The sequence below is a fragment of the Lolium perenne genome, chromosome 3 (assembly GCF_019359855.2).
Source record: "Lolium perenne isolate Kyuss_39 chromosome 3, Kyuss_2.0, whole genome shotgun sequence".
NCBI classification, from domain to species: Eukaryota; Viridiplantae; Streptophyta; class Magnoliopsida; order Poales; family Poaceae; genus Lolium; species Lolium perenne.
In genome coordinates this window covers 181,323,792-181,395,609 of record NC_067246.2, presented here as the reverse complement: position 1 = coordinate 181,395,609, position 71,818 = coordinate 181,323,792, and the positions used below count along the sequence as shown (strand labels likewise).

Below are 71,818 nucleotides of genomic sequence, written 5' to 3'. Positions count from 1 at the left end.
TAGGAGGTGCAGCAACATGTGGAGCATTAGCATTACTAGTGGTGGTAATAGTCCAAACTTTAGCTATATTATCTTCTTTAGCATTTTCTTCTCTTTCCCACCTAGCACGCAATTCGGCCATCAATCTTATATTCTCATTAATTCTAACTTGGATGGCATTTGCTGTAGTAACAATTTTATTATTATGATTTTCATTAGGCATAACTTTCGATTTCAAAAGATCAACATCAGCAGCAAGACTATCGACTTTAGAAGCAAGTATATCAATTTTCCCAAGCTTTTCTTCAACAGATTTGTTAAAAGCAGTTTGTGTACTAATAAATTCTTTAAGCATGGCTTCAAGTCCAGGGGGTGTATTCCTATTATTTTTGTAAGAATTCCCATAAGAATTACCATAGCCGTTGCCATTATTATAAGGATATGGCCTATAGTTGTTACTAGAATTGTTCCGGTAAGCATTGTTGTTGAAATTATTATTTTTAATGAAGTTCACATCAACATGTTCTTCTTGAGAAACCAATGAAGCTAACGGAACATTATTAAGATCAATATTTGTCCTACCATTCACAAGCATAGACATAATAGCATCAATCTTATCACTCAAGGAAGAGGTTTCTTCGACAGAATTTACCTTCTTACCTTGTGGAGCTCTTTCCGTGTGCCATTCAGAGTAATTAATCATCATATTATCAAGAAGCTTTGTTGCGTCGCCTAGAGTGATGGACATAAAGGTACCTCCAGCAGCTGAATCCAATAAGTTCCGCGAAGAAAAATTCAGTCCTGCATAAAAGGTTTGGATGATCATCCAAGTAGTCAGTCCATGGGTTGGGCAATTTTTAACCAAAGATTTCATTCTTTCCCAAGCTTGTGCAACATGCTCATTATCCAATTGTTTAAAATTCATTATGCTACTTCTCAAAGATATAATTTTAGCAGGGGGATAATATCTACCAATAAAAGCATCCTTGCATTTAGTCCATGAATCAATACTATTCTTAGGCAGAGATAGCAACCAATCTTTAGCTCTTCCTCTTAATGAGAAAGGAAACAATTTTAATTTTATAATGTCACCATCTACATCGTTATACTTTTGCATTTCACAAAGTTCAACAAAATTATTGAGATGGGCAGCAGCATCATCAGAACTAACACCACAAAATTGTTCTCTCATAACAAGATTCAGTAAAGCAGGTTTAATTTCAAAGAATTCTGCTGTAGTAGCAGGTGGAGCAATAGGTGTGCATAAGAAATCATTATTATTTGTGGTTGTGAAGTCACACAACTTAGTATTTTCAGGAGTACCCATTTTAGCAATAGTAAATAAAGCAAACTAGATAAAGTAAATGCAAGTAACTAATTTTTGTTTTGTTTTTGATATAGCAAACAAGACCGTAAATAAAGTAAAGCTAGCAACTAATTTTTTTGTATTTTGTTATAATGCAGCAAACAAAGTAGTAAATAAAATAAAAGCAAGACAAAAACAAAGTAAAGAGATTGGAGGTGGAGACTCCCCTTGCAGCGTGTCTTGATCTCCCCGGCAACAGCGCCAGAAAACAGTCTTGATACGCGTACATCACGCGACCGTTGGGAGCCCCAAGAGGAAGGTGTGATGCGTATAGCGGCAAGTTTTCCCTCAGTAAGAAACCAAGGTTTATCGAACCAGTAGGAGCCAAGAAGCACATTGAAGGTTGATGGCGGCGAGATGTAGTGCGGCGCAACACCAGGGATTCCGGCGCCAACGTGGAACCTGCACAACACAACCAAAGTACTTTGTCCCAACGTAACAGTGAGGTTGTCAATCTCACCGGCTTGTTGTAACAAAGGATTAGATGTATAGTGTGGATGATGATTGTTTGCAGAAAACAGTAGAACGAGTATTGCAGTAGATTGTATTCGATTAAAAGAATGGACCGGGGTCCACAATTCACTAGAGGTGTCTCTCCGATAAGAATAAGCATGTTGGGTGAACAAATTACAGTTGGGCAATTGACAAATAAAGAGGGCATGACCATGCACATACATGATATGATGAGTATAGTGAGATTTAATTGGGCATTACGACAAAGTACATAGACCGCTATCCAGCATGCATCTATGCCTAAAAAGCCCACCTTCAGGTTATCATCCGAACCCCTTCCAGTATTAAGTTGCAAACAACAGACAATTGTATTAAGTATGGTGCGTAATGTAATCAACAACTATATCCTTGGACATAGCATCGATGTTTTATCCCTAGTGGCAACAGCACATCCACAACCTTAGAACTTTCTGTCACTGTCCCAGATTTAATGGAGGCATGAACCCACTATCGAGCATAAATACTCCCTCTTGGAGTTACAAGTAACGACTTGGCCAGAGCCTCTACTAATAACGGAGAGCATGCAAGATCATAAACAACACATAGATGATAGATTGATAATCAACATAACATAGCATTCAATATTCATCGGATCCCAACAAACGCAACATGTAGCATTACAAATAGATGATCTTGATCATGTTAGGCAGCTCACAAGACCCAACAATGAAGCACAATTAGGAGAAGACGACCATCTAGCTACTGCTATGGACCCATAGTCCAGGGGTGAACTACTCACACATCACTCCGGAGGCGACCATGGCGGTGAAGAGTCCTCCGGGAGATGATTCCCCTCTCCGGCAGGGTGCCGGAGGCGATCTCCTGAATCCCCCGAGATGGGATTGGCGGCGGCGGTGTCTCTGGAAGGTTTTCCGTATCGTGGCTCTCGGTACTGGGGGTTTCGCGACGAAGGCTTTAACTAGGCGGAGGAGATAGGTCAGGGGCCTGACAGGGGGGCCACACAGTAGGGCGGCGCGGGCCCCCCCTTAGCGCGCGCCGCCTTAGTGTGTCGGCGCCCCGTGGCCCCACTTCGTCTCTCCCTCGGACTTCTGGAAGCTTCGTGGCAAAATAGGCCCCTGGGCGTTGATTTTTTTCAATTCCGAGAATATTTCCTTACTAGGATTTCCGAAACCAAAAACAGCAGAAAACAGCAACTGGCTCTTCGGCATCTCGTTAATAGGTTAGTGCCGGAAAATGCATAAATATGACATAAAGTATGCATAAAACATGTAGATATCATCAATAATGTGGCATGGAGCATAAGAAATTATCGATACGTCGGAGACGTATCAACATGCTATCATAATCTTGATCAATACTATTGTAAGCACATGTAATGAATGCAGCGATCCAAAGCAATGGCAAAGACAATGAGTAAACAACTGAACCATATAGCAAAGACTTTTCATGAATAGTACTTTCAAGACAAGCATCAATAAGTCTTGCATAAGAGTTAACTCATAAAGCAATAAATTCATAGTAGAGGCATTGAAGCAACACAAAGGAAGATTAAGTTTTAGCGGTTGCTTTCAACTTGTAACATGTATATCTCATGGATATTGTCAACATAAAGTAATATAACAAGTGCAATATGCAAGTATGTAGGAATCAATGCACAGTTCACACAAGTGTTTGCTTCTTGAGATGGAGAGAAATAGGTGAACTGACTCAACATAAAAGTAGAAGAAAGGCCCTTCGCAGAGGGAAGCATTGATTGCTATGTTTTTGCTAGAGCTTTGATTTTGAAAACAAGAAACAATTTTGTCAACGGTAGTAATAAAGCATATGTATCATGTAAATTATATCCTACAAGTTGCAAGCCTCATGCATAGTATACCAATAGTGCCCGAACCTTGTCCTAATTAGCTCGGATTACCTGGATTATCACCGCAATACATATGTTTTAACCAAGTATCACAAAGGGGTACCTCTATGCCGCCTGTACAAAGGTCTAAGGAGAAAGCTCGCATTGGATTTCTCGCTTTTGATTATTCTCAACTTAGACATCCATACCGGGACAACATAGACAACAGATAATGGACTTCTCTTTAATGCATAAGCATTTAGCAACAATTAATATTCTCATAAGAGATTGAGGTTTGTTGTCCAAAACTGAAACTTCCACCATGGATCATGGCTTTAGTTAGTGGCCCAATGTTCTTCTCTAACAATATGCATGCTCAAACCATTCAACTCATGGTAAATCGCCCTTACTTCAGACAAGACGAACATGCATAGCAACTCACATGATATTCAACAAAGGTAGTTGATGGCGTCCCCAGGAACATGGTTATCGCACAACAAGCAACTTAATAAGAGATAAAATGCATAAGTACATATTCAATACCACAATAGTTTTTAGGCTATTTGTCCCATGAGCTATATATTGCAAAGGCGAAGAATGGAAATTTAAAGGTAGCACTCAAGCAATTTACTTTGGAATGGCGGAGAAATACCATGTAGTAGGTAGGTATGGTGGACACAAGTGGCATAGTGTTTGGCTCAAGGATTTTGGATGCATAAGAAGTATTCCCTCTCAATACAAGGCTTAGGCTAGCAAGGCTATTTGAAACAAACACAAGTATGAACCGGTACAGCAAAACTCACATAAAAGATATATTGTAAGTATTATAAGACTCTACACCGTCTTCCTTGTTGTTCGACCCTTACTAGAAAATATCTAGACCTTAGAGAGATCAATCATGCAAACCAAATTTTAGCAAGATCTATGTATTTCTTCACTAATAGGTGCAAAGTATATGATGCAAGAGCTTAAACATGATCCTTATGAGCACAACAATTGCCAAGTATCAAATTATTCAAGTTATTATACCAATTACCACACGTAGCATTTCCCGTTTCCAACCATATAACAATTTAACGAAGCAGTTTCAACCTTCGCCATGAACATTATGAGTAAAGCCTAAGGACATATTTGTCCATATGCAACAGCGGAGCGTGTCTCTCTCCCACACAATGAATGCTAGGATCCAACTTTATTCAAACAAAACAAAAACAAAAACAAACAGACGCTCCAAGTAAAGCGCATAAGATGTGACGGAATAAAAATATAGTTTCACAGGAACCTGATAATGTTGTCGATGAAGAAGGGGGTGCCTTGGGCATCCCCAAGCTTAGACGCTTGAGTCTTCTTGAAATATGCAGGGGTGAACCACCGGGGCATCCCCAAGCTTAGATCTTTCACTCTCCTTGATCATATTGTATCATCCTCCTCTCTTGATCCTTGAAAACTTCCTCCACACCAAACTCAAAACAACTCATTAGAGGGTTAGTGCATAATCAAAATTCACATGTTCATAGGTGACATAATCATTCTTAACACTTCTGGACATTGCACAAAGCTACTGAAAGTTAAGGGAATAGAAAGATCCATCAAGCATAGCAAAACAGGCAATGCGAAATAAAAGGCAGAATCTGTCAAAACAGAACAGTCCGTAAAGACGAATTTCTAAGAGGCACCAAACTTGCTCAAATGAAAATGCTCAAATTTAATGAAAGTTGCGTACATATCTGAGGATCACTCACGTAAATTTTCTGAGTTTCCTACAGAGAATTCAGCCCAGATTCGTGACAGCAAGAAATCTGTTTCTGCGCAGTAATCCAAATCTAGTATGAACCTTACTATCAAAGACTTTACTTGGCACAACAATGCAAAAAAACTAAGATAAGGAGAGGTTGCTACAGTAGTAACAACTTCCAAGACTCAAATATAAAATAAAAGTGCAGTAGTAAAATCATGGGTTGTCTCCCATAAGCGCTTTTCTTTAACGCCTTTCAGCTAGGCGCAGAAAGTGTGTATCAAGTAACATCAAGAGATGAAGCATCAACATCATAGTTTGTTCTAATGATAGAATCAAAAGGTAACTTCATTCTCTTTCTAGGGAAGTATTCCATACCTTTCTTGAGAGGAAATTGATATTTAATTTTACCTTCGTTCATATCAATAATAGCACCAACAGTTCGAAGAAAAGGTCTTCCCAATATAATGGGACAAGATGCATTGCATTCAATATCCAAGACAACAAAATTAACGGGGACAAGGTTATTGTTAATAGTAATGCGAACATTATCAACTCTCCCCAAAGGTTTCTTTGTAGAGTTATCAGCAAGATTAACATCCAAATAACAATTTTTCAATGGTGGCAAGTCAAGCCTGTTATAGATTTTTCTAGGCATAACGGAAATACTTGCACCAAGATCACATAAAGCATTACAATCAAAATCATTGACCTTCATCTTAATGATGGGCTCCCAACCATCCTCTAACTTCCTAGGAATAGAAGCTTCGCGATTTAATTTTTCTTCTCTAGCTTTTATGAGAGCATTTGTAATATGTTTTGTAAAGGCCAAATTTATAGCACTAGCATTAGGACTCTTAGCAAGTTTTTTTAAGAACTTTATAACTTCAGAGATGTGGCAATCATCAAAATCTAAACCATTATGATCTAAAGCAATGGGATCATTATCCCCAATGTTGGAAAAAATTTCAGCAGTTTTATCACAGGCAGTTTCAGCAGTTTTAGCAGTTTCAGGCAGTTTTTCACGCTTTGCATTAGAAGTGGAAACATTGCCAACACCAATTATTTTACCATTAATAGTAGGAGGTGCAGCAACATGCGAAGCATTAGCATTACTAGTGGTGGTAATAGTCCAAACTTTAGCTATATTATCTTCTTTAGCATTTTCTTCTTTTTCCCACCTAGCACGCAATTCGGCCATCAATCTTATATTCTCATTAATTTTAACTTGGATGGAGTTTGCTGTAGCAAATGACTTAATATCATTATTTTCATTAGGCATAACTTTCGATTTCAAAAGATCAACATCAGCAGCAAGACTATCGACTTTAGAAGCAAGTATATCAATTTTCCCAAGCTTTTCTTCAACAGATTTGTTAAAAGCAGTTTGTGTACTAATAAATTCTTTAAGCATGGCTTCAAGTCCAGGGGGTGTATTCCTATTATTGTTGTAAGAATTCCCATAAGAATTACCATAACCGTTACCATTATTATAAGGATATGGCCTATAATTGTTACTAGAATTGTTCCGATAAGCATTGTTGTTGAAATTATTATTTTTAATGAAGTTCACATCAACATGTTCTTCTTGAGCAACCAATGAAGCTAAAGGAACATTATTAGGATCAATATTTGTCCTACCATTCACAAGCATAGACATAATAGCATCAATCTTATCATTCAAGGAAGAGGTTTCTTCGACAGAATTTACCTTCTTACCTTGTGGAGCTCTTTCCGTGTGCCATTCAGAGTAATTAACCATCATATTATCAAGAAGCTTTGTTGCATCGCCTAGAGTGATGGACATAAAGGTACCTCCAGCAGCTGAATCCAATAGGTTCCGTGAAGAAAAATTCAGTCCTGCATAAAAGGTTTGGATGATCATCCAAGTAGTCAGTCCATGGGTTGGGCAATTTTTAACCAAAGATTTCATTCTTTCCCATGCTTGGGCAACATGCTCAGTATCCAATTGCTTAAAATTCATTATGCTACTTCTCAAAGTTATAATTTTAGCAGGAGGATAATATCTACCAATAAAATCATCCTTACATTTAGTCCATGAATCAATACTATTCTTAGGCAGAGATAGCAACCAATCTTTAGCTCTTCCTCTTAATGAGAAAGGAAACAATTTTAATTTTATAATGTCACCATCTACATCCTTATACTTTTGCATTTCACATAATTCAATAAAATTATTGAGATGGGCAGCAGCATCATCAGAACTAACACCAGAAAATTGCTCTCTCATAACAAGATTCAGTAAAGCGGGTTTAATTTCAAAGAATTCTGCTGTAGTAGCAGGTGGAGCAATAGGTGTGCATAAGAAATCATTATTATTTGTGGTTGTGAAGTCACACAACTTAGTATTTTCAGGAGTACCCATTTTAGCAACAGTAAATAAAACAAACTATATAAAGTAAATGCAAGTAACTATTTTTTTTGTGTTTTTAATATGGAGAACAAGACAGTAAATAAGGTAAAACTAGCAACTAATTTTTTTGTGTTTTGATATAATGCAGCAAACAAAGTAGTAAATAAAATAAAGCAAGACAAAAACAAAGTAAAGAGATTGGAGGTGGAGACTCCCCTTGCAGCGTGTCTTGATCTCCCCGGCAACGGCGCCAGAAAAAGAGCTTGATACGCGCACATCACGCGTCCGTTGGGAAACCAAGGGGAAGGTGTGATGCGTACAGCGGCAAGTTTTCCCTCAGTAAGAATCCAAGGTTTATCAAACCAGTAGGAGCCAAGAAGCACGTTGAAGGTTGATGGCGGCGGAGTGTAGTGCGGTGCAACACCAGGGATTCCGGCGCCAACGTGGAACCTACACAACACAACCAAAGTACTTTGCCCCAACTTAACAGTGAGGCTGTCAATCTCACCGGCTTGCTGTAACAAAGGATTAGATGTATAGTGTGGATGATGATGTTTGCAGAGAACAATTGAACAAATATTGCAGTAGATTGTATTCGATGTAAAAGAATGGACCGGGGTCCACAGTTCACTAGTGGTGTCTCTCCGATAAGAATAAGCATGTTGGGTGAACAAATTACAGTTGGGCAATTGACAAATAAGGAGGGCATGACCATGCACATACATGTTATGATGAGTAGTGTGAGATTTAATTGGGCATTACGACAAAGTACATAGACCGCTATCCAGCATGCATCTATGCCTAAAAAGTCCACCTCCAGGTTATCATCCGAACCCCCTCCAGTATTAAGTTGCAAACAACAGACAATTGTATTAAGTATGGTGCGTAATGTAATCAACAAATATATCCTTAGACATAGTATTGATGTTTTATCCCTAGTGGCAACAGCACATCCACAACCTCAGAGGTTGTTGTCACTCCCCCAGATTTAATGGAGGCATGAACCCACTATCGAGCATAAATACTCCCTCTTGGAGTTACAAGCAAAAACTTGGCCAGAGCCTCTACTAGCAACGGAGAGCATGCAAGATCATAAACAACACATAGATGATAGATTGATAATCAACATAACATAGCATTCACTATTCATCGGATCCCAACAAATGCAACATGTAGCATTACAGATAGATGATCTTGATCATGTTAGGCAGCTCACAAGATCCAACAATGATAGCACAATTAGGAGAAGACGACCATCTAGCTACTGCTATGGACCCATAGTCCAGGGGTGAACTACTCACACATCACTCCGGAGGCGACCATGGCGGTGAAGAGTCCTCCGGGAGATGATTCCCCTCTCCGGCAGGGTGCCGGAGGCGATCTCCTGAATCCCCCGAGATGGGATTGGAGGCGGCAGCTTCTCTGGAAGGTTTTCCGTATCGTGGCTCTCGGTACTGGAGTTATTCTCGACGAAGGCTTAAGTAGGCGGAAGGGTAGGTCAGGGGGCGCCACGAGGGGCCCACACCACAGGCCGGCGTGGCCAGGGCCTGGGCCGCGCCGCCCTGGTGTGGCGTCGCCTCATCGCCCCACTTCGTTTCCTCTCCGAACTTCTGGAAGCTTCGTGGAAAAATAAGATCCTGGGCGTTGATTTCGTCCAATTCCGAGAATATTTCCTTACTAGGATTTCTGAAACCAAAAACAATGAGAAACAAGAATCGGCTCTTCGGCATCTTGTTAATAGGTTAGTGCCGGAAAATGCATAAATATGACATAAAGTATGTATAAAACATGTGAGTATCATCATAAAAGTAGCATGGAACATAAGAAATTATCGATATGTTGGAGACGTATCAATGTCATGAAAAAGTTGGAGACCATAGAGCAAAATCTTCCAAGTATTGAGACTAAATTGGGAGAATTACTTAATAGCAACGATAAACTTGACAAATCTCTAGGTGGAATTAATGAGAAAATTGCCATCCTAGAAGCTTGTGCTATTCATGATAATCAAACCCAAAGGATTAGTGAACTTGAAGAAGCTATGGGAACCTTGGGTTCAACTTTTTCATCTATTAAGTTTAGAGAGAAAGCTTATGTGGGTAAGGAGCAAAAGTTCATGTATGTCTCTAAGGTGCCTAAACCAAAAAACCATTATAGGCCTAAAATTGATAAAGCTCTTAATACCACTATAGATAAGGGAGCATCTAATATACTTAATGGGACAAATTGTGAAAATTATGATGTTGATGTTTCGTCTCTTGATAATACTTGATTCACACTTTCTGCGCCTAGCTGAAAGGCGTTAAAGAAAAGCGCTTATGGGAGACAACCCATGATTTTACTACAGTACTTTTGTTTTATATTTGAGTCTTGGAAGTTGTTACTACTGTAGCAACCTCTCCTTATCTTAATTTTGTTGCATTGTTGTGCCAAGTAAAGTCTTTGATAGTAAGGTTCATACTAGATTTGGATTACTGCGCAGAAACAGATTTCTTGCTGTCACGAATTTGAGCAGTAGGCTCTGTAGGTAACTCAGAAAATTCTGCCAATTTACGTGAGTGATCCTCAGATATGTACGCAACTTTCATTGAATTTGCATTTTCATTGGAGCAAGTCTGGTGCACCTAAAAAATTCGTCTTTACGGACTGTTCTGTTTTGACAGATTCTGCCTTTTATTTCGCATTGCCTGTTTTGCTATGCTTGATGGATTTCTTTATTCCATTAACTTTCAGTAGCTTTGTGCAATGTACAGAAGTGTTAAGAATGATTATGTCACCTCTGAACATGTGAATTTTGATTATGCACTAACCCTCTAATGAGTTGTTTTGAGTTTGGTGTGGAGGAAGTTTTCAAGGATCAAGAGAGGAGGATGATACAATATGATCAAGGAGAGTGAAAGCTCTAAGATTGGGGATGCCCCGGTGGTTCATCCCTGCATATTTCAAGAAGACTCAAGCATCTAAGCTTGGGGATGCCCAAGGCATCCCCTTCTTCATCGACAACATTATCAGGTTCCTCTAGTGAAATTATATTTTTATTCCATCACATCTTATGTGCTTTACTTGGAGCGTCTGTTTGTTTTTGTTTTTGTTTTGTTTGAATAAAGTTGGATCCTAGCATTCATTGTGTGGGAGAGAGACACGCTTCGCTGTTGCATATGGACAAATATGTCCTTAGGCTTTACTCATAATGTTCATGGCGAAGGTTAAAACTGCTTCGTTAATTGTTATATGGTTGGAATCGGGAAATGCTACATGTGGTAATTGGTAGAATGTCTTGAATAATTTGATACTTGGCAATTGTTGTGCTCATAAGGATCATGTTTAAGCTCTTGCATCATATACTTTGCACCTATTAGTGAAGAAATACATAGAGCTTGCTAAAATTTGGTTTGCATGATTGGTCTCTCTAAGGTCTAGATATTTTCTAGTGAGGGTTTGAACAACAAGGAAAACAGTGTAGAGTCTTATAATGCTTACAATATGTTTTTATGTGAGTTTTGTTGTACCGGTTCATACTTGTGTTTGCTTCAAATAACCTTGCTAGCCTAAGCCTTGTATTGAGAGGGATTACTTCTCATGCATCCAAATCCTTGAGCCAATAACTATGCCACTTGTGTCCACCATACCTACCTACTACATGGTATTTCTCCGCCATTCCAAAGTAAATTGCTTGAGTGCTACCTTCAAATTTCTATCCTTTGTCTTTGCAATATATAGCTCATGGGACAAATAGCCTAAAAACTATTGTGGTATTGAATATGTACTTATGTATCTTATTTCTTATTAAGGTGCTTGTTGTGCGATAACCATGTTCCTGGGGACGCCCTTGTTGAATATCATGTGAGTTGCTATGCATGTTCGTCTTGTCTGAAGTAAGGGTGATTTATCATGAGTTGAATGGTTTGAGTATGCATATTGTTAGAGAAGAACATTGGGCCCCTAACTAAAGCCATGATCCATGGTGGAAGTTTCAGTTTTGGACAACAATCCTCAATCTTTTATGGGAATATTATTTGTTGTTGAATGCTTATGCATTAAAAGAGGAGTCCATTATCTGTTGTCTATGTTGTCCCGGTATGGATGTCTAAGTTGAGAATAATCAAAAGCGAGAAATCCGATGCGAGCTTTCTCCTTAGACCTTTGTACAGGTGGCATAGAGGTACCCCTTTGTGATACTTGGTTAAAACATATGTATTACGATGATAATCCATGTTAATCCGAGCTAATTAGGACAAGGTGCGGGCACTATTGGTAATCTATGCATGAGGCTTGCAACTTGTAGGATATAATTTACATAATACATATGCTTTATTACTACCGTTGACAAAATTGTTTCTGTCGTGGATGTAACCACGGCAGATGCTACAGGGGGTAGCACTTCATTGATGCGAGGGGAAGGGAACATTGCCATCTACGGGTCGAGGTGCAAGAGACGCAAGGGTTTTACCCAGGTTCAGCCCCTCCGGAGAGTAAAAGGCCTACGTCCTGCTAGATCTTTATTGCTCAGTGGAGAATTACAATGGGGGGGCTCAGTCGGCGGCTACGCCGAGAGCTTACAGGGGGAGATTGGATCTCGAGTAAGGTGTCCTCTAGGGTTTAAGCTCGGGGGTTTATATAAGCACCCCCGGCCTAGGGTTACATGGAGATAACTCCGAATCATATCAGTTGCTACTAATCCGGGATCCGCTATCCCTCTCGCAAGTAATCTTCTTGTCCAGCCGTGTGGACCTCCTCCTTGGGATCACGGCCCAGTCGCCTTAGGGCCCAGTCGCTTAGGCGACTGGCGATCCACCCAAGCCTCTATCTTCATGGCGGCCGGGACCGGCGACCCACCCCCTATGGGCATATCCCCATCGCAGTCCCCAAGCGCGGTGGTGAAGAAGCGCGGATCCGGAACAAGTCTTGGAGAGGCGCGGTGATGGATCAAGATGAGTCGCCGCCGGCTTCCAAAGATAAAGTCGCGGGTGCGGTGGCAGTCTCGCCGCCATAATTTGATCGATCGATCGGCGTGTGACAGTCGGCTCTAGCCAGTCGCCGTTTGCCAGTCGACGCGTAGTCACCATAGAGACACGTGGAGAGGCCAACGGCTAGATTTCACGTTGACCGAGGCGCACACCGTCTGCATGTTGTTGACCGTTGGGCTCGACGTGACCGCTAACGGCTAGTTTAACGGCTATTCAGCCGGTGACGGCGCAGATCTTGACCGTTGATTGCGGGGCGGCGATTCCGGGACAATTCTACGAACATATCTCTTCCTCAATCTGAGCGTGTGCGGGCTGTATAAAGGGTCGCCCCTAGGATTAGGGTTCAACACTCCTCCGCATTCATCCCCCATCTTCTCTTTATCTCATCTTCATTCCACACTCCACACGCATCCATGGCGGCGAAGGGTTGGGGCAAGTCGAAGGTCACGCGGGAGTCTCTCCTCCCGTACGTCGCCTCCGGAGTCATCCCGGAGTTCAACCAGGAGCGATGGCGGGTTCCGCCGGCGAACGAGACGGAGCCCTCCCACGGCCCGGGAGTTCGTGATCTTCATGAGCTTCCTCGATCGCGGGTTCGCTCTCCCCACCTCCGATTTCCTCCGGCAGCTTGCTGGCCTTCTACAGCATCAAGGTTTCCGACCTCGGGCCGCACGGCGTCCGGCAGATTTCTCTGTTCGTGGCGCTGTGCGAATGCTACTTGGGCTGTCCGCCCTACTTCCCGCTGTGGGTGTCCATCTTCCACGGGCGGGCGACTCGGGCCAGCAAGAACAGCGAAGCACTCATCCCGAACGGGGGGATCACCTTCCAGGTGAAGTCCGGGGAAAGCTTCATCGACATGGCGCTCCCCAAGAAGGCGCGATCGGCTGTGGCGTCGTTTCTGGTTCTACGCCAAGGAGTACACTCCCCGGGCGAGGTATGCATTCCCCAATACAGTCCCGAGCCGAGCGTCCCGCGGCGCCTCAATGTCCGGTCGGCTGCCGCGCGCGAGCGAAGAAGGTGGTGAAGGATATGCGCCAAGCGATCCAGCGCTAAAAGATGACGGCCTGACGGCGGTCGACATGTACAACTGTTGGCTTGGCCGGCGGCTGATCCCCCTGCGGTGCCGAGCTCACCCCATGTGGGAGTACCGGGGACAGAACGACCGCACCCGGTCGACGGCGACCGAGTGGGACGAGGGCGAGTACCGGAAGGCGCTCGCTAAGATCACCACTGCCACCTTTACTTCCTTCGAGGACGGCTTGCAGCCCTACACCGAAGACACCCCAGCGCCTCAGGTAATGCTTCGCATGGCGACTTCGCACGGCTTAGCCGCGCTTCTTCCTTTCTGACTTGTTCCTTTGATTCGATTGCAGCGTTGGCAGAAGATCGCAGACCACCTCCCTCCTCTCGCCGGAAAGGAACCACCGGAGATGACCGAAGGCGAGGAGGAAGAGGTCGACGAGGAGGAGGAGCGCACCGAGTCGGACTCGGAGGCGCGGGACTTCATCAGACTCCCGCGCGGGGCGCAGAGGGGTGCCGCGGCCTCGTCCCAGGGCGCGGCTGAAGAGGAGCCTACCTCCCGTCCGGAGGACAAGGCGGAGCCCTCCAAGGAAGGGGCCGAGCCGCTATCGAAGCGATCGCGCCCCACTCTCTGGAAGGGTCCATGAGGCTTCAGCGTCCCTTGAAGGACGCGATCGATGCGGGAGCTCGGGCCGGTCCGGGCGTAAAGCGATTCCCACGGTGAAGTAAGTATTTCTTGTCGAATTTATCCTTCCCTGCGATCGGACTGAGTGTCGACTCACCTCGCCTCTCGTAGGTCCAAGAAGAAGACCTTGGCGAAGCCGTCCGCGGCCGGGGTGGCGGCCACGAGGGCGGCCGAGGCAAAGAAGAAAGCCGCGGAGAGGAAGGCGGCGCCGTCCGACCTTGGGGTGCGGGGTCGGCTCCGAAGAGCCCGCCGCCGGGAGTCAAGCGGAGAAGGAGAGCATTAGCCACGTCGAGCCCACCGCCAACGTTTTCCTCTACCCGCATGGCTCGCGGGGGCATGGCGAGTGCGGCGACGGGTCCGGACGTTGCTCCGCCTGTGGTGGAGGAGGAGTCGACCGACATTGGATCGACCGAGGGCGTAAGGCACCCGAAGTTGAAGAGGACATCGTCGAGGAGGGCGGCCTGTCGGAGCCACCGAAAGAGCGCCGGTCCAAGGCCGCCAGGGACCGCGCCCGCCCAAAGGACACCGACACGCGGACGGGCGAGGTTCCGTCGATCGAGGCGGTGATGCGAGCGGACGGGGCGACCGCGGCGCGTCCTCCGCCGCCGTGTGCATGGACCTTCCCGGAGCTCCCCACGGCGCGTGGCGCGGCGCATGTGGTCCGTGTCGCTGCACACGGGGCCCAGTCACCCCCAGGCCCCGAGGGGCGACTTGGTCCGAAAGGGCGAGTCGAGTCTCTATTTGCTTTTTGTTTGTTGACCTTGGCATTTTTGTTTGGTTTCCGTAGGCGGAGATTAAGCGGCTGACCGCGCTTGTGGAGGAGGAGTCGCAGAATAACCGGAAGCTGATTGCCCTGGGCAGTAAGTCATGCCCACTCGCCGTCCTCATTCAGTGTCACTGGCCCGGGCGTTCGTTCTCACCGTTTCCTTTTCCTGTAGCAGAGGCGCAGGCAAAGGCTCTTGCCGAGGCTCGGGAAGGGTTCGTCAAGGAGTCCTTCTACCGTGAAGCCGAGTTCCGGGCGCAGCAGGCCGAAGAGGCCCGGAAAAGGGCGAAAGCGGAGGTGGCGGAATTGACGAAGGTCCCTGGAGCGAAGGGCCGGAGCTGGAGGACGTCATCACCGAATACAAGGTGAAGGCGGAGGCCGCGATCGATGCGCGGGACTCTGCACGTGGGGCTGCCGCGTCTCTGCGGGAGGAGGTGGCGGCCTTGAAGCAGCAGCACGCCAAAGAACTTGCTGCGGAGAAGGAGGCGTCCGAGGGCATCGTCCTGGCGGTGCAGGCCGAGAAGACCAACTTCGAGGCTTTCGTCGAGAGATGTCGCGGCATTCTTGGTAAGTTCTTGTTGTCGCACTTCTTGTTTTATTTGCCGGGGGTTTGAGTATCTGAACACGGCGAGTCGGCCTCGGGGGTCGGTCCCGAGCGTGGCGAGTTGGCCTCGGGGGCCAGTCCCTGAGCGTGGCGAGTCGGTCTCGGGGGCCAGTCCCGAGCGTGGCGAGTCGGCCTCGGGGGCCAGTCCCCGAGCGTGGCGAGTTGGCCTCGGGGGCCAGTCCCTGAGCGTGGCGAGTCGGTCTCGGGGGCCAGTCCCCGAGCGTGGCGAGTCGGCGTTGAAGGGGAAGTTCTCATTTTTCCCTTTTCCTTGTGTTGTTGACTGCAGGTACGTGCGACTTCGTGGAGACGGCGACTCCACGGGAATGCCTGTCGACCGCGACCGCGCGTATCATCGCCTGCGCGGGGAGATACTTGCCGCGCTCCGACCCGAGCCCGCGGGAGGTGATTCCGCGGGACACGCCATCCGTCTTCAAGGCCGTGTCCAACATTCCGCTGTTGTTGATCGGCTTCGTCGCTCTTCCTGCCGCGTTGGCATTACCATGGCTACGAGCATGGTGCTGGCGCATTACTACGAAGGGTTCGACGTGGAGGAGGTCACCGCTGGCTTCCCCTCGGAGACCGGGAGTTCGATGTTGCCGAAGTGCTGCGGCTGATGGATGCGGTGCGCCCCTTCGCCGACCGAGTACTGGCGACCGCGGACTTGGAGACTCATATCCCCAGCCAAGCGGCTCCTGGTGACGCGGAGAAGGAGCCGGGCCCAGTGGACTACCCCGCGGAGCGCCTCTTCCATGCTGCTGCCGCCGGCTCGCTGTCTACATATCCGGTCGTGGTGTACACGCCGAAATTTCGTCACGGCGATGACGGCGTCGAGCCTGTCGTAGAGGGGGCTCCGGGGTCGTCCTCGTAGTTTCTGAGTACCCGTGTAAGAAGTAGCTAGATTTCCCGCGAGCGGGTGTTAGTTGTAAATAGAATGATGACTTTTGCTTAAATGTGATTCGGTGGTTGCTTTTGCATTATTTGAGACGGCGATGCATTGGAGGTGGTTCCGACTATCCATGGCCTTCAGGTCGGTCGCCTTGCGACCCCAATGAAGGCTATCGACTTGATCGTTTTCCTTTTTCGAGCTGGGCGTCCCCGATCATGATCGTAGTCATTATAGTACGAATAGCAGCCTCATGGGTGGAGTAGTGGTGTGGTGTAGTTTGCGCTGTTCGGATGTAGCGCGCCACTCGTCGTGGCTCGGTGAGCCGCCGCTAGGCGACTCCAAAGGGGATCATTGCGGGCGTATTTTCCTTGGCGAGCCGCGGGTCCGTTTTGCGGGGTCCCTAGTCGAAGTACTTAGCCACGCAATTCGCCAACCTAAGGTAGAGGAGGGCATTGGTGTGCTTTATAACGTAGCACAAGGCGGTCGCCGAGGCCCGTGGGGCTGGCCGAGCGTGCGGCCCTGCGGTGGGTTCCGGTCGCCGTTTTCACCCGATGGCGTGAGAGATGGTGGGTGACCGGGCCTGGTGTTGCGCCTCGGTCACGCCGCCATCCCGTGTTAGCCCGGCTACTTGGCCGATCGTGGACTTCTCTCTTCCAAAAGCGGCGACCGGAGGTCTCTCGTTCCTAGTCGCTTGTCGCGGCGACTAAGCCGGTATGTCCCGGGATGAGAGATGACGATATTTGGCGGGTGAAGGAGAGGTAGTCGGAGCTTGAGATCAAAAAATGGTCGGCGATTTTTATTACCCTCTGAATTTTCGGATTACATTTTTCCCTTAGGTATAGAACCGCCGGAGGAGGTTGATGTTCCAGGGGCGCTCCACCTCTTTAGTGAGCGGCTCGCCTTTGTCGTCCTTGCGGACGTCGATGAGGTAGTAGGAGTCGTTGCCGAGTACGCGGCCGACGGCGAATGGTCCTTCCTGGCGGGGACAGCTTGTGCATCCCTATCATCTCCTGGATTAGCCGGAGTACCAGATCTCAGACAATGAAGGAGCGACTCCGACCGCGGCGACGGTGGTAGCGACGGAGGTCCGGCGGGTAAATGGCGGTTCTGGAGAGTGCGAGGTCTCGGGCCTCGTCGAGGAGATCGATGTCATCTTGGCGAGCTCGCTCGTTGTCTTCTTCGGCGTAATTGGCGACCCGAGGTGAGTCGTAGGCGATGTCCGTGGGCATGACGGCTTCGGCGCCATATACCAGGAAGAAAGGCGTGAAGCCGGTTGACCCGTTAGGCGTTGTGCGGATGCCCCATAGTACCGAAGAGAGCTCCTCTGCCCAGCAGCCGGCTGCGCGCTCTAGGGGCACGACCGTGCGTGGTTTGAGTCCGTGCAGGATGCTCTGGTTTGCCCTTTCGCTTGGCCGTTCGACTCGGGGTGGGCGATCGAGGCGAGATCGAGTCGGATGCCCTTTTCTTCGCAAAAGTCAGCCATCTCCCCTTTGGCGAAGTTGGTGCCGTTGTCGGTTATGATACTGTGAGGGTAGCCGTACCGATAGATGAGCTCGCGTAGGAACTTTGTGGCCGTCTTCCCGTCGCACTTCTTTATGGGCTTTGCTTCTACCCATTTGGTGAACTTGTCCACCGCTACCAGGAGGTGAGTATATCCGCCGGGGGCCGTTTTGAATTTTCCCACCATGTCCATGCCCCATACGGCGAAGGGCCAGGTGAGGGGGATGGTCTTCAATGCCGATCCTGGCATGTGCGACTGGCTTGCATGCTTTTGGCACCCGGCGCATGAACGGACAAGGGCGATTGCGTCTTCGTGGGCTGTTGGCCAGTAGAAGCCGTGACGAAAGGCCTTGGCGACGATTGACCGCGCGCCTGCGTGGTGGCCGCAGTCCCCTGCGTGGATGTCGCGCAGAATGTTGCGCCCTTCCGCCGTGGTGACGCATCGTTGGAACACTCCCGAGACACTGCGCTTGTATAGCTCATTGTTGATGATGGTGAAGGACTTGCATCTGCGCACGATGGCGCGTGCTTTGGTTTCATCCATCGGCGGTGCCTCGGCTCTCGAGGTAGCTTATGTATGGCTCGGTCCAATCGGTGCTGTCGACGGCGAGTGCGACTAAGGCGGAGTCGGGAGCAGGTGGCTCGGCAATGTCCAGCTCGCGCGGTGCGCGCACCGAGGGGTGGTCGAGGATGTCCAGGACGACGCCCGGAGGTGGTTGAAGTCGCTTGGACCCGATTCTCGGCTAGCGCGTCGGCTTCTTCGTTCTTGCGCCTGTCAACCCACTCGACGACGTGACCGGCGAAGCTAGCGCCCGGCTTGGTCGACGGCGCGTTTGTATGCGATCATGTTGGCGTCTCGTGGCGTCGCAGTGCCGGAAGTTTGGCTGGCGACTAGGTCGGAATCGCCGAGGCAGCGCAGCCGTGTTGCGCCCATCTCTTTTGCGACTCGCATGCCGTGCAGGAGCGCCTCGTACTCGGCCATGTTGTTGGTGCATGGCTCGAATCTGAGTTGCAGGACGTACTTCACTGTGTCGCCCTTTGGTGATGTGAGGACGACTCCCGCGCCTGCTCCTTCGAGGTTTTTAGAACCGTCGAAGTGCAACGTCCAATGTTTGAGGTCCGCGGGGAGCTTGGCTGTGGGCCTCTTCCCGATCGGCGAGGAAGTCGGCGAGTGCTTGAGATTTGATGGCGTGGCGTGACTCGTAGGTGATGTTGTGGACGCCGAGCTCGATCGCCCACTTGGCGATCCGGCCAGTTGCGTCGCGGTTGCGGATGATGTCGGCGAGTGGTGTTGAGGCGACTACCTTGATGGGGTGCTCGTGGAAGTAAGGGGCCGATCGCCGCCGGGCCCTGAGGACGGCGTACACCAGCTTCTGGTAGTGTGGATACCGTTGCTTGGATTCGATTAAGGCTTCGCTGATGTAGTAGACCGGGCGTTGTACCAGTTGCTCCCTTCCTTCCTCCTTCCGTTCGACGACCATGACTGCACTTATAGCGCGGTTCGACGCGGCGACGTATAGGAGCATGGTTTCTTTTGGCAGCGGGGCCGCGAGGATAGGGGCATTCGAGAGGGCGTGCTGGAGTTCCTCTAGGGCCCGCTGCGCCTCGTCTGTCCACCGGAATGATTCCGACTTCTTGAGCAAGCGGTATAGTGGCATGGCCTTGTCTCCGAGCCGGGGTATGAAGCGACGGAGGGCGGCGACTCGACAGGCGAGTTTTTGCGCGTCGACTAGGCATGCTGGCTGCTTGGTGCGCATGACCGCCGATGTCTTCTCCGGGTTAGGTTCGATGCCTCGCTTGGAGACGACGTAGCCTAGCAGCTGTCCTGATGGAACCCCGAAGGTGCACTTCAAAGGGTTGAGCTTGATCTTGTACCGCCGTAAGTTGGCGAATGTTTCGGCGAGGTCGCTGACGAGGTCGGTCTGTCGAGTCGATTTTACCACCACATCGTCGATGTAGACATGCACGTTGCGGCCGATCTGGCTTTCTAAGCAGCTGTTCATGCACCGCTGGTACGTTGCTCCGGCGTTCTTGAGGCCGAAGGTCATGGACGTGTAGCAGTAGGCGCCTAGGGGTGTGATGAATGCAGTCTTCTCTTGGTCTTCCTTGGCCATCTTTATTTGATTGTACCCGGAGTATGCATCAAGGAAGCATAGCGACTCGGACCCGGCGACCGCGTCGATAATCTGGTCGATTCGCGGTAGGACGAATGGGTCCTTGGGGCACGCGCTGTTGAGGCTTGTGTAATCGATACACATTCGCCACGTCTTGTTCTTCTTTAGCACTAGGACTGGGTTTGCCAGCCATTTCGGGTGCTTGATTTCTATGATGAAGCCGGCAGCGAGCAGCCGGTTTACTTCTTCGGCGATTGCGCGTCGCCGTTCTTCTCCCACAGGGCGCATTGCCTGCCTAACGGGTCGCGCGGTGGGATCGACATGTAATTTGTGCTCAGCAAGTTCTCTCGGGACACCCGGCATGTCGATGGTTTCCATGCAAAGATATCTCGATTCTCACGGAGGAACTTGATGAGCGCGCTTTCCTATTGGGCGGACAGGCCCGTCCCAATGGTAACTTGCCTACTTGGATCGTTTTCTACAAGATCTACTTGGCGGGTGCCTGCTGCGGCCTTGAAGGTTGCTGCGGACGCAGTCGAGCTCGGTTGGCTTCTCCAGGATGGCGGGGTCGTTGCGGTCGACCGGGTACTTGGCGAGCTCGGCGGAGTTGTCTTGTTCGTCGGCGATGACGGCGTCGGCGAGCTTGGCGCTGTCGTCCTCACATTCCAATGCCATCTCCGGGTCGCCATGGACGGTGATGACGCCTCGAGGCCCTGGCATCTTCATCATGTTGTACGCGTAGTGTGGGGTCGCCATGAAGCGGGCGAACGCTTGTCGGCCGAGTACGCAATGGTAAGAGCTTTTGAAGTTCACCACCTCGAACGTTATCCGCTCGGTACGGTAGTTCACGGGCGTGCCGAAGGTGACGGCAGCGTCACCTTGCCGATCGGGAAGGCCTTCCGCCCGGGGACGATGCCGTGGAACGTGACCTTGGTGTTCTCAAGGCGTGAGTCCGGCAGGCCAAGCCGCCGGAAGGTGTCGTAGTACATGATGTTGATGGAGCTTCCCCGTCCATCGGGGTTTTTGCAGCCGCAGTCGGCGACCTTGGGCACGACGACTAGCGCCACTCGCCCGGGGTACTCGATGCGGGGGCGTGATCTTCGCGGCTCCAGGTGATGCTTTGCTCGGACCCGGTTGAGCCACCGGAGTACGTCGGAAAGTATGACTGCGTGTACCGCCATCGCCCTTGCGAGGACCTTCTGTCCCGCCTGGCGCCGACCCCGGTGTTGGTGTGGTGGGGGCCGGCGCTGCGACCGATGCCCTCTCCCTTGTGGTGGTTTTGGTCCTTGGCGCGCTCCTTGTGCTGTTTGCCGCCGTGGTTTTCCTTGGGGGGGCGAGCTCTTTCTATCCGCTTCGGGGAGTAGCAATTTCCCGTCGTGTGGTTGGCGGGCTTGCCCTCCTTGCTGTGATAGATGCATGGTGCGTCTAGGAGGCTGCGGGCGTCGAAGCGCTTGGGCTGAGGCCGATCCTCCCGAGGTGGACGAGTGTCGCGCCGAAACGATTTTGGCTCGCGCTGCTCGTAATCGGTGGTAGCAACTAGCTCGTTGTGTCCTCCCTCTCCGCGGCGCTTGCCGTTGTTGGACCGGCCGGCGAAACGGTAGTCGCCACGCCGAGGCTCCGTGTGCGCAGGGCGGCGATTGCGTCGTTGACCGTACTCGTCGTCCGAGTCGACCGTAGGGTCTTCATCGGCGTAGCGGGTGGCGATGTCGAAGAGCTCGGAGATTGAGATATTGTCCCTGCCGACGCGACGGAGCTTGGCGCTTAGTGGTTCGTACCGGCAGCAGCGTCGGAAGCGATGGATTGCCGTGTCCGTGCTGATGCCGCTGGAGGTCGTCCACATGTCCTGCCAGCGCTGCACCCACCGGCGGGTCGACTCGCGCGGGCCTTGGACGCAGCGATCTAGGTCTTCTATGGTTGTGGCACGGGTGTATGCGCCGGCGAAGTGCTGGATGAACGCGGCGCGGGCTTCTTCCCGTGGAGTCGATGCTGTTGACGGTGAGGGTGTTGAACCAATGGCGATTGACGCCGTCCATCATGAGGGGCAGGTATCGCGCTGCGAGTAACTCGGAGTGGCCCTGGATCCCCATTGCCATGGCGTACGAGTCGATCCGCATGCTGGGGTCAATGCTTGTATCGTACTTCTCGATGTCGCGGGGTCCTTTGAACCCCACGAGTGCGGCTCGCCTCTAATCATCGGCCCGAAGCAAGCGGGGCCGATTCGGGTGAACGCGCTCGGCGCGGGGCTTCATCGGCGTGGCGGTCGTTCAATCGATTGCGCGCCCGCCATTCTTGGTCGTTGACGATGTGGGTTCGGGCGTCGACTGGCTGCCCGTTAGCGGCGACCATCACCCGCGCGGGCGCGGCTCGACTCGGTTGTTAGACGAGTGGCCGCGCGCGGTGCCGGCGGCGGGCCGTTGTTGGCGTTGACGATTGCGCGGTTTGCCGCGTCGACGACGCCGCGCGATCGGCGGATGTGCGCGAATAGAGTCGCCCTGCGAGTCGGCTGCGGCGTGCTGCTGCTCCAATGCCTTGGCTACCAAAGCCTTGGCGTGTTGGACGAGGATCGCGCCGGCTCCCGTTTCGGGGAGTCTTGCGAGGACGGCCTGCGCCGCTGCCTCGTTGTCGGCTGGAGACGAGTGCTGTGGTAGGGCGTTGGCGTCTACGTCGGCCCGTGGACCTTGGGGGGGTGGGGGGGGGGGTGGCGGTGGTGCTCCGCGCGCTGTTCTATCTGCAGCAGCCCGACTTCCTTCCGGATGTCGTGGTTTTGGACTCGGCGACCCGGATTTCTCCGTCCGGGTCGTCGAAGTTAAGGCGTGCGCTGGGAAAGTCGCTCGCGCGGGGCGCGCTCCATGCGCCGGCGGTTTCGCTGCTGACGATAGTGGGACACGGCCCTTACTTCATCTTCCTCGAGGAGGAATGTCTGCCTTTCGGCGCGCTCCATTTTCCACTGCTCCTCGAGGGCCGCCCGGTGCGCCTCGATCTCGGTCGCGGTGGCGGTTGCGGGGAGGGGAGTGGTGACGGCGTCGACTGGGATCTCTCCTTCACCCCCTGCCATGAAGACTGCGGTCGGGTAGCGGTAACGCGGGGCCTCGACTGCAGTCCGAGTCGTAATCGCTGCCGAAGAGGGAGAGGATGGAGTCGTCCTCGAAGCCACCTTCGAAGTCGCTCGGGTGGGAGACCAGGGAGATAGAGTCCTTGGTCGATGCCGTGGCGATGGAGCGGGCGATCGGGGACGCAGCGGTGGATCCCGCAACCGACGTTGTAGCGATGATGTCGGTGAAGTCGGCGTCGATCGCAGCGATGATGGATTTGATGGCCGGGATGGTGTCGGCGGAATCGGCGATCGGGAGCGGTGTCGGCGGAGTCGGTGGCTGCCGAGGCAACGGTGGAGTTAGCGGTCGGTGCCACGACCGCCGACTCGGCATCGTCTCCCAGGGCCGCCTCAGCCTCCGCGTATACCTCGCCGGTGACCGGGCGAGTAGCGGTGAGGAGCTGCCCGGGCGCGAAGGGGTCGTGTGAGCGACTGGGGCGAGGCTCAGAGGGGTCGCTGACGCCGGCGAGCCCAACGAAGAGGTTGATGGAGCCGATCGGCACCATCCAGGCGTGTGTGAGAGGTGACGAGGCGGGCCGGTAGGTGCTTGGCTGGATGTGGAAGAAATTGCCGGTGGCGATCATCCTGCCGGAAGCAACCGGCCGCCGAACTGGCGAGTAGGGCCTCGCCGTAGCTCGAAGGCTTGATGTCCCATGCCCCACGGTGGGCGCCACTGTCGTGGATGTAACCACGGCAGATGCTACAGGGGGTAGCACTTCATTGATGCGAGGGGAAGGGAACATTGCCATCTACGGGTCGAGGTGCAAGAGACGCAAGGGTTTTACCCTGTGTTCAGCCCCTCCGAGAGTAAAAGGCCTACGTCCCGCTAGATCTTTATTGCTCGGTGGAGAATTACAATGGGGGCTCGATCGGCGGCTACGCCGAGAGCTTACAGGGGGAGATTGGATCTCGAGTAAGGTGTCCTCTAGGGTTTAAGCTCGGGGGTTTATATAAGCACCCCCGGCCTAGGGTTACATGGAGATAACTCCGAATCATATCAGTTGCTACTAATCCGGGATCCGCTATCCCTCTCGCAAGTAATCTTCTTGTCCAGCCGTGTGGACCTCCTCCTTGGGATCACGGCCCAGTCGCCTTAGGGCCCAGTCGCTTAGGCGACTGGCGATCCACCCAAGCCTCTATCTTCATGGCGACTGGGACTGGCGACCCACCCCCTATGGGCATATCCCCATCAGTTTCTTGTTTTCAAAATAAAAGCTCTAGCACAAATATGGCAATCGATGCTTCCCTCTGCGAAGGGCCTTTCTTCTACTTTTATGTTGAGTCAGTTTACCTACTTCCTTCCATCTCAAGAAGCAAACACTTGTGTTAACTGAGCATTGATTCCTACATACTTGCATATTGCACTTATTATATTACTTTATGTTGATAATATCCATGAGGTATACATGTTACAAGTTGAAAGCAACCACTGAAACTTAATCTTCCTTTGTGTTGCTTCAATGCCTTTACTATGAATTTATTGCTTTATGAGTTAACTCTTATGCAAGACTTATTGATGCTTGTCTTGAAAGTACTATTCATGAAAAGTCTTTGCTATATGATTCAACTGTTTACTCATTGTCTTTACCATTGATTTGGATCGCTGCATTCATTACATGTGCTTACAATAGTATTGATCAAGATTATGATGGCATGTCACTTCAGAAATTATCTTTGTTATCGTTTACCTACTCGGGACGAGTAGGAACTAAGCTTGGGGATGCTGATACGTCTCCAACGTATCGATAATTTCTTATGTTCCATGCTTGTTTTATGACAATACCTACATGTTTTATACATACTTTATGTCATATTTATGCATTTTCCGGCACTAACCTATTAACGACATGCCGAAGAGCCAGTTGCTATTTTCTGCTGTTTTTGGTTTCAGAAATCCTAGTAAGGAAATATTCTCGGAATTGGACGAAATCAACGCCCAGGATCTTATTTTTCCACGAAGCTTCCAGAAGTCCGGAGGAGATACGAAGTGGGGCGACGAGGCGCCCACACAACAGGGCGGCGCGGCCAGGGCTTGGGCCGCGCGGCCCTGGCGTGTGGGGCCCTCGTGGCGCCCCCTGACCTACCCTTCCGCCTACATAAGCCTTCGTCAATAATAGTTCCAGTACCGAGAGCCACGATACGGAAAACCTTCCAGAGAAGCCGCCGCCGCCAATCCCATCTCGGGGGATTTAGGAGATCGCCTCCAGCACCCTGCCGGAGAGGGGAATCATCTCCCGGAGGACTCTTCACCGCCATGGTCGCCTCCGGAGTGATGTGTGAGTAGTTCACCCCTAGACTATGGGTCCATAGCAGTAGCTAGATGGTCGTCTTCTCCTAATTGTGCTATCATTGTTGGATCTTGTGAGCTGCCTAACATGATCAAGATCATCTATTTGTAATGCTAGATGTTGCGTTTGTTGGGATCCGATGAATAATGAATGCTACGTTATGTTGATTATCAATCTATCATTTATGTGTTGTTTATGATCTTGCATGCTCTCCGTTGCTAGTAGAGGCTCTGGCCAAGTTGATACTTGTAACTCCAAGAGGGAGTATTTATGCTCGATAGTGGGGTCATGTCTCCATTAAATCTGGGAGTGACAAAGAACCCCTAAGGTTGTGGATGTGCTGTTGCCACTAGGGATAAAACATCAATGCTATGTCTAAGGATGTATTTGTTGATTCCATTACGCACCATACTTAATGCAATTGTCTGTTGTTTGCAACTTAATACTAGAGGGGGTTCGGATGATAACCTGAAGGTGGACTTTTTAGGCATAGATGCATGCTGGATAGCGGTCTATGTACTTTGTCGTAATGCCCAATTAAATTTCACGCTACTCATCATAACATGTATGTGCATGGTCATGCCCTCTTTATTTGTCAATTGCCCAACTGTAATTTTTTCACCCAACATGCTATTTCTTATGGGAGAGACACCACTAGTGAACTGTGGACCCCGGTCCATTCTTTTACATCGAATACAATCTACTGCAATACTCGTTCTACTGTTCTCTGCAAACATCATCATCCACACTATACATCTAATCCTTTGTTACAGCAAGCCGGTGAGATTGACAACCTCACTGTTACGTTGGGGCAAAGTACTTTGGTTGTGTTGTGCAGGTTCCACGTTGGCGCCGGAATCCCTGATGTTGCGCCGCACTACACTCCGCCGCCATCAACCTTCAACGTGCTTCTTGGCTCCTACTGGTTCGATAAACCTTGATTTCTTACTGAGGGAAAACTTGCCGCTGTACGCATCACACCTTCCTCTTGGGGTTCCCAACGGACGTGTGCTGTACGCGTATCAGTTGTGCAGGTTCCACGTTGGCTCCGGAATCCCTGGTGTTGCGCCGCACTACACTCCTCCACCAACAACCTTCACGTGGCCTTCATCTCCTACTGGTTCGATAACCTTGGTTTCTTACTGAGGGAAAACTTGCTGCTGTACGCATCACACCTTCCTCTTGGGGTTCCCAACGGACGTGTGCTTCACGCGTTATCACTAGCTTTACAACAAGCCCAAGTTCATCGAAAACGGAATCCGCATGCATCTTCTATTGCGTTTTCGAGTTTGAACGTCTTCACCATTTCTTGACGGTGGGAGACTCCCTCTCTAAAATCATCTAAAATGTTTTGTGAGGAGTCTCCATATTTGTTGGGGTTCTATTCGTCGTTATCTTTCCAACAAAATTGGTTTCATTTGAATCGGAGTTCGGGAGCATTAGTTATTAAAGAAAAAGGAAAAAGGAGAAAAGAATAAAAAAAAGAAAAAGAAAAAAGGGGGGCTGCTGGTCGGCCGACCGGCCTGACCGGCCCACATGCCGGCCCACCCGGCCGAAACCGGCCCGGGCGCTGACGCCGACCGGGCGACATACTGTGGCGCCCCCGACCTGGTCCGGCCCAGGTGCCGATCGCTGACCGGCCCACCCGGTGCCAACCTCGCCCGATCGGACGCCCCGCGGGCCCGTGCCCCTGAGCGCCCTCGCACTATCTGCCGCCTCCCCCGGCTCGCTCCCGCCCCGACCGGCCTGTGGCCCGGTCCGGCCGGACTGATGACCGGCCTGGCCGGCTCCAGGTCCGGTCGGCCGGCCTGTGCGCCAACTGGGTCGTTTTTCCTGCGCATCTTGACTTGTCTTTTTGCCCCAACGGTTTTATTTGCTCCCTAGCTATAAATAGCCCTTCTTCCACCTTGAGCAAGCTAGTTCTTCCCATTCTCTCTCCTCCATTGTTGCCTTTGAAGAACTTGCTCTCTCTCTTGTCTCCCCCCATGATTCTTGCTCATTCTTGAGGGATCTAAGAGAGGAGATCTAGATCTACACTTCCACCAATCCATTTCTTCTCTAAGTGAGGGTAACTCTTGGGATCTAGATCTTGGAGTCTTTTGTTGACTTTCCCCATTGTTCTTCCTCTCCAATCTCATCCTAGCATTTGTTGTTTGGGTGGGATTTGAGTGTGAAGGACTTGAACACCTCTAGTGTTCTTGCTTTGCATCATTGCATAGTGTTGAGCTCTCCACCACGATTAGTTTGAGTGAGAGACCGTGAGCTTGTTACTCTTGGAGGGAGACCTCCTAGTTGGCTTGGTTGGTGCCCCGGTGATCTCTTCGTGGAAGATTGTGAAGGGGCCCGGGCTTCTCCTTCGTGGAGCTTGTGAAGTGGTTGTGGAGCTTGCCATCTCCGAAGCGGAGGAAAAGCTAACCATAAGGAAAGGGCCATTATCCTTCGTGGGTGTGGTTCGGAGAATAGGGTGAGCCTTCGTGGCACGGGGAATCCTTCGTGGGACCTCCACTCCTCCAAACGTGACGTACCTTCTTGCAAAGGAAGGGAACACGGAAATACATCCTCGTCTCCGCGTGCCTCGGTTATTTCTATACCCGAGCTCTGTTTCCTTGTGATATCCATCGTGCTTGAAGTACATATACCTTGCTATCACTTGTGCTACATATATCTTGTGCCTATCTTGCTTAGCTCTAGTTGCTATTGTTACACTTAGTTGAGCTTAGCATATTTAGGGTTTGTGCTTGTAATCTAAACGATAGTTTAATTCCGCATTATTACAAGGTTGGCCCCCTGCACGCCGCCGACTCCCACCAAGACCTTCGACGCTTCGTCTGACCCCGCCGTGTTGATAGAGGGCCTCGGGTTCTTGTCGCTATCGCCTGCTGCCTCGGGAGGCCCAATCTCTGCGGGGGTGTGCTCTGTCGAGGACCACGATGGTGAGGAGTTTGCTTCACCGTTGGCCTCTTCCAAAGGCACTGTTTCAGACTCAGAGCAGGTGATTGCGGAGCCATGCCGTGGCCTCTCTGCTGCTGCCGCCGCTTTTGATGATGAGGAAGGATGGACCCAGGTGGGTCGGGGCTGCCGTTCCAGCCGGGCGCCATTGTCTTCGCTTTGTGAAGGTCTCGACCGTAGCCTCGCCTTCAAGCGTTGGGCTCGAGGGAGGTGTTTTCGGTGCCTTGAGCGTGGACACCAAGTCAGCTCATGTCGTGGGTCATTCAGATGCATCCGATGTCGTCGTCCTGGTCATCGGGAGCGTTTCTGCCGTGCGCGCTCTCCTGCTGCTCGTTCTCGCTCTCCGGAGGCTCGGGCTCGTTCTCCGGTTGCTCGTGCTCCTTGCCAGCGGAGCCGCTCTCCATCCGCTCAGCCTCGTCGCCCCTCGTCGCCTCTGAGTTGGGCTGGGGTTTTGGGCCACTCGTCGTTGCATCCTGTGGTGCAGCCGTGCTGCAAGGATTTAGTCTCTTCTGTGGAGTCCCAGTTTGCCCTGCTACGCATGGAGGTCCTTCAGAAGTTTGAGTTGCTTCGCTCTGAGGTTCAGGACGCTCTTGCCAAGCTTCAGGTTGCGTCGGTTGTGCCTCTACCACCTGAGATACAGACTGGTTCTGTTGATGAGGGGTTCGAGTGCTGCTTTGGAGAATTTTCTCCCCGTGCTCTACATACGTCGTCGTCTGCCCTTACGACGGTTGTCGCCACCGAGGTTGTGGCTCCAGTTGTGGAGATCTTGACTGAGTTGCAGGATCATTGTGGGAAATCATCTGTGGTGCTTCCAGTTGAGCTAGGCCATTTGGAGCCTTTGGCGGTGGACATCGCGCCATCCCCATCTCCGTCTGAGTCCTGCGAGTTGCCCTCCTCTGTGGATAGTGGAGGTCCGTCCATCCGGTTGCCCCTCTTCGACCGTGAAGCTATGTTGGCAAGTATTGATCAGGCGGTCTTCGTGAAAAAGCTTAGTGGCTTGCTCGCTTGCTTGGAGGCAGCTAGCCCTGGATCTGGCGAGGCGATTGCTTGCCTCATAGCTGAGGAGGCTTCTACCGGCAGAATCAAAAAGGTGAAAAAGGCTCTTAGGAGCATAGGCAAGAAGGGTGGCGCCATTGGTAAGGCGCCCGCGACTGCTTAACGCAGATGCGTGGTCCTAGGGTAATCGTCAGTCTGCGGTTGCTTAGCTAGAGTGGGGTTGTCGCTTCGTGAGTTGCTGGTCTTAGGTGTTGCCCTTTATGGTTGTGTTGCCTCATGTTGTTGGTGTTTGTTGTATGGTTTTCGCCCGGTTTCTTCCATTAATAAACCGGGCACTTTCTTCTTAATAAATGGTTGGGGCAAAGCTTTTGCCCCACGGTTCAAAAAAAAAATCCGTAAGAGTTTTTAATTGCCTATTCACCCCCATCTAGGCGACATCTCGATCTTTCACTATGTGTCAGATGTTGATGACTTACAACAACGGCCTTGGCATGGTGCCTACCGAGACGGTACCACCACCCCCCCACGTGACCGAGGGATGCGGCCTGCAGCATCCACGAAATGTCTCCCGCCAGCAGGGTCGACACCGCCTTCACCTCGTGAGGCCACCTCCCTAGGTGTTGATGCTCTTCGCAAGGAAGCCAAAGCAGCAAGTTCCTTGACGCCCCCGTCCTTGGCAGTTGTTCATCATTTTCTGATGCGAGCCTCTAGCGACGGAGAGAGGGAGAGGAGGGGTGGGGTAGGGGCTGGGTGGCCAGGGTTTTGTTCGCCACTCGAGTCGCCCTAGAGCGGAGCGACGCGGAGGCAGGATGGCATGTCCTTCTTTACGAGGATACTTTGTCTCCTCGCTTACGCTCCCAATGCAGTTGAATCTTAAGGCTGGCCATAGTGCTAGTATCATAGCTAGTATCATGCATCCTAGCCCCACCAAAAACGCTGATGTGGCAGGTAATTATGGATGAGAGAGAAGATTAGAGTATCATAGGTAGATACTATATCATAGCGCACATCACGAGAAAAGTTAGTATCAAATAAATCTTGTACACAAATTTGTATTGGGATTCTACAAATCAATTAATATAGCAAAACTATGATACTAGTCTATGATACTATGCATTATGGATCCAGTATCGTACAAAAGTATCATATGCATGATACTACTATATGATACTACCCACTATGACCAGCCTAAGAGTCCGCCAGCGTTGTCTTTGTAAGTTGTCACATTTAATGACGATATATAGTTCAAGAGTTAGTGCAAAACATACCCTATTGGATGAACTATTTTTATTGTTTGACTCTAGATGTTGTGGAGGGGCTGATTGTAACTTTGTGGTTGCCGTGAGAGAGCTTTTATGTTGAACAATTTGGGAAGCCCTTTTTAGTAAGAAATTACCCTGGTTACAACACATGTTAATACATTGAAAGAGCTTTTGATATTCTATTCCCCCATCCAACAGAGTCAACTTTGTCTAGATACGAATGCATTAGTATTAATACATCTATATCTAGGCAAAGTTGAGTCACTTGTTTTGGAACGTAGAAAATAATACTTCTTGGATTATCTTGTTGCAATACTTTTATTTACAATGAAATATTCTTCTTGCATTCCCTCTAGAGATGTTCAGTGGCAGAACCAAGAAGGTGTCTTTTAGGCCATGTACAATGGAGAGTGATTAGAGATGTGCTTATAAAATAAACTAGACTTTTTCTTGAGCGTCAATGCTTATTTCTATAGAAGAGACGTCTAGTTAGGCATCTACCTTGTATGAATAAGCATCTCTCTAAGCATATGTTATTGTACATGCCTTTATGCATTACCTCCTATGCGTTTTATGTCCCTTAGAGATGGAAAATCAAAAAATATTATAATCTATGTTTCTTGTTGTAAACGTATTTTGAATGCCTGATTATAATGTTTGACCGTGTTTATCCACAATATGTGGACTATCTTACACAAGATTGATTCTTCCTCCGTTCTATAAGAGAAATTATTTATATATAAATTTAAATGTATATAGACACATCCACAATATGTGGACTATGTTACACAAAACTGATTCTCCCTCCGTTCTGTAAAGGAAGATTTAACTTGTCAGACATTGCGGATAAAAATGTACGGAGTATATACATTCATCCCTATAAACACATACAACACACCCTATCTTTATGAGCAACTCCGAGAGGAGGTGGCATTGTCCTTCTAATCATCCAATCACATGTCGTTCTCGATTTATCTTCTCAGTCCTCGATTTCTCACCTTCACATGAGCAAAAACTGAAAGCGGCGCGACCAAGAGACAATGAAAAAACAATAACTAAAATGAGATCGCTTTTCTCCAACACAATTTAACTTGTTCTGCAATGGAAACTGGACCCCCACAGTAATTCTATCATGAGATACCATTGTATGTGCCGTCAGAGAGAGAAATGCGTCCGGTAAATTCACTAGTATTGTACTATACCGAAAATGGATGTAACACAGAATAAATGCAATCAACATGCCTTCATTTTCTTTCAATCATATGCCTAAATTTACGAAAGAAGTTTTCATCTCCAGGATTGATAATGCACTATTGTGTCTATATTCTTGAAAGAGTCATGACAGGTGCTAAAACGAACTGCCGTACACTGGATATGGCGCATCATACTATGGAGATTTCAACACTCATCCAGGATTCATAAGCTCTTAAGAACATATCACTCTGCGTTCAAAATGTCAGTTTTGAGCTTACACAGTACACAAGGAACGACTTCGGCGTAAGAGATTATATATGCTATGAAAGTACATGTCCAAGTGCCCATTTCATGTGCTAGCACGTGACGAATCCAGATACTGATGTATGGTCAGAGCTAAATGTCTGACAAAGCAGATCATTTCGAATCAGAGGGGTTGAATCTGAGTATGATATTCCCTTTATAAAAAGAACAAGAATTCGAACATAAAAAATCAAATTTCTCATCCAGCAAAGCACAAAATTAGTTCTTCTCATGCTAAAATGTAAACACCTTCTTTTATAGGAGAAAAGCAATTAACGTCGTTGGGCCCTTGTGGTAGTAATGGAAGTATACCGAGGTGAAGAGAATCACATGGAGAGACTAAAATTCAAGCATTCAATCGTACATGCATCCTTTCCATGCTACATGATAAAAAAAAGAGAACTAGTTCTGATCCTTCATACTATTTCATTTCTATCACTAACCTCTTCTCAAGCTGAGACGATCTATTGAAATGGCTGTATCGAATTTCAATAACGTTTTTTTTTTTTTGCAGGAGAAGCATATTCACGATGGAACCGGTCTATACTTTGCCTACTTACAGTGGGTGCTCATCACAGGAGGAGACGGCAGGCGAAGCCGCCCCCGAGTGGCTAGCAACAACTTCGCTGCATCGGCTGATACCTTCGAACGCCTGCACGCAGACTCCTGAGAACCCCGTCAGAGCCTGGAACACCTTTGGGAGGCTCGTCTGAAGATTGTTCAGTGTCATGGCTCGACTGGTCCGCAAGGAGTTCAGGTACCTGGCCTTCTCCTCCTCCACCCGCTTTCTGAATGCGTCCAGCTTGGGCTCGTCCTTCGGTACTGAGTAGGTCCTGGCCTGTGAAGCCTGGCCCGAGGTTTGCATTGCGTTCTCACTGTGTTTCTCTAACTGGCTATGGAACTTGCTCTCGATGTTGTCAGATTTTTTCTTTAGCTGACGCTCCTCAGCCTGTTGTAGAACTATAGAGTGTATGACTGACAGAAAAGTCTTGATTGCTTCTGCGGCTGGCTGTTATACAAAGAAAAAGAACATTAAAAAATATGGGAAGAAAGGCCAAATGGTTATCTTTGACAAAATTCAGCTTATGAAAAATGGGGATAATGATTCTACAATCCATAAACTAATAATGGATGGTTGATTATTCAAAAATATATGATTAATGTTGAACCAAAAGTACCTGCAAGCTTGGTTTCACACAGCAACAAACAAAACTCTGAAAGAACAGAAAGCGTTGGTTTTACTCTACCTTCTCACGTAACCTCTCGAGAGCGTGCTGAAGTTCCCCACAGAGGCTACGGATTCCAGACGAACTTCTCATGAAGCCATCATCATCAGGCAGGCAGTCAGTGAGACTAATCCATTGGTTAAGGATGGTTACGTACTCACGCTGCAAGGTGATTAGATTGCAGAAGGAACTGTGCCATGCAGAGACTTCAACTTCCAACTGAGTTGCCGCGTAACAATGGGAGTTAGTTGTCGGCTCACTCCCAGGTCGGTTGCCAAGGAGACTGGCCTGCTGGGCAACATGATTCTGAACCTGATGGCACTCGTACATGTTTCTCCACATATGCACTAGCCTAAGTCAACATAATCAAGGAAAAAAAGAGAGCGTCAGAAGATAAAACTGACAGCAGAAATAGCAGTATCAGAAGGGAGGAAGCAGAATTAACAGGACAGCATTGTAGCCATCACACTTCTTTTCCCAAAAAGGAGGCAAATTGTAGCCATGGCACTAAGTTGGAATAATAAATTGTGCAATGAAAATAGTGGGATAAACAGAACTTCCAGAAATGAATAAATTGTGCATTGAAAGCAATACTTGGGTACTCCACATGAAATTATTATCAGCTATATCTTTATATGAGTAATAACAAGGATGTGGTGTGGGATAAACAGAACTTCCAGAAATGAATTATTGTACATCAGGAACTGAAAACAGAGATCATGTGACTAATTATGGCAGCTTTGAACTACTAGACTAGATTTCTATATCACAAAAGTTTGGTGCTCACCCTGCAGATAATTCAATAACCTGAGGGTATAACTCCTCATCTCTGAGCCTTGATATGGTCAAACATGCCAAACTTACAGCTTCCTCTAAAGACATAATCCGAGTTTGCAGCTCCTCGATATTATCCCGAACTTTCTCTGCATGCAATCTATCATGCTCCCCTGATTCAAGCCTCTGTAGCAATGAAGTGTACTTTCTGTATTGGAGCCTTGCAAATTCTTCATCCTGCAAGACAGGGTAATAATAATCAACAATGTGTTGAGTTTTTGTAAAGAAACTTTTTTTTTTCTCTCGAAAAGAAGGACGCCCCTGGCCTTTGCATCAGGTGATGCCCACGGACTAACACGTATTGATCATGCATCAGTGTCTCCTTTGATAGAACTATCAAACTTTTACTACTCAAAGAAACATCTTCCTAAATATTTTACGATTCCTCAAAATCTACCATACAAGATATAAGCTCTGATCTTACACCTTGAGTGCATTGTGTTATTTCAGTGAGACATAGAACAAATCAAAATGATCCTAAGGCTCCCATAGTGCACCTTAACTAATTTGTAGAGTTTTTGCTCCTCGTCATAAAGCTTGTCTAGTGTTTTGCCATGATAACCGTATCCACCAGCATCACTTGAGGATTCTCTGTTAGCTTGCGCAGACTTGAATGACCAGCTCCAAGAAAGTGTGGAGAAAACCTTGGCAGACTTGGATTTTTTTCCTGCACCTAAAACAACAGTGTTATTCTTCAGGAAGTGCTTGTTTGTTGAGAAGTATATATTCCACTCATTTTCTTTTTTAACTTACTGTAATTCATAACTACTGGGATGTAGTTGATCTTAAAAGGTTTAAATACTGCCAATACCTGTTGATTTCCATTGTGTTGGTGTATACTTGATACATAAAATTTTGGAAAACAAAACAATACATTGACGAGAAGGTTCATAGTACATATACATAATAAGATGCTAGAGTCTAAGTTCACAAATGTCATATAAACAAAAATAAAGGATTTCCCCAAAAAATTCAAGGATAATATATGGATGAGAAAAAACTTGATTTATTACCTCTCTTTACCTCTAACTCTGAGGTATCTAGCCGCCCGCTAGCAGAGTCCAAAAGGATGACAACGTCGCTCCCACTTGCCGCTGCTTTCAAGAAGTACTCATCGATCTCCTTAGCAATTCCTACCAGTGACTTGTCACTCCTCAAGTCCACAACCGAAGAGTCCGAGTCCTTTGTCATCCAGCCCACCATTGATGAGTTCTCATCGCCCAGAACCCTACTCTTTGCTTGATGCAATTCCACACGCCTAACAACGCCATCATCATTGTCAGAGACGCTTTCATCATCGCCATCAAATTCTGTGCTTGATTCCACCCAATCGTCATCCATGGTAACTTGTGAGGCCACTTCTTTATCATTCCGATCAGCCAACAGAGATGGGAAATTCAAGGGACGCATAGTGATTGGGTCTATGTGCTCCCACTCCATACCGGGTGGTGGGGGTGGGGGTAGAGGCGTCGAGCAGCTGTCACTGTCGTCATCCGTAGAATCATCCTCATCAAGCTCACCATCTCTCTTCTCCCTCTTTCTTATCCTAATTGGACTAAACGGTATAAGTGGTGGCTGGAGTGGTGAGGACGGCATTGAGGATGTTACCGAGTGTGGTGGCATTGAGGATGTCACCGAGTATGCCGGAGGTAGAGGTGGTGGCGGCGGTGGCGGCGAAGAAGCTGCAACCGGGATGCCTACAGAGGTCTGTTGTGATAATGCAGACTCCACCTCCACAAACTGGCGGAGGGTGGCTCCAGTGTTGCGGAGTGCCTGCAGGTAGGTAATGTGTGCAGCCGCAAGGTCGACACGGCGACAGCCAAGTTGCTTCATGAGCTTCTTCCTATCCCTACATCTCCTGACGGCCTCCTCATCCTCCACTTTGGAATACTTGCAACCCATCTGCCAGCAGAACTGACGAACACGCCAATCAAAATTGCAGCCCCAGCTGAAAATCCCAGATTGGGTACCTTGTTGGCTCAATCAGAATAGCCTGAAACTCGCCACAGTTGGCATCAATATTCCAGAGAGCAGACAGAATCCTGCTTCAGCCCCTAATCATGAAAGATGCACATGACAGATTGTCCAACAGTTTCTTTCTTGGTACCTGCCAAATCCTCAGGAACTGCTCGCAGGTTGCATACAAGAATAGGTATCACCCCCCTCACAAATATCAAAATCTGGCAGACAAAAAGTTGATCCAAGCATGAGGATTCAGTTAAAACTAGCTGGTGCAGAATAACGAAAATAACAAAAGTATTTTTCAACAGGATAAAGTCTAGCCTGGCCGACGAGCAAGTCCAACGGAAGTGGCAATTTGACTTTGTATAAGTTCATTTTTGAGAGCTCTCTACAAATATTTGCCGCTTCACTGTTCTGTGGACACCGATGGAAGCGGCAAATCACACTCTCTATATCCCACTCACAGATAGTTATTTAATTTTCTATAACTACCAAATATCTCTGTTTCAAACAAAAAACATTTGATGCAACATAATCTCGATGCAACACAACAATTCACATGAACAAAATAGTCCCTCCATCCATAATGTAAGATTTTATTACAAGCAAATATAAGCGTTATTAGGTTGTAATAGCATCTTATATCATGGGACAGAGGGAGTTATAAATAGTCGACTACAAAACAAGATGACAATTCTTCTAATTCTCTCATCAACAAGCAGCAGTGATTATCTCTGTAGTTCTCTCAGCAAACTAGTCTCACACAAGAGCTTAACAGCAGCAGTATACAAACCCCACAAGTCCACAACCTATTGTCCAGCACCACTGTTGTGAAGTGTATATGTGGATTGCCTAGCCCTTTCCATCAGTTCGGACTTTTGGTTCAAGTGGCTAGTGCATGAAGCTTAACATGGTATCAGAGCCAAGAGGTCTTGAGTTCAAGACCCGGCTGGCGCAATATAAAATAAAAATATTGCAGCCCACTTTCGGTCCACGTTTAGGCCTGAGGGAGCCACACGTGAGGGGGAGTGTTGAAGTATAAATGCATTGCCTAATCTCTTCCATCAGATCGGTCTTTTGGTTGCATTGGTTAGAGCATGAAGCTTAACATGGTATCAGAGCCAGGGTCTCAAGTTCGAGTCCTGGTTTTCACAATTTATTCTATAAATTGCTGTTACTCCCCCTCCTGTCTACGTAATGGCTTCTAGGGCCATACGCCTTTGTTTACACGTGTTGACTTGTCTCCGCCGCGTCACACGTGAGGGGGGGTGTTAAAACTATAAGTGGATTGCCTAACTCTTTCCATCAGATCGGTCTTTTGGAATAGTTGGTTAGTACAAGAAGCTTAACATGGTATCAGAGCCCCAGGTCTCGAGTTCAAATCTTGGTTTTCGCAATTAAGCCTAAAAATTGCTGTTGCCCCCCTCTTTAGCCACCGCTGTTTCGGTTTGCTCTTCTTCCTTCACGTGTTGACTTTCTCTTCTCCCGTCACACGCGAGTGGGGGTGTTGTGAAGTGTATATGTGGATTGCCTAGCCCTTTCCATCAGTTCGGACTTTTGGTTCAAGTGGCTAGTGCATGAAGCTTAACAAGCAGAGTAGTTCTCCAGCACTTCATCGCCCCAACACACAGAGGAAGCAGCAGCAACAGCAACTAGCAGTTGTTAGAAAAAAATCAGAGCAGCCAACAATCAGCAAAGCAGCAGCAGATATGCACCAATTCTCTCTCACAGTAGCAAGCTAGCAATCCGCAGCAGCAGGAAAGCAAAACATCCCAGCCCCACCTCTCCCCGCCCTGCACCCCACCATCACCAGTTCAGCACTGATCCTCCCCCTACCTCACCTCCCCTCCGTCCACCCCTCTCTCTCCCTGCACGGACGCGCATCTGCTCGATGGGTGCCGAATTGGGGAGGAACTGCAACTTCTTTGACTCCTCTCTCCGGAGGCGGCGGCGGATGCATTTGGAGGAATTGCAAGCGGCAACGGGAGAAGAAAAAAAAAAAAGCGGCGGCGGAGCAAACCTCGTTCTGTGGCGCAGCGTCGAAGCCCGGCCGCGGAACTCTGCTGGGGCACGCGGCCGTTGCCGTTGCCGAGACAGAAGTGCCGAGCGAGATGGTGAGAGGAGGTGTCCTGATGAGCCTCGTAACCCTGATTCTCACTCCCGAGAGCCCATCTCCCCTCCCCTCCCTCCGGTCAAGCACGCAGGTTGCAATGGTGGTTAGCAGAGAGGAGGAGGAAGAGACAATTGGGAAGGGGAAAGGAGAAGAGAAAGGGGAAAGCGAAGGTGTGGGATTTGGTTTTCTTTCCGGGCCGCGGCGGTAAAGTAGGTAGGGAGGAAAATGTTGCGCAGGCAGGGAGGCAGGGCAGGGGCAGGAATGGTGGTGGTCAGAGCTGCTGAGCTGCCACTTCCCTCTGTCACTCACAGGCACTCGTCCTCCACTTGTCCTATCCTTTTCTTTTGCCTTCTCTTGCAGCTTCCGCTAGGTCCACACCGCCCATGGACGGACGTTGCGTAAACTCGTGTGACCCGTAGATTCCATCCACCGATCCAAGTTATACTAGATTTAGTTGTGCGCCTTGGCGCACGATCCCGTTGAATCCACACTGAATTACATTGTATATAACGGTGATAAAAATCAGGTGGGAGATGATAACATATGTAAATTTGAAGACTAAGCAATTCGTGGTATAATGGAACCAGATGTATACACGTGTAAGGTCTGGATACCATAAATCTGCGTCTCATGAGTACAAAATGCAATACCTTCACATTGAGGAAGTATATGCGATAGACATTTACAGAACTAAGCATAATTGTTCTCATCTTCTATAGTAGAAAGACATTCAGTGTCCAAAACATTTAAGCCACTCATATAATAGCGATTATCCAACTATGTGCTTGGAGTATCTTGAAGTAAATAACTGAAATTGAACTATAATTGGAGTCTTTGGTGACACCACACAAAATGTTATAGGCAAAAGAAATATTGCAGCAGTATTGCAATCCAAGCAGAGTGGTAAATCAGGAGCAATATTTCACTTATATATAGCATAACATGAAACTCAGTCTGATTGAGACCATCTAAATCTCACATTTCTATGCAGACTTTGTCACTGACAAAAGTAAGAGCCAGTGAACAAAGTAGTGAAGTAAAAGCTCAACGTCAACTAACAATCCTACACTGCATCCTTTTAGGCTGAAGAAAATAATAAGAACAGCTTAACGCAGTTTCAAGAAAATAATAAGAACATCTTCCCCAAGTCGTCCTAACTACTCTTGAATACAGCGGAGGAACTCCGGATTGACCATATCTATAGGTCACAAAACATAGCAGTACAAAGGTAAACAAAAAACACTTGGCAAACTGAATTTCTGCAATGTAATCTTAATCACGCTCCGATGCAAAATCCTACAGGTCTTCCATCTCCAGTAAAAACAGCCAAAAAATAAGAGAAAAAATGGAGGCATCTTCGATGTTGTTGCTCTTTTACTTTTTTGAGCTGTCGTTGTTCTACTACTGACTAAATGGATACACAAGAAATTCAACATCAATGACAAGTGACTTTGAGTCGCAGTTTCTGAAAGAGACTCTTGCAAATGGTGCGATTGATATTGGCGAATCACACAAGTTCACCACATCATAAAATCCCTCACCAAGGTTTGACCTCTGTTGTTGTATGAAAAATAAAATGGAGAGCATCAGATAGGACGAATAGAGCACTCCCTTTGCTTACATCTATGGATGGTTACTAAACTGGCATCAGTCACGATTTCCAAGCAGTGTAATACAAACCACATGAATTCTCCTATTGAATTTGAACTTCTTATTCGACAAATGGTAGGTGTATGGAATTTAGATGACACAATGTGGCATCTTACAAAATTATTCATGCTAGCATTTATTACATAGGGTCTACGAATGGCTACATCAGAGACAAATTTCAAGCAGTATAACACAGTACAAAGTGATAGCATGCTAATAAACTTAATGATCACATACAGGAAGAAACAAGGCATATAATTTGATCAACCATATTTGCTTAGGCCAATATAACAGATGTATCATCTGGTAGGATAAAAGCATAGACCAATGATAGACATGTGAAAGAAACTTACAAGCACTCCAAGTGAATATTCAGACATGGATTCTCCTCCCTCGGGGAGATCATCAGAGCCTTCAATAATTTGACCATGTGTCACTTCTGTAGGATCATAGGGTAGAAAATAATCTGCAAAAAACAAGTGCATATTACATAAAATAGGGCACAAGGAAATAAAGAAGTGAAGTGTTTCACTAAGTAAAAGGGCAGTCTTCAGAAATCAGAACCCGGTGCCAATGTGTTGGCTCATCTTCGGGAGCTGTGGACAACACAACTATGGTATCCGATCCTCGACTCATGCAACATGGAACCTATGAAATGATCGAAACCTGCAGAATATCAGAAGTTCGGAAATAAGTTAATTTAGAATATTGTATTTCTTTCCGGGAAAAAAGGCAGTCACAAAGGAGCAGAATCATAAGAAAAGAGTTGAGTTTTTTTTATCCAGGATAAATAAGTAGTAGACAACAGAAGATATGGTCACCCACTAACTCAACATACAAGAAACCTTATGACAAACCAAACAATTTTTTACCCAGGCAGGTGAATCTTTGTGCTACACATGACGGATTTTAAATTAAAGAGCTGCGATCAGCGGAGTTAATCTTGTTACCACTGCCTAGTGCCTACCCAACTTACATGTTAACAATTGCTATTTGAAGGAAGAGTTCAGTTCTAAAGTTGCTGCTCATTTTCCGGGCATTCTTATATTGGGAATCGATATAATTTTAGTATATTTGGCTAGGGATATCAAAGAGCTTATATTTGTCTAACAGTATAATTTAATAGTATTTGGCTAACAAAGAGCTTATATTGAGACTTCAAGCCCCTAAATTCTAACAAATATAAATGGTTTGCTATTTCTCAAAAGAAATTGAAAATTAAAGTAAGCAAGCCCTAATTTACATACCATTATTATAGCTGAATGCACAATAGAGTTTTTGTTAGGTTAGGCCTAAATATCAACATGTAAAAATGCAAGCGAGCAAGAACAAATAACATGTAATTCTTGCTCAACCTGTTCTGTTGTAACCTAAAATTAATAAGCAGGAGAATGTCAACAATAGAATAAAGAGACCCACCAGGATGCAACACACTGTGTTAAAGGACTAACATGTGTGCAATAAAGAGAATCATAAATTTTATTATACAGATCCTACCATGTGGGGTAAAAGCAATGCTTCGGAGGGATAGAGGCAACTGCAAGAACTGAATGTTATTACTGTTGCTTGAATTATGCAGCACCAAAATAGGTAGATCGTGGATACGTATACGTATAATACATTAGAACATAAAAATAGAGTTATATCACCGCTGAGACTAAGAATGGCACCAGGTGTAATCAACGAAACAGTTTTAATATAAAGAAGTTTCGTGGAGGTTAATTAATTAGGTTATATCACCGCTGAGACTAAGAATGGCAAAAATATATGATACTAACTATATATGAGTTGTGTCTACCCCATGATAATCCACATAATATCATATAGGAACTGAAGAATTATTTAACTCACCAGTGACATAGGCATTGATGTGGTGAGAAGATTGCTCATGATCAGTTGCAACCTAATGGAGACAAAATAAAGTATGAAAATTTTAATGTAGAGATGATCAATGATCCAGAGATGCAGAAATTAAAGAATGGTAGAAGCTCACCATAAGCATCGGAGGCCAACGCGCATGTAAGCTCGTAAAGATCGGACTGCCAAGGGTGGTGCCCTCAATTTTAGTCGATGGGTGCGCCCTTGCCGCTAGTGGGCAGCCACACGACACCGAGTCAGTGTTGTTTCAGGGACACCATTCTCTGTTTCACGACTATTGGGTGCCCTGCACAGAAAATCGTAGGTTCTATAAATTGAGGTATCCTTAATTATATAAGAATCCTGATGATCTCAAACAGGCAAACTAACTTCCCATCTATACTCAAATTTTTGTAATGCCAATAAGGAAACTGTAATCCTAATTGTCCCTTTGTTCCTCCTTTCTTTAAGGCAGTTAAACAAAAGATCACCAATAATCTCATCAGGAAACAAACTTTCAGTAACTCGGAACTTCTGCTAGTTGCAAGAGAACAGGACCAATTTACCATTTCAAAAAGGAATGGCATAAATAGACAACCTGACAGAGAGTTAAGCTAACCTTATCAGAGCTATGGATTTGCAAAAATAACATTATTAAGGGGATATAGATGTTCTCCCGCTCCTTTACGCACAAATAATAGCTGATTTGCAAAAAAATACTCTAGAACTAAATCAAACAGGAGTAGCTTGCCTCCGCTCTTACCTCAGCCTCCAGGAGATCTCCCTTCACAGGAGGTTCTTGAACGGGAGATAGAGAGAGATGCAGATAGAAAAGAGAGTGCACCTAAGCCTGTGAGGAAAAGATGGACCACAACTGCTGCTCCCGGTGGACCACCACCACGCGCTGCCACTTCCTATCAACAATAATATTAGCTAGAGTTTTCATCAAACACCTTGTGAGCTTAACAAAAACGGATCTGCACCAACATATAAAGTTGAGATTTTCTCTGTTCCTTTGAGAGAGAGAGAGAGGAGAGAAAGAGATGGAGAGGAGATAACCTGCTGCACGTGGATGATGGATAAAAATGTAATAAGTTGAAAAAAGTTTTTGCCGCAGATAAATACTAATTATCAAGCAAGTGTTCCAAATATATGAACAAGCGAAGGTGACAAATACCAAAGGACAGGAATGCTGAGAGGGCACACTTTTATCAGGTCCATTACATTCACAGTCATGAAGAAAGATAATATACATGTGAGCAAGCTACAAACATGTGCTAATACAAAATGGGCAGAGATCACTACCTGGCAAACAAGGAAGTACCAGCAGCAGCTCAGTCTCAGCAACACCTCGCAGCAGCAGTCAATCTGAAACAGACAAGAACGCCAAACCGCACATTAGAACTGAAACATACACACATCCAGGATAGTCCACTATTGTCAACACGACGGCAGTACAAGTTGATTATCCATAGCCAAATGGTAGCCCTGAAGAGGGGAACTTGGAATAACTAAAATAGAAGAGAAAGAGTGCAGGTTCATTATCATAGAGACAAGAGAGAGGCAGTAGAGTATTCTTTGACACATAATCAACAAACGGGTAATTCCTGGAACAATAAATCCAGCTAAAAAAGTACGCTACATGTTACAAACAGAAGAAATAAGCTAATTACATATCAGTTGACACCACACTGACTCACTAAGAGTATCTACACAACCACCAGCACTAATAGGAGACACAACACCACCTAACCGAAGTACCGAAACTGCAAAAACCATTCGCAGAATGGGTGAGGTCCCTATAAGCTCGCATTCCCTCGTAGTTGAAGTCACGATCACAAACCCATACAGACGTTGTAGGAAGCAAACGGCTTGCAAGGCCGATTCCTCGAATGGGCATTGCAAAGTACACGACATGGCTGACCAAAAAAACTCCAACAAATCGTCGCCCACCTCACGTAGGTAGGCATGGTACGAGCGGTCTCAAGGTCCACGCCTCCAAGGACGGAATCATTGCCGCCCACCTCACGCAGGTAGGCATGGTACAACAAGCGATAATGGGAAGCAACCAACTCCAACAAATGCAGAGGAGAATATGAGAGGACGAGCATCCTGTGGCACAAAGAAAATAAATGCACAAAGAAGACACACACCAAAGCAAGGGTAGAACCCATAGGAGGCACTTTTATCAGGAACATAGACACATTATTCAGTAACAAGAATAAAATGCACGTAAGCACAAGAGATAAGCATGCACTGATACCAAATAGGCAAAGATGGGTACCTGACAAACAAGGAGTCCAAGCAGAACGTCACGGACACTCCAGCAACAACCCACAATAGCAAATAATCTGGAGCACACAACAATGACGAACAAAATATTAGGACCGAGAACCAACACATGGTAAGAAAAGCAGGCACATGAAAGAACTAATACGCATCGTCTGCAAGAGTACAGCGAAACGAGAAGAAACTAAACTGAGCTAAAGCAAGACAAGAGAAAACCAAGGTCGCCTATCTAGACAGCAGGGAAATTTCATCTATATAGGCAAGACCAAACGCAGAGGTAAGAAAAGCGCCATTAGATTAACAAACTCAAGAAACATGGCTACACCGCGAGGCCAATCCAGTGTCACCCAAAACCACACAGCTGCTTCCAGCAGACTATTTTAGATGACCAAGGCTCTGGATCTGTACCTCAACTACTCAGCCTGAATTGAAGGCAAGCCCAGCTTAATGAATTGTTCACGGCGGTGGTTCAAGTTCAGGCGCGCGCACACACACGCCTCTTGCCTGATATATATCTCTCCCAGATGTGGTTCCGTAACATTCCAACCATTATTTTTATAATCCACCCTATGTCGTAAACTGTATATATATACATGGTAATGATGTTTAACTCTGTACCGCTAAATACTTCATGTTGCGTACTTATCCTAATGCTCCTTTTTATACGGGCAACTGTAGGTCATGTCGATATTTAAGTTCTTAGCTGTGGACATAATTTAACTTATGTGAACTACTTGGATGCAGCGAAGTCTAGGTTCTTAATCTTTTTAGAGCATATGTGCAATCTATTAGGATCCATGTAGCTAGCTAAAATTAACTCACATGTCCTAGTAGACAACGACGAAGCTACCAGTCCTGAATCCTACACACCAATAAGGAAGGAAAACAGGTTCTACCACTCCTTCACACAGATAAGGAAGGGAAACAGGCTCTAGCTTCCCCACCTGACAGTGGCAGCATCAGAGATACAACCGAACAAGAGAAGCACAAATAGAAATTACATGCTGGAAACAAAAAAATTGCACCCTCTTCCTCTCTCCCTCTCTTCCTACACCTCTATCCATGCTCTGCACAGCCTGATGGAAACTAAGAGATGGGTAATCTGCTTTCTGATTAGGGGAAGAAATACATAGTATTCAGCGTACTAATTAGAATATTTAGTAGATTAATTTGAATATCCAGTGGACCAATTATTAGAATTACTACGGTGGATCTTGAAATCTGTGTTTTTTTTTCAGATCATACCAAAGGCACAAGCTGACTTTTTCCTGGCTCTACCACACATACACAGACACAGGCAGCTGCACCACTAAATAAGAGGATGGAAAAGAGCAGGCTTACCAAGGTTGGAACCGAACAGCAGGCCGACGAAAACAGCCGCCGACGAAAATAGCCGCGGTCACCCGACGCGGCAATCCCAGTAGCGCGACGACCTGCAAATGAATCCAAAAGAAAACAGGGCAGGGGTAGGCTTTGAGAACAAGATGAAGAAGAGGTAGGCAAATCTAGGCGGAAGAACAAGATGGGAAAAGGAAGGCAAATCACCCGTCCCCGTGCGCCCGCCCGCCCCTGTGCGCCTCCCTGCCGCCGGCGCTCTCCCGCCCGCCCCAGCCATCTCCGCCGTCCGCCGGTCGCCGCCGTCCGCCGCTGCCGGCTGCTCTCCCCGGCCGCCGGTCTTCGCTGCTCCGTCCCGCAGCTTCGTCGAGTTCCGCTGCTTCGAGGCCGGCGCCATTGAACCGCTGTGGAGATGGGGTGATGGGGAAAGGAGCAGATGAGCAGGAAGGGGTAGGGCGCGATGGGCGGGTGAGAGGGAAGGGGCAGGGGCGCCATGGTTGGCGGCCGCGGGAGCGACTGGCGGCTAGGGTTTCTCCATGGCGCGTGAGGGGATTAGAGGAGGAGGAGGTGCAGGAGGGGATTGGAGGAGGAGGAGGCGCGCCAGGGATTGGTGGAGGTCTAGCGAGACAACGGGCCGAGCGGGGCTTTTTGCGACCCATGGATAAAAAGTGGGTCTGCGGGAGGGCCTCAGCGCCCTGGACGAACGGTCGGCTGAGATCGCGCCATGTTAGCTCGATCGAACGGCCGAAAATCCAAACGCCTGTGAGAGCCCCATGGGGGTGCAGCAATCATACCGTGGGATATCGATCGACCAAGTGTAGTAATTTGTAGTAAACTTGTAGGGAGGGCGGACGAATGGCGCCCGGGCTTGGGTGATCCTGATATTGGAATACGTACTGCGCGACGCGGAGGCAGCGAATGATCATTAAATTTTGCATGGCATGGTGGGCCACGTGAGCAATCACGATGTATGTACACACGGATGGGAGGTATACGTTGGCCCTGCAAAATAAATGCCCGTCCAGGTCAGTGGAACAGTAGCAGGACCAGGCCTGGCACAGGAACAGGACACGATACATATCTAGTGCTCCCACCCCTTCCTATGCTACCATTGCTACCGTATAAAAAATGTATTTTATACATATCAAAAAATTATACGAAAAATTGTGAGTGCTCATGAAGTATGTCCCTACAACATCTCAAAATTTCATGTCCAAATTCTACATGGACACTGAGAAACAAAAAAAAAAGAAAATCAGCATGAATAGTGTCATTCTCTGATTTTGTCTTTTTGTGACACTAGGTAGCACTATTCATGCAGATTTTCTCTTTTTTGTTTCTCAGTGTTCATGTCGAATTTGGAGATGAAATTTTGGGATGTTGTAGGAACATATTTCATGAGAACTCACAATTTTTCGTATAATTTTTTGACAAGTATAAAATATATTTTTTATACGGTAGCAATGGTAGCATAGGAAGGGGTGGGAGCACTAGATATGTTCTCCACGATGTATGTACACACGGATGGGGGGTATACGTTGGCCCTGCTAAATATACTAGAATGCATGCTATCTATCAAATTGTTTCTGCTTTAGCAAGGTGCGCATCAATGCATTGCAATGGCGTTAACTATGCATACAGATCCTGATAATAATTCATAGCCAAAGAAATGTGTGTTTCTATTTGCCTGGCAATAATACCAAAAAAAATCGTTATATAAATAAATATATAATTCAGAAGGAGAATGCAGGCCAGAAAAAACTGTTATATCAAGTGGTGTGTTCCTTCACGAGAGAAGCACCTTAGCTAATCTAGGTAAGACTGAACTAATAACAAGGACTCTCACTATGTTGCTTCAGAAAGTGCATCTCTGAAAGGTTTTGGCTACTCACTAGCATTCGCATGCTTATATTAATTCTTAGCTGAACCTCATGATTATTTTCTGCTCTCTTTCAGATAATTTCAAGAATATCCACGTCTCACGGATCAGTGCATATTCTCGAGAGGTTGACGCTTTTTCCTTGTGTATGATACAATATTCAACAGGGATTAATCCAACCATTGTAAGGTAGCTGTGCATTGCCACTGAATAAAATCCAATCTATACAAGTATACAATCCAATTCAAATGGAGGAGTCCGACATTTTTACGAATAAAACCAATTTATACAAGTATACAATCCAATTCGTGTTTTTATAGTAATGATTAGAACTAATTGTTATTCTCATCATCCACTTCTTGAAGAATCGGGCAAGCCGGCAAGGTGTAGATGAGTTCACTACGGTGAAACTACGATAGTTGTCTCATAGGGTTTGTTTGTGCAACTTTAAGAGACCAAATTATTATCGATGTATTTATGTTCACATTTGTTAGACCGTAGCAACACACAGGTATTTGTGCTAGTAAAACCCCTAAATCTTCAAGATTCTCCGGTGAAAATCAGTGCAGAATCGTCATGCCGGCGGCGCACATACGGCAGGGCCATCATCACCACGCGTGAGGAGGTCCGGCGCGGCGGATCGCACGAGCTGACTACAGCCCCGGCCAGCGAATACGGCTACACCACATATGATGACTACGACATCGACCATATCTCGACCACGGCTACATCACGCTCGGCTACCTCGACATCGAAATCAACAAAACGTCTACATCAACTCAAGAACTCCAGTCAACAGCGTCCGCGTCGTCACTTGCGTCCACGACACCCCCATTGTGACTGCGGGAGGGAAGAGGAGGTACCAGAAGGGGACGCCGGTGATGAGGAGGAGGAGAAGAGGATGGAAGCACGAGACTTCAAATCCAGTCTGTTTCACTCCCGCTACGACTGAGGGGGGATGTTAGATGTATTATATGTAGGGGTGTATACGAAGACTAGGATTGATCATCTTGTACTACAAGTCTACCCCCTCCGCTTGTACCTCTATATATACCCCCAAAGGATCATGGAATACAACACACAATTCTAGGGTTCTACAAATTCAATACATGCATCGTATCTTTCGGCTAAATTTTTTTCCCGTCTGCTTTGTAATAATTTTGCTGGCAACCCAATCCACCAATTTGTTCTAATGATATCGGTTGTCTCTTTTTTTTTGACATAGATATTGGTTGTCCGTCCTAGTCTCCCAAGTCCCAACACATGTCGGTGGTCGGGGTCTGCAACAGAAATCGCGTCCGCTGGTCCCAAACAGCCTAGCATCGGGCTGTTTCTTACGGCACATGTGGTTGGATTCTGCTACAGCGTGTACTTAGCGTACGTAGTCCACCATCGTATAGCAGACATGCGAGTGACGTCAGTCAGAAAAGCCAACGGCTTGATGCCACATGGATATAGAGATCACTCTAGCTCGGGCGTACTTACGAGTTTTCGACTTGTAGAGCTCAACTTTCTTTCGTGCAATATCTTACAGCTCACAACGTCAGTTCTTCCCTCATGTTTTTTTCCTCAAAATGACGTGGGGTTGTTGCTCATCAATTATGTGTTGCTTCTACAATAAAATAAGAAGAAGGGAATATTCGTGGCCCTTCCATTGAATTTTTCCTAGAAATTTAGTGTGCATTCGTCTACACAACTGTTTACTTGCTCGCTCCATACCGGTTTATTAGAACATATTACACACTTTGAAAAAATAAGCATTCATTTAGTCAACAAATATGAGATACATGCCACAATTTTTTTTTCTCGAAGTGCGTAATACCCTAATAAACTGGTATGAAGGTATGCAACACATGCAGTCGTAAACCACGAGAAATATCAGGCCCACATGTCTAAGAACATTTAAATAAAAAAATATAAATCGAGAATTATAACAAATACCTGGAGATATTTGCAACTCACGTTGTCACCTCTCCAGCGCCGGATGCAGGGAAGCATTGCTCCGCCCTCACAAGATTTGTGAGCCAGCGAAGGGGCCCATCATGAACGAAGCTTAAGTCGTTGTGGCGTGTTGACCTAGGATCATCCTCATGCTACGAAATACCATATCCTCCGCTTACCCCTCATCAATGGAGACCGATGGATCGACACCCTCATGCCGTTCTCCTTGCTCCTAGACCGAAGATGAAGTGCGGGGGAGGGTAGTTTATCGTGATAGTTGTTGTGCATTGGTCGATTCTAGTACTCCCTTTGCCTCATGAAACTTATGAATTTTATATACATCTAAATTTAGATAAATCTCGGGCATGTTTCATGGGATGGAGGAAGTATTTTTTTTTGTTAGGCCCGATTTTTTTTATCATTAGATGTATTTTATTTACCATGATGCATGTTAGATGTATTTGAATTTCTATAACATATAGTATATTCTTTGTACAAAATGGGTTCATTCTTTTTATATCAAGTCATATTAATGAAAAGATAGCATTTAAAAAAAAAACTGCTGGTACGAGCTGTTAATATACACACACAGTGCGTCCCGGTAGCAGGTAGAGTTATCATTCCTCACGGGCAAAGCAACGTGTTTGTTATGACTCTAGAAGAAACGAAAACGTACTTCAAGAATTAAGAATGACACAAGTTTGGGTTAGCTTTTGGGTGGCAAATTGCCACTGGCGCTAAGAGCATCTCCAGTTGGTTGCGTCCCCCAAACCGTCCCCCAAACCGCGCCGGATCGAGCGTTTGGGGGACGTGTTTTATTCGTGCCGCCTTTGGGGGACGTTGCTCCCCAGCCGCGTCCCCCAAACGCCGCCCCCAATCAGAAATTCAAATAGATGCATTCAAAAGAGATCGTTCCCGCCGATTCGTCGCGATCAGAGTAGCGGCGATCGATCAAAGTACTGGGCGCGCGATCATATTACAGACCGGTGGTGCATGCAAATTAGAAGAAGGGGAAGGGGTTGGGCGACGGCGTCGTATCCTGAGTCGACGCAGGCCCGTCGAGCACGATGACCTCGTCGCGATCTGCCTGTTGCTGTGCATGGTGCGTCTGCTCCGTCGCCGACGCAGAGGCCGACGCAGTGTAGCGATGAAGACGCGTCGACCGCTCTTGCTCTTGTTGCTGCCGCTGCCACCGATGCCGCTGCCAGGGCCGCCGCCGCCGCCATTTTGGCTTCGATGTCGTCGAGGATCTGGCCTTTGAAGAAGTTGTGCGCCACTCGCGTCCGGGGAGACATTCCCTCTGTCGACGTTCTCAGCAGGGACATGTCGTCCCTGCGTTTCTTGAGCTCCAGCTTCTCCTCTTGCCTCTTGAGCAGCTCCGCCCACCTTTCGTCGTTCTTTTTGGCGCGGGAGAGAAAGGTCGAGGAGACGTCGGCGAGGCATTTCGTGATCGACGCCTGCGTCTTCTCAGACGACGCAGCGTCGACCAAGGCGGCCTTGGCAGCCTTGTTGCCAGTAGGACGCCCTGTCGAAGTTGCCAGCGGCGCGTCCAGATCAATGGCGTCCTTCCCCTTGGACAACGACAGGCGCGTCAACCGTCATTTCTCATTCCCTTTGAGCTTGCTATAGCAATGCATCAGCGCGAACGGCTTATGCCCATCTGAGTTCCTCGCGTAAACCTCCATGGCCCTATCAAACTAACCAAAGGAAGCAGAGTCATTTCATCGAACACAATGTAGGCGCTACGGATTATGGAAGAAAGAGTCGTACCAGTTGGGTGACGTCGGCGCCGCTGTCGCCTCTGGTCTCTAAGTCCTGATGGTACCCATGGAAGGAGTTCACCGACGCCTGGATGATGGCCCATAGCGTCGACATTGCCTTCTGGCTCCTCTTCATTGGTACTTTCTTGTACTCGCTGTTGATGAGCTTGCGCTCATCGAACTCGGCCTTGATCCTCGCCCAATGCTTCCCGCTTTTTTGGTTGGCGCCGATGATGGAGTCATGGCTCACCGTCGCCCACGACTCGCACAGACAAAGATCTTCCAGAGGCGTCCACTTCGGGCCTCGTGTGCCCGACGCCTTCTTCTTCTTCTTCGTCCTCACGTCGTCCGCTTCTACCTCCACGAGATCATCGTCACCGGCACCCTCGTCGTCCTCTTCCTCACCGCCCTCTTCGTCCTCATCCTCGTCCTCCTCGTCGTCCTCCACCCCGTCCTCTTCCTCGTCGTCCTCCTCCTCAACCCCGCCGTCCTCCTCAGCACCGGCGCCATCGTATTCGAGCGGACCCCTGCGGCCGGTGAAAGGGCCGCCGTCCGGACCGGGTCCTGGCTCGCGCTGCTCGTACGCCGGGGAGTAGAGGTTGTTGGGGTTGAAGCCGCCGTGCGGCAGCGCATCCTGGTAGTGCGACGACAAGTTAGGCGTCACGCACCCGGGAGTGCCGGAGGGGCCGTCGTTGTAGAAGGCGGATGACGACGGAGAGAAGACTCCCGGAACGTACACCGGCACGTTCGTACTATATGGGCTCGCGTTGGTGGCGGCGATACACCCGGCCAGTATGTGCGAGGTCTTTGGCGCGCCGCCGAGCCTTCATCCCCAGCCCCGCCGCCCTCCGTCAGGTCCGCGCCGCCGACGATAGCGTCCGGCGCAGGCAACCTTGCGGCCATGGCTCGTCGGGCCCTCCTACAGGCTTCTTCTTCACAGCCGGCGCCTTCCGCGGCCTCGCGAACGGCGCCGTCGCCCCTTCGTCCCATTGCCCGACGGCTTCTTGGCCGCTTTCTTCGCCATCTTTTTGGGGGCATCGGCGGCGCCATGTGGAGAGGGTAGCGCCGGCGGGTGGACAGCGGGAGGGGGAAAAAAAACGGCGGGATAGGAGAAATGAATCGGCGGCGGGATATGTTTTGGGAGGCCTGAAATGCGCGGCGGTATAGGCGCGATTTGGCGGGAGCGGCGGGATTTGGCGGGAGTGTGAGACGAATTTTCCCTGTGCCGCTGACGGGTCGGCCCCGCCACTCCCCGTCTCGCTTTTCGTTGTGTCCGGCGTCCCCGGTGCGTCCCCTGTGGGACGGGGACGGGCTCGGGGCGCCGGACACCGTATCGGGACGCGCCGGACAAAAATGGGCTTTGGGGGACACAGCTGGAACGTATTTTCTGTCCGGTGCGCCCCAAATCCTTTTGGGGATGCTTTGGGGGACGCGACTGGAGATGCTGTAACAGTTTCCACGAGTGAAGAACAGAAAAGGGATGGGTGGAGGGTGCCGCATACTAGCACCGAAGACGGTACGGCGCCACTGCGCCCATTGCACGACTGTTGTGTGGGTTCCCTCTTGCCTGCAGATGAGAGTAAACCTTCTCGCTCCGGAACGGTACGATGGCACGTTCGGCGGCCGGAAATGATGGCGGTGTATTCGGTGGATGAGTGCGCACGAGCCGTATACCTACACACAGAGGCCGCGTGCGTGTCGGCTGAGACAACGAGCAGCTCATTCATGGCCAGCTCGGCGGTGTTTCCTTTTCGTCTTAAAAATAGAGGGGACCCTAGATCTGGGAGCAAATTGACAAATTCTATCGATTGTATCTTGCAATTTATAAAAAAAGTACTCCAACTCCATCAATATGCTCCATGCATCGGTTGTCTCTAACTTTGTCACAAGTCGAACTTATGAAAATTTAATCAAAGTCGAAGAGAAAAGTAGTGACTTCGTCAACCTCAAGATATGCCGGCTTAGTTTCTCGGAGGTGCTCATAGAGGTAGGGTGTGTGTGTGCGTTCATATGGGTGTTTGTACGTGCGTGTTTGTGAGCGTGTGCGTTGTACTGTGTTCTCAAAAAAAAAGTAGCCGCATTTGAAACTAAACTAATAGTATTATCTCCCTCTTGAAATGTAGTTTTATAGTATACCAATTTACCAATAAATATGTTGCTACTACTTTTCATGAAATTAATCAAATTTGAAAAAGGTTGATTTAGCACAAAAGCTAAGAGAACACTTATTCATGAACAGAGAAAGTATGTATATGCGAAAATAATCAAGACAAAAAAGTTAAGGCTAGGCATACACGTAAATAAACAATTTTAGGGCATTCCCAACAATATTCCGAATAGGGGTAACGAGGCACCGGCCAACTGCTCCCAGCAACGATCCTAAAACAAAATAAAAGTTGCTTGCGCTTCCCAAGAGTTCAAGGATGAGAATTGGACTTTTTTCTCTAATAATTTGACCGAAACTCTCACCTTACCGCCGATGCATAGGGAGGCGATTGAAAGATCCAGCAACAAAGGGCGGGATTGGTAAGTCGCATCCCCTTCAAACAGGCCATCGGGATGCAAAATCCGGCGTTTGGATTCCTAGGCGCATCCTTCGTAGTGACCGGCACGCTGCTAAAAGCAGCTTTGGGCGAGGCCGGTGGTGTACGTCTGAATCGGCCGTTTCCGTGGATGCAGGCGCTAGCCGTGCGAAAAGTGGCAACAACATGCGCACAGGTGAAAGATAACATAATTAACAAGCTTATCATGAGAATAACATCTAGCAAGATATGCAAAAATAACTGTGCCACAGTCTAAAAATGCTTCCATTTGCATCACATACACATAAAACTTTTTTCATGCTTCCAACGCCAACCAAATGAAACCAAACAACTCTCATATATGAAAAACAAGTAAATGTTCAGAGAGCTATTGATACACAAATAAATATAAAAGTGGAGTGTGTCTCTCTCCAACGCAAAATGCATAACAGTGGAGCGTCTCTTACTCCAAAATAAACATGCAAAACAGCGGAGCGTGTCTCACTCCAAAGTAAATATGCAAGTCTCACTCCAAAGTAAACATGAATGAAGGGATCCAACTTTATTGAAAGTAAACACACAACAAAATGTAAAGACGCTCCAAGGATAACACATATCACATGAAGAAATAAAAATATAGCGTGTTGAAAAATGACCTGGTGCTTTTTGTTGATGAAGTGGGGATGCCTTGGGCATCCCCAAGATTTGACGTTTGTACTTATTTTGCTAGTAGTAGTAGGAGGTTTGCTAGCATTCAAAGGTTCAGTATTAGTATTGGTGGTGATTGTGTAAACCTTGGCTAAATTATTTTCTCTAGCCATCTCATCTTCTCTTTCCCACCTAGCATGCAATTCAGCTAACAACCTCATATTATCATCAATTATAACTTGAATAGCATTTGCTTGAGCAAAAGTTTTATTCTCGGTATTATCATGAGGAACAACCTTTAATTTAAGAAGATCAACATCAAGAGCAAGGCTATCCACTTTAGAAACAAGAGCATTTATTTTACTAAACTTTTCCTCCACGGATTTAGTAAAAGCAGTTTGTTTACTAATAAAATATTTGAGCATACCCTCAAGTTCAGAGGGAGCACTCCTATTGCTGTTATAAGAATTACCATAAGAGTTACTAAAATCACTTCCATTGTTGGGAGGATACGGCCTATAATTATTGCTACCAAAATTATTCCTATAGGCATTATTATTAAAATTGTTGCTCTTAATAAAATTCACATCTATATTTTCTTCTTGAGCAAACAAAGAGGCCAAAGGAACATTGTTTGGATCCATAGAAGCATTATCATTTGCAAGCATAGACATAATAGCATCAATCTTATCACTCAAAGTAGAAGTTTTCTCAGCAGAATTTACCTTTTTACCTTGTGGAGCTCTCTCGGTATGCCACTCCGAATAATTTACCATCATATTGTCCAGAAGTTTTGTAGCCACCCCAAGGGACATAGACATAAAAGTGCCTTCAGCAGCTGAATCCAATAAGTTCCTTCAAGAAAAAATTAGTCTTGCATAGAAGGTTTGAATAATCATCCAAGTAGTCAGTCCATGAGTGGGATAATTTTTAACCAAAGATTTCATTCTTTCCCAAGCTTGGGCAACATGCTCAGTATAAAATTTTCTAAACTTCATAATATCACTTCTCAAAGATATAATTTTAGCAGGAGGATAATATTTTCCAATAAAAGCATCTTTGCATTTAACCCAAGAATCAATACTATTTCTAGGCAAAGATAGCAACCACTCCTTAGCTCTACCTCTTAATGAGAAAGGAAACAATTTCAACTTAATAATATCACCATCTACATCCTTATATTTTTGCATCTCACATAGCGCAACGAAATTGTTGAGGTGAGAAGCAGCATCATCAGTACTAACACCAGAAAATTGCTCTTTCATAACAAGGTTCAACAAGGCAGGCTTAATCTCATAAAAATCTGCTTCAGGAGCAGGTGGAGCAATGGGTGTGCAAATAAAATCATTGTTGTTGGTGCTAGTAAAATCACACAACTTAATATTCTCAGGAATAGCCATTTAATAGAAATAATGCTAGCAACAGAAATAAAAGCTATACTAATTTTTTTATATTTTCGATATAAAATGCAAACAAGATAAAAAATAAAATATGCAAGCAAAACAATAACAAAGTAAAAGAGTTGAGAGTGAGAGACTCCCCTCGAAGAAGAGATGCTTTTCTCCCCGGCAACGGCGCCAGAAAAAGTCTTTGCTGAGCGCGGAGTTGATGAAGGAGAATTTATGCGCAACGTTGAGTGGAACCCCAAGAGGAAGGTATGATGAGCACAGCAGGAAGTTTTCCCTCAGTAAGAAACCAAGGTTTATCGACCAGTAGGAGAAAAACGTTCTCTCCCGAGGTGTTGCGAACCAACTCGTGGCAGGGCGCACTGCCGGCGTCAGCAGCAACGTGGAGACCTGCACACAAATAACAAAGTACTTTGTCCCCAACTTTCAGCGAGGTTGTCAAGCTCACTGGTTTTGCTGAAAACAAAGGATTAACTGAACTGTGTGGAAGAAGAATTGTTTGCAGAGAACATAACAGAAAAATGTTGTAGAAGTTTGCAATTAAAAGAAGAAGGACCGGGGTCTACAGTTCACTAGAGGCGCCTCCCCAATAAAATAAATATGCTGGGTAAACAAATTACATATGGGCAATTGACAAACAGAGATTCTACGCTAATGGTTGGTGCAGAATACATGCTATGAAAGTATGCGGGCATTACAACAATATACATAGACCGTAATCCAACTGCATCTATGACTAATTATCCACCTTCAGGATTGCATCCGCGACACCCTCCAGTATTAAGTTGCAAGCAACGGACTATCGCTTTAAGCAATGTGTGTAAAGTAAACGATGAAACTACCCTTGAATAGAACACCGATGTTTTATCCCTAGTAGTAACAGCACATCTACAACCGTAGAGAACAAGGTCACTTCCCATGGTTAAATAGAGGCATGAACCCACTATCGAGCATAAATACTCCCTCTTGGAGTCGCTAGCATCTACTTGGCTAGAGCATCTACTAGAAGCTAGCATCTACTTGGCTAGAGCATCTACTAGAAACAGAGAGCATGCAAGATCATAATAACATAATACATAATCTCAACCAAAGCAATCTCTCTATAAATCGGATCCACATCAAACCAACATGTAGCAATTACAAATAGATGATCTTGATCATGTTAGGCAGCTCACAAGATCTATACATGAAGCACAACAAGGAGAGGACAGCCATCTAGCTACTGCTATGGACCCATGGTCCCATGGAGGACTACTCACGCATCACCTCGGATGAAGACATGGCGATGTAGAGGCCTCCGACGGTGATTTCCCTCTCCGGCAGGGTGCCGGGATGGACTGCAGAACCCTCCCGAACTAGGGTTTCGGTTGACTGCGGTGTCGGAACTCTTCGTGGATGGAGGCTCTCGTCTTCAGTGTTTTCCCGATACGAGGAATAAATAGGCGGAAGGGCGGAGCAAACGAGGCGACGAGGCGACAGTACAAGGGCCAGGCGCGACCAAGGGTGGGGCCGCGCCTGCCCTGTGTACTGCCACGTGGCAGCTCTCCTGCGTGTGTCCTTCTGGCTCCGTCTTCATCCCGGAAAAATAAGACTCTGGGCTTTTGTTTCGTCCAATTCCGAGAAACTTTCATGTAAAACTTTTCTAAAACACAAAAACAGCAGAAAACAGGAACTGGCACTGCGTTAATAGATTAGTTCCAGAAAATGTTAAAAAGTGCACATAAAACATATAATAATTGTAACAAAATAAGCATGGAGCATCAAAAATTATAGATACGTTTGGGACGTATCAACGCACTTTTTTCCTTTCAGTGCACTGAGTGGGGCTGAAAGATTTTAATGAGACGGGCCTACGATGATGCAATATAGTATGGTTGAAATAAAAATAGTGATGACATATATTCTTATATTCACGAGCAAGGCTCGGGGGCTTGAACCCGAAAAAATTTACAATATATTCGACTTCGGTAAACTTATCAACTTACACGCCTTGGTTTCACGAAAAACCTCGCGAAAACTAAACATAATCGTGCCAGGCGAGATACTCGGGGGCTCAAAGAGAAGATCATAACACAAGAATTTGCCTCGACTTTATACATGTCTCGCAAAGAAAGTTACAATATATACGACTTACAGATATATGCAACTCTGCGTTTCGGTTCAAATCTAACGCATTTGAGAAAAAAGAAAAAGAACTCCTATATCAATCTTTTTATGCTTATGTTTTATCTTGCAACGCGGACGATCTGTGTTGAATCATCATCCCGAAATTCCTTGAAGATAGCGGCATCCACCCTAAGCTCATCAGTCATTTTTTTGGCGACAGGAGACACAACCGCATTATGCTTGTCGACATTTATCCTCCTCTTCGACATCTTGAGGTAAAAAGTGTCGACAGCATTACCAAAATCCAACTTTGAGTGGAAGATCTTCAACCAAATCAAGGCCACCTTGGCGCCGGCCACCATATGAGCCTTCACAAAGTCGTGGATATTGTCCACGTCCTTAAATTTACCCATAAGATCGGTAAGTTTTTCGGGTTGAGGGTTCCGAGGAAACATAGCATTGTATACCATGGCCAAAGTACTGCCGAAGAAGTCACGAAACTCCCGAACTTGGGCGGCTCGATCCTGAAATTGAACGATGCGGCGAGTGCGATCCTCATCTGCCCGGAAGTCACTATCATTTGCCTTGGCAAGACGAAGAAGGGCTTCAACTCGCGAGTTTACTCTTTGTTCTTCGGTGACAACATCCAGAACGAAGCCTATGAGCAACATGGGGAAAAACAATATAGCGCAAGAAGGGATACGAAGAATATCAAGGAAACATCAAGATAAAAATAACATACTAGCCATAACCTGACTTGCATCAGTCATCAATTCAAGCATATAGCTATCGCGTTGAGAAGATCGTGAGGCATTAGCAGTCGCGTATTCCTTCAATTCAAGAGCCTCTTGCGCTTGACGAAGAGCAGCTTGCTCGCGATCCGAGTGTCGTCGTGGCGAACGAGCAGATGCCATGGGATGGCTTAAGTTGGGGCCGAATGGGCGCTAGAGGATTCGGGGGAGGGTTTGCGACTAGATGGGATGAACTTTCGGATGCTTTCCTCAAGAACACAACCAAAGGCCGGTATGCAAGAAGAGAGACAAGAGGAAGAACTCTGCACTAGATCACTAGCTTCATTGATCTCAACATCGTTACAGGTTCTTGGATACAAGGTCTATCGTCTAATCTCCTCTCTTGACCCGTGCCCGTAAGAGGCTGTGCCCCCTCTCCTTATATAGGGGAGAGGGGGGCTTACAGAGCAAGAAACCCTAATGGCATCTTTGACTGGACAAACTACTTTACAAAGCTACTTTAATCATGGATGACGCCGGGGTCTTCTTTAATCAGGGACGCTGACGTCCTCCGGCTTCTTTCAGCGTCACCCCTCTCTTTGGCGCCAGGGCTCCGATTAAAGTCACTTTGCTTAGCTCATCCTCGTCTTCTAGCTCTGAAGAGAATCTTTGACCAGTCTTGCCGACAGGCCCTTCTTTCCGGTATCTTCTTTATCCGGTTCCGGTATACCCCTCTTGGGGATACCGGCTTAGCCTGACTTAGCCAAACTTTTATCTCTGTGCTCCGGTAAGAATATTAAACCGGTATCTTGATGGCTCAAACCATCCGGTTTGGCATGCCTTTGGCATACCGGGGGTCACCCCCCCAACATTAGTCCCCGAAGCTGGTATAATCTGTCGGATCCTATCCTACAGACCATGCCAGGTTCTTTTTTCATAGGATACCGGTTTAATCATTCCGGCGCTTAGCTCGGATCCGGCATCTTTTCCCTGACTCATCTTTTCTCTCTTTGCAAGGTATTCCCCGGCATCTTTTTTCTCCGGTATCTTTCGCATTTACTCTCTCCTCGGCGAAGTCGAGAATTTCTCGGGCCCCGCGCCTGTCAGTGAAATGCGCACTGTTAACTGGCGCGCCAGTGTCAGAGGTCACTTCGCTTCGACTCCCGCGCGCACATTAAATGCTCCACAGCGGATCCCACTCGCCACTTCGGATCTGTGCACGCCTCCGTGTGTCTTTTCATTTTTTCGCGTGTACCTCCTCGCCACGTGGCGGCCCGTGGTGCGAACCGTCGCGGCCCGCGGTGCGAACCGCCGCGGCCCGGCGGTTTTCGGCCCACCTTCTCCCTTCTTTATAAGGTGGAACCGTCGCCTCTTCTTCCTCTTCTCGCATTCCCCACTCTTCGCGCACAGTGTTCCTCGCTCTCTGCGCCTCCGCCGTTCTCCGTTCGCCGCCATTCGCTCGAGCTCTACCACCCGGCGAACTCACGCTGCTTCTCCGCCGGATCTCCCCGTGCGGAGATTCGTCGCAGTGCTTTCGCTGCGAGCGCTGCATTCAAGCTTCTTCGCGCCCTTCTCCGCTCCGCCGTCGTCGGAGCTCCTCGGTGACCGCAGGCCCGCTGCTTCGCCGGTGAACTTCTTCCCCAGCGACCGCGCTGCCTCAGGTTAGTTTCAATCTCAGTTTGCTTGCCCTTTGCTCGTTTTCTAGATCTTGGGTCGACAATGTTTTTATTTCCCCTTTTTCTTTGATTTTCCTCTTACTCATAGATCTTCGCGCGGGGGCCAACTGTGGGATTTCTGTTTTTCTGCCTCTAAACCAATGTCTAGCGAGGAATCTTCCTCTGCTTCCTCCTCTGCCTCTTCTTCCGGTAGCCGGCGTAGGCAATCTTCCGATAGATCCGCCGATTCCGCTTCGATGGATACCGATTCCGGTAGCCACGGAGAATCCGGTAGCTCTAGCCAAGCTTCCGGTGTAAACCCTTCCCCTGTCACTCGTGGAGCCTGGATGGGCTCCAACGTCACTGAATACGAGATTGACTGGCTTTACTGGTCGCGAAGGATTCCGGAAGGGGTAACCTGCCGGCTTCCTGGCGACGAGATCGAACCGGTGCTTCAGCCCGGTGAACACGTTGTTTTCCTTGCTCACTTTGAGCGCGGCTTCGGCCTTCCTGCTTCTCCGTTTTTCCGAAAGTTCTTAGATTTCTATGAACTCCAACCTCATCATCTCCCTGGCAATGCCATTTTTTATCTTTCCTGCTTCGCCACCTTCATGGAGGCTTACATTGGCATTCGTCCCACTCGTGAGACGTTTGCGCGCTTCTTTGCTCTACGGATCAATTCCGTTCAGGGCAAGGAAATTCCTAAGCCCAAACCCCCCGTGCAGTGCGGGTCTTGCATCATCGGCTCCCGTCAAGGGAGCTCTTTCTTCAAATTCTCCGGCCTCGAGTCCTGCCGCTTATGGCAAGGGACGTTCTTCTACGTGAAGAACAACGGCCCCGCGAACCTCATCGATCTGCCGCCCTTCAACGCGGCGCCACCCAGCAGAGCCAATTGGAGCTATAACCCGAAGACGGATCACATCGAAACCAACCGGGTGGTGCGCTTCATGGCGAACCTGGTGAAGGAAACCAACATATGCTCGGATGATATTATCCGCACTTTTATCTCGCGCCGGGTGCTTCCTCTTAAGCGCCGGCAGCATAGGATGAGCGAGATGTATGGTCCTGGCGATCCCACCAAAACCACCGGCCTTCCCCTCTCCAAGAAGGACGTCATCCGCAAGGCTAGGCAGATCTGCCAGACTGCCATGCCGGTTGACTGGGAATGGGGCCTCCTTCCTCTCAGCACTACTAACCCTCCGACCCAAGAAGTAAGAGATTACGCAACTCGGGTCGGCTTACCGGTAACTTTTGCTGCTATTAACCTTCTTTTTATCGTTTCAGGCCAAGGATCGCTTCCCCACCATTCACGCGGAGCGACGAGGCCCTTGCGTGAAGCGTGTGCTTGATTCTGTCGATCCGGATCCGTACATCCGTTGGAGGGATCTAAAGATGGGCAAGACTGCAGCCTCGCACCTCGGCAGGTCCGTGCCGGAACCAACCGGTTCCTCCGATGACCTGACCTTGCTCGAGGTACCTTTCTTTTCCGGTTTCTTTTACTTCTTTCATTATTGTTCTTTTGAGGATCTTTTCTCAGCTATCTTGAACTCGTAGATCCACGAGCATGCGCCGCCCTTGCGAGCCGAGGCCGGTCATGAGTTTGTGGACAAGCTCATGGCCCAGGGCCAGAAGAACAAGGCGCCGACATCTGATGCCGGTTCCAGCCAGGCCCCTCCCTCTAAGCGCTTCCGGACTGAGCCTCTAGGGGAGAAGGAAGTAGGCATGCGGCGCTACAAGCGCAAGCAGATGCCGACCGCCTCTGGGTAAGCTTCTCGTTTTCTTGCTAGTTTCTTTTTCCCAAGTTCTTTTGCCGGTTGCTTTTTCCAACTCTTTGCTTTTTCTCTTGTTTAGCCCTGCGCTGAAGCTTGGCTCAAAGCCAGCGGGCTCTGAGGGTTCCGCGAGGACCTCAACCCCTCCTCCTCACTCAAGCCCGGCACCTTCTGGTGCCGGCAACATCTCTGCCTCCCCTCTGGGGGGCACTACAAGTTCGGGGCGTGCGGCCCCTACACCGCCAGAACACCGCACGGAGGAGGACTTTGTCTCCCCTCCAGAGACCCAAGATACCGGCGCCGAGGAAAAAGCTGCCGGGCGGGCGGAACCTTTGGTTCCTCCCGTCCTTGAAAAGAAGAAAACTTCTGCGCCGGGAACTTCCGCGCCGGAAGGTTCCAACCTGGGTGACGCGCCTAGCGCTCCCCTTCTCCACGAACTGCTCCAACGCCACCGCCGGATGCTCCTCGCACCAAGCCATCCGAGGCTGCTCCAACTGCGCCGCCGCCCAAGACCTCCAAGCTCATCAAGGGGAAGGCGACGGCCTCCAGCGCCCCTTCTGGCAGACAGCAGCCCTTGGTGCTGCACGTCTCCAAGGCCGCCAGCGCTGCCAGCGAGAAGGCCACCAGCCTGCTCGGCCGGATCACCAAGTTTCAGCGCGAGGGCAGGGAGCTGGGGCATCTTCTGCCCTACGCAGAGAAGTGGAATGCCGCGGATATGACCCCGGCAACCTGCGGCATCGGCAAGGACAGGCTGCCGGCACCTGATCCTGTTGGGGATCGGTCTTCCGAGGAGCACTTCATGCGGCTTCGCCGCGCCGTGAAGGAGATCGACAGTGCGTGGTATGATGCCACGAACAACTTGATGGTACGTTCTACCAACTTTTTTCAACTTTTGCCGGTTTCTTTTCTATCCTTGCTTTAATTTAATGCCGGTTTCTCTCTTTTTTATTGAATCTTGTCTATCTTCCCAGTCCCCGAGTTTTGTGGTGAGAGCGTAGCTCTTAGCACGAAACTTAACTTAAAAACACGCAAAACCGGCATTGCCAGTCCCTGATGCGTGTAGTTGACACGTCCGTTGGGAACCCCAAGAGGAAGGTGTGATGCGCACAGCGGCAAGTTTCCCTCAGTAAGAAACCAAGGTTTAATCGAACCAGTAGGAGTCAAGAAGCACGTTGAAGGTTGATGGCGGCGGGATGTAGTGCGGCGCAACACCAGAGATTCCGGCGCCAACGTGGAACCTGCACAACACAACCAAAGTACTTTGCCCCAACGAAACAGTGAGGTTGTCAATCTCACCGGCTTGCTGTAACAAAGGATTAACCGTATTGTGTGGAAGATGATTGTTTGCGTAAAACAAGAAACAAAGATTGCAGTAGATTGTATGCGATGTAAAGAATAGGACCGGGGTCCACAGTTCACTAGAGGTGTCTCTCCCATAAGATAAACAGCATGTTGGGTGAACAAATTACAGTTGGGCAATTGACAAATAAAGAGGGCATGACCATGCACATACATATTATGATGAGTATAGTGAGATTTAATTGGGCATTACGACAAAGTACATAGACCGCTATCCAGCATGCATCTATGCCTAAAAAATCCACCTTCAGGTTATCATCCGAACCCCCTCCAGTATTAAGTTGCTAACAATAGACAATTGCATTAAGTATTGCGCGTAATGTAATCAGTAACTACATCCTCGAACATAGCACCAATGTTTTATCCCTAGTGGCAACAACACATCCATAATCTTAGAGATTTCTGTCACTTCCCCAGATTCACGGAGACATGAACCCACTATCGAGCATAAATACTCCCTCTTGGAGTTACAAGCATCTACTTGGCCAGAGCATCTACTAGTAACGGAGAGCATGCAAGATCATAAACAACACATAGATATAAATTGATAATCAACATAACAAGTATTCTCTATTCATCGGATCCCAACAAACGCAACATATAGAATTATAGATAGATGATCTTGATCATGTTAGGCAGCTCACAAGACCCGACAATTAAGCACAATGGGGAGAAGACAACCATCTAGCTACTGCTATGGACCCATAGTCCAGGAGTAGACTACTCACTCATCACTCCGGAGGCGACCATGGCGGCGTAGAGTCCTCCGGGAGATGATTCCCCTCTCCGGCAGGGTGCCGGAGGCGATCTCCTGAATCCCCCGAGATGGGATTGGCGGCGGCGGCGTCTCTGGAAGGTTTTCCATATCGTGGCTCTCGGTACTGGGGGTTTCGCGACGGAGGCTTTAAGTAGGCGGAAGGGCAGGTCAGGGGGCCACACGAGGGCCCCACACCACAAGTCGGCGCGGCCAAGGGCCAGGCCGCGCCGCCCTAGGGTGTGGCCACCTCGTGGCCCCACTTCGTCTCCTCTTCGGTCTTCTGGAAGCTTCGTGGCAAAATAGGACCCTGGGCGTTGATTTCGTCCAATTCCGAGAATATTTCGTTACTAGGATTTCTGAAACCAAAAACAGCAGAAAACAAAGAACTAGCACTTCGGCATCTTGTTAATAGGTTAGTTCCAGAAAATGCACGAATATGACATAAAGTGTGCATAAAACATGTAGATATCATCAATAATGTGGCATGGAACACAAGAAATTATCGATACGTCGGAGACGTATCAGCATCCCCAATCTTAGTTCTGCTCGTCCCGAGCAGGTAAAACGATAACAAAGATAATTTCTGGAGTGACATGCCATCATAACCTTGATCATACTATTTGTAAACATATGTAATGAATGCAGCGATCAAAACAATGGTAATGACATGAGTAAACAAGTGAATCATAAAGCAAAGACTTTTCATGAATAGTACTTCAAGACAAGCATCAATAAGTCTTGCATAAGAGTTAACTCATAAAGCAATAAATCAAAGTAAAGGTATTGAAGCAACACAAAGGAAGATTAAGTTTCAGCGGTTGCTTTCAACTTGTAACATGTATATCTCATGGATATTGTCAACATAGAGTAATATAATAAGTGCAATATGCAAGTATGTAGGAATCAATGCACAGTTCACACAAGTGTTTGCTTCTTGAGGTGGAGAGAAATAGGTGAACTGACTCAACAATAAAAGTAAAAGAATGGTCCTCCATAGAGGAAAAGCATCGATTGCTATATTTGTGCTAGAGCTTTGATTTTGAAAACATGAAACAATTTTGTCAACGGTAGTAATAAAGCATATGTATTATGTAAATTATATCTTACAAGTTGCAAGCCTCATGCATAGTATACTAATAGTGCCCGCACCTTGTCCTAATTAGCTTGGACTACCGGATCGTCGCAATACACATGTTTTAACCAAGTGTCACAATGGGGTACCTCCATGCCGCCTGTACAAAGGTCTAAGGAGAAAGCTCGCATTTTGGATTTCTCGCTTTTGATTATTCTCAACTTAGACATCCATACCGGGACAACATGGACAACAGATAATGGACTCCTCTTTAATGCATAAGCATGTGGCAACAATTATTATTCTCATATGAGATTGAGGATATATGTCCAAAACTGAAACTTCCACCATGAATCATGACTTTAGTTAGCGGCCCAATGTTCTTCTCTAACAATATGTATGCTCCAACCATTAAGGTGGTAGATCTCTCTTACTTCAGACAAGACGGACATGCATAGCAACTCACATGATATTCAACAAAGAATAGTTGATGGTGTCCCCAGAAACATGGTTATCGCACAACAAGCAACTTAATAAGAGATAAAGTGCATAAGTACATATTCAATACCACAATAGTTTTTAAGCTATTTGTCCCATGAGCTATATATTGTAAAGGTGAAGAGTGGAAATTTAAAGGTAGCACTCAAGCAATTTACTTTGGAATGGCGGAGAAATACCATGTAGTAGGTAGGTATGGTGGACACAAATGGCATAGTGGCTGGCTCAAGGATTTTGGATGCATGAGAAGTATTCCCTCTCGATACAAGGTTTAGGCTAGCAAGGCTATTTGAAACAAACACAAAGATGAACCAGTGCAGCAGAACTCACATAAAAGACATATTGTAAACATTATAAGAATCTACACTGTCTTCCTTGTTGTTCAAAACTCAATACTAGATATTATCTAGACTTTAGAGAGACCAAATATGCAAACCAAATTTTAGCATGCTCTATGTATTTCTTCATTAATGGGTGCAAAGTATATGATGCAAGAGCTTAAACATGAGCACAACAATTGCCAAGTATCACATTATCCAAGACATTATAGCAATTACTACATGTATCATTTTCCAATTCCAACCATATAACAATTTAACGAAGAAGAAACTTCGCCATGAATATTATGAGTAAAGCCTAAGGACATACTTGTCCATATGCTACAGCGGAGCGTGTCTCTCTCCCATACAGTGAATGCTAGGATCCATTTATTCAAGCAAAAACAAAAAACAAAAACAAACCGACGCTCCAAGAAAAGCACATAAGATGTGATGGAATAAAAATATAGTTTCAGGGGAGGAACCTGATAATGTTGTCGATGAAGAAGGGGATGCCTTGGGCATCCCCAAGCTTAGACGCTTGAGTCTTCTTAGAATATGCAGGGGTGAACCACCGGGGCGTCCCCAAGCTTAGAGCTTTCACTCTCCTTGATCATATTGCATCATACTCCTCTCTTGATCCTTGAAAACTTCCTCCACACCAAACTCGAAACAACTCATTAGAGGGTTAGTGCACAATCAAAATATACATGTTCAGAGGTGACATAATCATTCTTAACACTTCTGGACATTGCACAAAGCTACTGAAAGTCAATGGAATCGAAATATCCATCGAACATAACAAAACTGGCAATGCGAAATAAAAGGCAGAATCTGTCAAAACAGAACAGTTCGTATTGACGAATTTTATCGAGGCACCAGACTTGCTCAAATGAAAATGCTCAAATTGAATGAAAGTTGCATACATATCTGAGGATCACTCACGTAAATTGGCATAATTTTCTGAGTTACCTACAGAGAAAACAGCCCAGATTCGTGACAGCAAAGAAATCTGTTTCTGTGCAGTAATCCAAATCTAGTATGAACTTTACTATCAACGACTTTACTTGGCACAACAAAACACTAAACTAAGATAAGGAGAGGTTGCTACAGTAGTAAACAACTTTCAAGACACAAAATAAAAACAAAGTACTGTAGTAAAAACCATGGGTTGTCTCCCATAAGCGTTTTTCTTTAACGCCTTTCAGCTAGGCGCAGAAAGTGTGTATCAAGTATTATCAAGAGATGAAGTGTCAACATCATAATTTGTTCTAATAATAGAATCAAAAGGTAACTTCATTCTCTTTCTAGGGAAGTGTTCCATACCTTTCTTGAGAGGAAATTGATATTTTATATTACCTTCCTTCATATCAATGATAGCACCAACGGTTCGAAGAAAAGGTCTTCCCAATATAATGGGACAAGATGCATTGCATTCAATATCCAAGACAACAAAATAAACGGGGACAAGGTTATTGTTAATGGTAATGCGAACATTATCAACTTTCCCCAAAGGTTTCTTTGTAGAATGATCAGCAAGATTAACATCCAAATAACAATTTTTCAGCGGTGGCAAGTCAAGCATATTATAAATTTTCTTAGGCATAACGGAAATACTTGCACCAAGATCACATAAGGCATTACAATCAAAATCTTTTACCTTCATCTTAATAACGGGCTCCCAACCATCCGCTAGCTTTCTAGGAACAGAGGCTTCGCGCTCTAATTTCTCTTCTCTAGCTTTTATGAGAGCATTTGTAATATGTTGCGTGAAAGCCAAATTTATAGCACTAGCGTTAGGACTTTTAGCAAGTTTTTGCAAGAACTTTGTAACTTCAGAGATGTGGCAATCATCAAAATTCAAACCATTATAATCTAAAGCAATGGGATCATCATCCCCAATGTTGGAAAAAATTTCAGCAGTTTTATCACAAGCAATTTCAGCAGTTTTAGCAATTTCAGGCAGTTTTGTACGCTTTGCACTAGGAGTAGAAACATTGCCAACACCAATTATTTTACCATTAATAGTAGGAGGTGCAGCAACATGTGTAGCATTAGCATTACTAGTGGTGGTAATAGTCCAAACTTTAGCTATATTATCTTCTTTAGCTAGTTTTTCATTTTCTTCTCTATCCCACCTAGCACGCAATTCGGCCATCAATCTTATATTCTCATTAATTCTAACTTGGATGGCATTTGCTGTAGTAACAATTTTATTATGATGATTCTCATTAGGCATAACTTTCGATTTCAAAAGATCAACATCAGCAGCAAGACTATCGACTTTAGAAGCAAGTATATCAATTTTCTCAAGCTTTTCTTCAACAGATTTGTTAAAAGCAGTTTGTGTACTAATAAATTCCTTAAGCATAGCTTCAAGTCCAGGGGGTGTGTTCCTATTATTATTGTAAGAATTCCCATAAGAATTAGCATAATCGTTACCATTATTATAAGGATATGGCCTATAGTTATTACTAGAATTGTTCCGATAAGCATTGTTGTTGAAATTATTATTTTTAATGAAGTTTACATCAACATGTTCTTCTTGTGCAACCAATGAAGCTAACGGAACATTATTAGGATCAACATTAGTCCTATCATTCACAAGCATAGACATAATAGCATCAATCTTATCACTCAAGGAAGAGGTTTCTTCGACAGAATTTACCTTCTTACCTTGTGGAGCTCTTTCCGTGTGCCATTCAGAGTAATTGATCATCATATTATCAAGAAGCTTTGTTGCTTCACCAAGAGTGATGGACATAAAGGTACCTCCAGCAGCTGAATCCAATAAATTCCGCAAAGAAAAATTTAGTCCTGCATAGAAGGTTTGGATGATCATCCAGGTAGTCAGTCCATGTGTTGGGCAATTTTTAACCAAAGATTTCATTCTTTCCCAAGCTTGAGCAACATGTTCACTATCCAATTGTTTAAAATTCATTATGCTACTTCTCAAAGATATAATTTTAGCAGGGGGATAATATCTACCAATAAAAGCATCCTTGCATTTAGTCCAGGAATCAATACTATTCTTAGGCAGAGATAGCAACCAATCTTTAGCTCTTCCTCTTAATGAGAAAGGAAACAAATTTAATTTTATAATGTCACCATCTACATCTTTATATTTTTGCATTTCACATAGTTCAACAAAATTATTAAGATGGGCAGCAACATCATCAGAACTAACACCAGAAAATTGCTCTCGCATAACAAGATTCAGTAAAGCAGGTTTAATTTCAAAGAATTCTGCTGTAGTATGATACGTCTCCGACGTATCGATAATTTCTTATGTTCCATGCCACATTATTGATGTTATCTACATGTTTTATGCACACTTTATGTCATATTCGTGCATTTTCTGGAACTAACCTATTAACAAGATGCCGAAGTGCCGATTCTTTGTCTGCTGTTTTTGGTTTCAGAAATCCTAGTAAGGAAATATTCTCGGAATTGGACGAAATCAAAGCCCAGGGGCCTATTTTCTCACGAAGCTTCCAGAAGTCCGGAGGAGAGACGAAGAGGGGCCACGGAGGGGCCACACCCTAGGGCGGCGCGGCCCCCCCTTGGCCGCGCGGCCCTGTGGTGTGGGGCCCCCGTGCCGCCTCTTGACCTGCCCTTTCGCCTATAAAAAGTCTCCGTGACAAAAACCCCAGTACCGAGAACCACGATACGGAAAACCTTCCAGAGACGCCGCCGCCGCCGATCCCATCTCGGGGGATCCAGGAGATCGCCTCCGGCACCCTGCCGGAGAGGGGAATCATCTCCCGGAGGACTCTACGCCGCCATGGTCGCCTCCGGTGTGATGAGTGAGTAGTCTACCCCTGGACTATGGGTCCATAGCAGTAGCTAGATGGTTGTCTTCTCCCCATTGTGCTATCATTGTCGGATCTTGTGAGCTGCCTAACATGATCAAGATCATCTATCTGTAATTCTATATGTTGCGTTTGTTGGGATCCGATGAATAGAGAATACTTGTTATGTTGATTATCAAAGTTATGCTATGTGTTGTTTATGATCTTGCATGCTCTCCGTTACTAGTAGATGCTCTGGCCAAGTAGATGCTTGTAACTCCAAGAGGGAGTATTTATGCTCGATAGTGGGTTCATGCCTCGCATTGACACAGGACGATGTGACAGAAAGTTCTAAGGTTGTGTTGTGCTGTTGCCACTAGGGATAAAACATTGATGCTATGTCTAAGGATGTAGTTGTTGATTACATTACGCACCATACTTAATGCAATTGTCTGTTGTTAGCAACTTAATACTGGAGGGGGTTCGGATGATAACCTGAAGGTGGACTTTTTAGGCATAGATGCAGTTGGATGGCGGTCTATGTACTTTGTCGTAATGCCCAATTAAATCTCACTATACTCATCATGATATGTATGTGCATGGTCATGCTCTCTTTATTTGTCAATTGCCCAACTGTAATTTGTTCACCCAACATGCTGTTCGTCTTATGGGAGAGACACCTCTAGTGAACTGTGGACCCCGGTCCAATTCTCTTTACTGAAATACAATCTACTGCAATACTGTTCTACTGTTTTCTGCAAACAATCATCTTCCACACAATACGGTTAATCCTTTGTTACAGCAAGCCGGTGAGATTGACAACCTCACTGTTTCGTTGGGGCAAAGTACTTTGGTTGTGTTGTGCAGGTTCCACGTTGGCGCCGGAATCTCTGGTGTTGCGCCGCACTACATCCCGCCGCCATCAACCTTCAACGTGCTTCTTGGCTCCTCCTGGTTCGATAAACCTTGGTTTCTTTCTGAGGGAAAACTTGCTGCTGTGCGCATCATACCTTCCTCTTGGGGTTGCCCAACGAACGTGTGAAATACACGCCATCAAGCATATTTTTAAGGCGCCGTTGCCGGGAGATCAAGACACGCTGCAAGGGGAGTCTCCACTTCTCAATCTCTTTACTTTGTTTTTGTCTTGCTTAGTTTTATTTACTACTTTGTTTGCTGCACTAAATCAAAATACAAAAAAATTAGTTGCTAGTTTTACTTTATTTGCTATCTTGTTTGCTATATCAAAAACACAAAAAAATTAGTTTACTTGCATTTACTTTATCTAGTTTGCTTTATTTACTGTTGCTAAAATGGCCAACGCTGAAAACACTAAGTTGTGTGACTTCACAACCACAAATAATAATGATTTCTTATGCACACCTATTGCTCCACCTGCTACTACAGCAGAATTTTTTGAAATTAAACCTGTTTACTGAATCTTGTTATGCGAGAGCAATTTTCTGGTGTTAGTTCTGATGATGCTGCTGCCCATCTTAATAATTTTGTTGAACTATGTGAAATGCAAAAATATAAAGATGTAGATGGTGATATTATTAAACTAAAATTGTTCCCTTTCTCATTAAGAGGAAGAGCTAAAGATTGGTTGCTATCTCTGCCTAAGAATAGTATTGATTCATGGACTAAATGCAAGGATGCTTTTATTGGTAGATATTATCCCCCTGCTAAAATTATATCTTTGAGGAGTAGCATAATGAATTTTAAACAATTAGATACTGAACATGTTGCTCAAGCTTGGGAAAGAATGAAATCTCTGGTTAAAAATTGCCCAACCCATGGACTGACTACTTGGATGATCATCCAAACCTTCTATGCAGGACTAAATTTTTCTTCACGGAATTTATTGGATTCAGCTGCTGGAGGTACCTTTATGTCCATCACTCTTGGTGAAGCAACAAAGCTTCTTGATAATATGATGATCAACTACTCTGAA

The 71,818-nt window shown here is 46.9% G+C and overlaps 2 protein-coding genes and 1 long non-coding RNA gene across 5 annotated transcripts; 1 reads left to right on the top strand and 2 right to left on the bottom strand.

The window, feature by feature from the left end:
* Positions 1–13,718: 13,718 nt before the first annotated feature.
* LOC139838057 (uncharacterized) lies at positions 13,719–14,402 on the top strand. The gene is made up of 2 exons (XM_071827409.1): positions 13,719–14,030; positions 14,109–14,402. Exons 1-2 carry the CDS (start codon positions 13,719–13,721, stop codon positions 14,400–14,402), a joined length of 606 nt encoding a protein of 201 aa, XP_071683510.1.
* Positions 14,403–32,707: 18,305 nt separating this feature from the next.
* On the bottom strand, positions 32,708–38,747 carry LOC127342766 (protein ALTERED PHOSPHATE STARVATION RESPONSE 1). Of its 2 annotated transcripts, none has more exons than XM_051368775.2 (6): positions 38,433–38,747; positions 35,464–36,630; positions 34,948–35,117; positions 34,404–34,627; positions 33,638–33,968; positions 32,708–33,399 (listed from the first exon to the last, which is right to left on the bottom strand). In XM_051368775.2, exons 2-6 carry the CDS (start codon positions 36,350–36,352, stop codon positions 32,947–32,949), a joined length of 2,067 nt encoding a protein of 688 aa, XP_051224735.1. In that variant the 5' UTR covers positions 36,353–36,630; positions 38,433–38,747; the 3' UTR covers positions 32,708–32,946. The 2 variants fall into 2 exon arrangements, with proteins under 2 accessions (XP_051224735.1, XP_051224734.1); XM_051368774.2 differs by having other exon boundaries at positions 34,948–35,123; positions 38,433–38,746.
* An 871-nt stretch (positions 38,748–39,618) lies between these two features.
* LOC127342765 (uncharacterized) lies at positions 39,619–45,873 on the bottom strand. Of its 2 annotated transcripts, XR_007876872.2 has the most exons (9): positions 45,663–45,873; positions 44,317–44,383; positions 43,338–43,400; positions 42,796–42,946; positions 42,169–42,339; positions 42,027–42,078; positions 40,740–40,841; positions 40,529–40,641; positions 39,619–40,079 (listed from the first exon to the last, which is right to left on the bottom strand). It is a non-coding gene; the product is annotated as an uncharacterized lncRNA (long non-coding RNA). The 2 variants fall into 2 exon arrangements; XR_007876871.2 differs by having other exon boundaries at positions 40,529–40,841; positions 45,663–45,872.
* Positions 45,874–71,818: the final 25,945 nt, after the last annotated feature.

Bases quoted from the DNA above. Each gene is read 5' to 3' on its own strand.
- LOC139838057 (XM_071827409.1), top strand. From the start codon at position 13,719: ATGTCCGGTCGGCTGCCGCGCGCGAGCGAAGAAGGTGGTGAAGGATAT. The intron at 14,031-14,108 runs GTAATGCTTCGC...ATTCGATTGCAG, and splicing joins AAGACACCCCAGCGCCTCAG to CGTTGGCAGAAGATCGCAGA.
- LOC127342766 (XM_051368774.2), bottom strand. From the start codon at position 36,352: ATGGGTTGCAAGTATTCCAAAGTGGAGGATGAGGAGGCCGTCAGGAGA. The intron at 35,124-35,463 runs GTAATAAATCAA...CTGTTGTTTTAG, and splicing joins AGAGTTAGAGGTAAAGAGAG to GTGCAGGAAAAAAATCCAAG. The intron at 33,400-33,637 runs GTAGAGTAAAAC...TTTGTATAACAG, and splicing joins TCGAGAGGTTACGTGAGAAG to CCAGCCGCAGAAGCAATCAA.